This window comes from Bufo gargarizans, chromosome 5 (genome assembly GCF_014858855.1).
Source record: "Bufo gargarizans isolate SCDJY-AF-19 chromosome 5, ASM1485885v1, whole genome shotgun sequence".
Taxonomy (NCBI): domain Eukaryota; kingdom Metazoa; phylum Chordata; class Amphibia; order Anura; family Bufonidae; genus Bufo; species Bufo gargarizans.
Window position 1 is genome coordinate 381,094,726 of NC_058084.1, and position 72,089 is coordinate 381,166,814.

At 44.0% G+C, this 72,089-nt stretch overlaps 1 long non-coding RNA gene across 1 annotated transcript; it reads left to right on the forward strand.

Annotated features, from left to right (window-relative positions):
* Window positions 1–26,545: 26,545 nt before the first annotated feature.
* On the forward strand, window positions 26,546–37,759 carry LOC122938644. Its single transcript, XR_006390044.1, has 3 exons — window positions 26,546–26,596; window positions 34,584–34,622; window positions 37,700–37,759. It is a non-coding gene; the product is annotated as an uncharacterized LOC122938644 (long non-coding RNA).
* Window positions 37,760–72,089: the final 34,330 nt, after the last annotated feature.

Genomic DNA, 72,089 nt, shown 5'->3' on the forward strand with positions numbered 1-72,089 from the left:
TCACAGTAGTTATGCCATTTCTGTTCCCCTTTAGAGTAGTTATGCCCTCACTGTGCCCCCATAACAGTTATGCCACTTCACAGCAGTAACACCCTCTTTGCCCCTTTCACAGTATTAATGCCCTCTGTTCACCTTTCACATTAGTAGTGCCCACAGTGCCCCCTTCACAGTAGTAATCTCCACTCTGTGCCCCATAACAGTTATGGCCCTTCACAGAGGTAATGGCATCTGTGCCCCCTTTCACAGTATTAATGGCATCTGTGCCCCTTCACATTAGTAAAGCCCTTTGTGCCCCATTTACATTAGCAATTCCCATTTTGCCCTCTTTGTAGTAGTAAAGCCCTCTGTGCCCCTTTCACAGTAGTAATGTCCTATGTACCCCTTCACAGCAGTGATGCCCATTGAGTCCCCTTCATAGTAGTAATGCCCTCTTTGCCCCCTTCACAGTAGCAATGCCCATTGTGCCCCCTTCATATTAGTAATGCCCTCTTCATAGTAGTAATGCCCTCTGTGTCCCCTTCATAGTAGTAAAGCCCTCTGTGCCTCCTTCATAGTGGTAATGCCCTCTACACCCCCTTCATAGTAGTAAACCCCCTGTGTTAATAAAACAAAAAACAGTAACTACTCACCTTGCCCCCATTCCTGATGCTCAGATCCAGCTCTCCCCTGCAGACACAGATCACTCTGCATCATTGTGGGAGGGGCAGAGGCAGATTCAGTGGCTGCAGGCTCCTCCCACACAGGCCAGCAGCACAATCTGTGCCTGTAGGCTAAATGGTGGAGCAGGGAGTAGAAACACCAGCGTGAAGCAGAGAAGAAGTGTGGGGATCTGTGCGTCAGTGAGTGACAGGACAGCAGCTCCCCGGCGCTCCAGCATTGAGCGCTTTCATCTGTATTGATGGAAGCGCTCATTGCTTCTGGCACTCTCCTGCTGGCTGGCCCATCAAATTAAGTAGTCAGGGGGAAAAGGCCTTGTTAAGATAGTTGACAAAGAACACAATGGTCAATCTAGCTAAGCTCCAAAGATCCTGCGTGCAGATGGGAGAAATTTTCTGAAGATCAGTGATCACTGCGATACTCCACCAATCTGGCCTGAAAGACTCCCTTTCATTCTCTGATCTGATGAAACTAAGATTAAATGTTTTGGTCTCAATTCTAAGCATCCAGTTTGGAGTAAACAAGGCACTGACCAATACTATCTCTACAGGAAAGAATGGTAGTGGCAGCATCATGTCGTGGTGTTGTTTTTTTCACTGGCTGGGGCAGGGAAACTGGTCAGATTTGAGAGAAAGCTGAATGGAGCAAAGTACAGAGATATTCTTAATGAAATCTGATGCAGTGTCCTCTGGACCTTAGACTGGGCTGAAGATTCACCTTCCAACAAGATAATGACCCGATAATGATCGGACCGATCAGATACTGATGACCTATCCACAGGATAGATCATCAGTTATATTATCTCAGAAAAAAAACTTTAACCCCTTAAGGACCCTGGGATTTTCCATTTTTGCATTTTTCGTTTTTCACTCCCCGCCTTCCCATAGTCCTAATTTTATTATTTTTCCATTCACATAGCCTTATGAGGGCTTATTTTTTTGCGGGACAAGTTGTACTCTCTAATGGATGCATACCATGTAGTAGGGAGCAGGAAAAAAATTCCAAATGGGGTACAATTGGGAAAAAACGCAATTCTGATAAAGTTGATTTATTTTTTATTTTTTTTACACTGTACACTTTGTGGTAAAATTAAACCTTTGAGGGAACATTTTTTTTTTCATAACCATATTCTGACCCCTATAACTTTTTTGTAGCCATGTGAACGGGGCTGTGTGGGGGCTCACTTTTTGAAGGACGATCTGTTCTTTTCAGTTATACCAATTTTTAGTGTGTGCGACTTTTTGATCACTTTTTATTAAAAAATTATTGGGTGGTTGAAGTGACAAAAAATGGCAAATTGTCTTTTTTTTTTTTTTTTTTCGCTACGCCATTTGCCATTAATATTGTTATATTTCATTAGTATGGGCATTTTCGCATGCGGCGATGCCCATTATGTTTATTTTCTTTATTGGTTAAGTATTTTTATTTTTACTTTAAGGAAAGGGGGTGATTTGAACTTTTAGGTTTTTCAACTTTTTTTCTATTTGTAAAAACTTTTTTTAACTTTTTTTTTTTACTTTTTTTTAAGTCACCTTGGGTGAAAATAACTGGAAATAATTTGATTGCCCATAGTATTCAGTTATGGCTAAATAGCCATCACTGAAGACTTCATTTGCGCTATATCAATACAAGGCTGCCACCTAGTGGCCTGTATTGATATATACATCTAATTGACTCTGAAGCCTGCTTGAGGCTTTGGTCAATTAGCACAAGGTAACAGGTTCCCCGATCTCAGCCGGGGAATGCTGTTACCGGACCAGAAGTGCGCAACTTTCGGTTCCGGTCTGCGCACATTTGACCACGGCATCTGAAGGGTAAGATGTATGCAATCAGCCTTATGTCTGATCGCATACATGTGCCACGGGTCTCTGCTATTTAAAATAACAGAAACCCCCATGGCGAGCGGGCGCCATGTTTAGGGATTGGACCTATGACCTACGTCATGGGTCCTTAAAGAGTTAAATTATACGGTACATTGTGAGTTGGATATTTAAAGATGGCGCCCACTCGCAAGCGCAGCAGGTGCTGTAGCCGCTAAGTGCTTGCTGTTTTAAACAGCAGACACCGAGGGCTAATGTTTGCAATTGACAATTACGTCAGTCACACACTTTTAACTCCTCAGATGCCAGGGTCTTCCTTGCTGGCTGGATTCATTTTCCCATCACATTATACACTGCTCGTTTCCATGGTTGCGACCACCCTGCAATCCAGCAGAGGTGGCCGTGCTTGCACACTATAGGAAAAAGCATCTGCCTCTCTGGTGGCCGGGCCTACGGTGCTGGTGCTTTTTCCTATAGTGTGCAAGCATGGCTACCTCTGCTGGATTGCAGGGTGGTCGTAAATATGGAAACGAGCAGTGTATAATGTGATGGAAAAAATATGGACAATCACAATATATTAGGAAGTGCCTTGTATTAACTTTCTCTACATGATAAATGCCATTTCCTGAAGTGAGAGGACCCCTTTAAAGGGATTCTGTCATGACATTTTAGGCCTATAACCTAAACATATGGCCAGGTCCGTACAAATAACATGAATCTGAAACTGTACTTATTAAATCTGCCTGTGGCTCTATTAGGTTATAAAAACCTGTTTTATGTGCTGTCATTCACCTATCTAAGGTGCCCAAGGGGACGTCGCTTCATACAGGGTGCCCGGCTGCAGCCATCTCCGTCTGGTGCCCAGCGCCGCCTTCCCACTAGAAATCGCTGCCCTCCCCTGTCTATAGTGCCGCCTTCCTCACCTCAGCGCCGCCTCCGCAATCGTCCAGGGCAGAAATCCTGGGCAGAAAGGAGGGGAGAGTTTGGGAGGTATGTAGAGCCCATCATTATACACACACTTTTCTGGTCTACAATCTTACTGATGGTGAAGTCAATACAAAAAATGGATACATGAATAAGTCAGCGCCATTTCTCTATTACTATTATTAGCTTTAACTCCCAACTCTGTCTCTGCACTAATATAACTAACTTCTGACCCACTGCAAATAAATATAACAGAGGGATGATGCAGATCTATGTGATTTTTCAGGGTGTGTTATAGGGAGGAGAGGCTGGGACACTCACAACACCTGACCTCTTCCTCCGACCACTGTATGTTCAGAACCTGAAAGTCTGGACTGTCCAGCTGAATCCAGGACAGTTGGGAGTTATGTAACGGCGGTCACCTGACATGCCCTGCTGAGAGCGGCTGGATTCACACGACAGCTCCCTGTCATTTTCGTTTCTAGCTCCTGCAGATTCTCTTCACTTTCGTCTTCCCGGTCCCTCTGCCTCATCCTGGACAGATGCCCACCCACTTCCTGCCTCTAACACGTGTGCCTGATGCCTCCAGGCTCCAGCCCTCCTCCAGGCTCAGCATGCGATTGTGGCAGAGGACAGGGATGGACTCGTACTGTAGACTTAATAGTATAAGCAGACAGGCAAGGGGCCCACCGGGGATTTCATCGGCTCCCCGGTGGGCCAGTCCAAGCTTGTCTGTGAATGTCCTTGAGTGAAGATTCAAATGATAAGAAAATAGAGGTTTTTCCAGTGATGCTGAATGGATCGTGAAGAGGTGCTTGTAGTTTTGAAGAGGGTTATTTTATTGATGTCATAATGACACATCAATAAAATAACCCTCTTCAAACCTACAAGAGCCTCTTCAGGATCCTTGCAGTGCAGCTGGAAAAAGCTCCATTGTTTTATCTTTTGAGTCTTCAGTTGCCGACCTGTATTATTACACCGGCAACCAGGACGTGCAGCAGCGAAGATCCCATTATTCTACATGCGTTCTTGGTAGTTGTGCACTCAGCACAACTCTATCAGGTCTCTCCTCCCTACTTGCGCTCCCATCTGGTCCTACACATCTTGCTCTCCTCTCTTCTTCTCAGCAATGTCCTTGAGTGGAGAGACCTGAAAATGGCAGTCCCCATCCAACCTGGCAGAACTTGAGAAGATCTGCCCAGAAGTATGGCAGAAAATCTCCAAATCCAGTTGTGCAAACCTTCTTGCATTATACCGAAATAGAATGGAGGCTGCCGAAGGTTCTTCACCTAAGTACTCAGTAAATGGTCCGAAAACGTATATTTTAGTTCTTCCTTTTCAATGAATTTTCAAATATTTTGAAATTTCATTTTTTGCTTTGTCATTATGGGTTATTGAGTGCAAAATTATGGGGGAAATGTAAACTTTTTGTACTCTCTAATGGTTGCATACCATGTAGTAGGGAGCAGGAAAAAAAATCCAAATGGGGTACAATTGGGAAAAAACGCAATTCTGATAAAGTTGATTTATTTTTTTTACACTGTACACTTTGTGGTAAAATTGACCTGTTATCTTCATTCTCCAGGTCAGTACGGTTCCAACAATACCACACTTGTGTAATTATTCTTGCGTTTTAATACTGAAAAATCTTTTTTAAACCTTTGAGGGAACATTTTTTTTCATAACCATATTCTGACCCCTATAACTTTTTTGTAGCCATGTGAACGGGGCTGTGTGGGGGCTCACTTTTTGAAGGACAATCTGTTCTTTTCAGTTATACCAATTTTTAGTGTGTGCGACTTTTTGATCACTTTTTATTAAAAAATTATTGGGTGGTTGAAGTGACAAAAAATGGCAAATTGTCTTTTTTTTTTTTTTTTCGCTACGCCATTTGCCATTAATATTGTTATATTTCATTAGTATAGGCATTTTCGCATGCGGCGATGCCCATTATGTTTATTTTCTTTATTGGTTAAGTATTTTTATTTTTACTTTAAGGAAAGGGGGTGATTTGAACTTTTAGGTTTTTCAACTTTTTTTCTATTTGTAAAAACTTTTTTTAACTTTTTTTTTTAACTTTTTTTTTAAGTCACCTTGGGTGAAAATAACTGGAAATAATTTGATTGCCCATAGTATTCAGTTATGGCTAAATAGCCATCACTGAAGACTTCATTTGCGCTATATCAATACAAGGCTGCCACCTAGTGGCCTGTATTGATATATACATCTAATTGACTCTGAAGCCTGCTTGAGGCTTTGGTCAATTAGCACAAGGTAACAGGTTCCCCGATCTCAGCCGGGGAAAGCTGTTACCGGACCAGAAGTGCGCAACTTTCGGTTCCGGTCTGCGCACATTTGACCACGGCATCTGAAGGGTAAGATGTATGCAATCAGCCTTATGTCTGATCGCATACATGTGCCACGGGTCTCTGCTATTTAAAATAACAGAAACCCCCATGGCGAGCGGGCGCCATGTTTAGGGATTGGACCTATGACCTACGTCATGGGTCCTTAAAGAGTTAAATTATACGGTACATTGTGAGTTGGATATTTAAAGATGGCTCCCACTCGCAAGCGCAGCAGACACCGAGGGCTAATGTTTGCAATTGACTATAACGTCAGTCACACACTTTTAACTCCTCAGATGCCAGGGTCAAATGTCCTGGACATCTGGGAGCTCAAAAATCTAGTGGGGATTGGGGTACCCAAATGGTGCTCGGTCCTTCTGAATGATCCGAGGATGCAGCATCTATGTTCCCAAAGAGACCCTGCCTGAGACTCCAATGCTAATGAATTGGAGTCTATGTCATACGCAATCTAATCATTTCTTGTTCAAGTGCCATAGGGGATTTATTAAAAAGTGTAAAAAAAAAAAAAAAAAAAAAAATGTTTAACTCTGTGTTAAAGGGGTTGTGTCACATAAGCAAGTGACATTTATCATGTAGAGAAAGTTATTACAAGCCACTTACTAATGTATTCTGATTGTCCATATTGTCTTCCTTGCTGGCTGGATTCATTTTCCCATCACATTATACACTGCTCGTTTCCATGGTTGCGACCACCCTGCAATCCAGCAGAGGTGGCCGTGCTTGCACACTATAGGAAAAAGCATCTGCCTCTCTGGTGGCCGGGCCTACGGTGCTGGTGCTTTTTCCTATAGTGTGCAAGCATGGCTACCTCTGCTGGATTGCAGGGTGGTCGTAACCATGGAAACGAGCAGTGTATAATGTGATGGAAAAAATATGGACAATCACAATATATTAGGAAGTGCCTTGTATTAACTTTCTCTACATGATAAATGCCATTTCCTGAAGTGAGAGGACCCCTTTAACCACCTCCGGACCGCCTAACGCAGATGTGCGGTCCGGAGGTGGCGGCCCTGCGCAGAGTCACGCATATATGCGTCATCTCGCGAGGGCCGGGATTTCCTGTGAACGCGCGCACACAGGCGCGCGCGCTCACAGGAACGGAAGGTAAGCGAGTGGATCTCCAGCCTGCCAGCGGTGATCGCTCGCTGGCAGGCTGGAGATCCGAATTTTTTAACCCCTAACAGGTATATTAGACGCTGTTTTCATAACAGCGTCTAATATACCTCCTACCTGGTCCTCTGGTGGTCCCTTTTGTTAGGATCGACCACCAGAGGACTCAGGTAGGTCAGTACAGTCGCACCAAACACCACACTACACTACACCCCCCCCGTCACTTATTAACCCCTTATAAACCCCTGATCACCCATGATCACCCCATATAAACTCCCTGATCACCCCCCTGTCATTGATCACCGCCCTGTCATTGATCACCCCCCCTGTCAGGCTCCGTTCAGACGTCCGTATGATTTTTACGGATCCACGGATACATGGATCGGATCCGCAAAACGCATACGGACGTCTAAATGGAGCCTTACAGGGGGGTGATCAATGACAGGCGGGTGATCACCCATATACACTCCCTGATCACCCCCTGTCATTGATCACCCCCCTGTCACTGATCACCCCCCTGTAAGGCTTTATTCAGACGTCCGCATGATTTTTACGGATCAATGGATACATGGATCGGATCCGCAAAACACATGCGCACGTCTGAATGGAGCCTTACAGGGGGTGATCAATGACAGGCGGGTGATCACCCATATACACTCCCTGATCACCCCCTGTCATTGATCACCCCCCTGTCATTGATCACCCCCCTGTAAGGCTCCATTCAGACGTCCGCATGATTTTTACGGATCCATGGATACATGGATCGGATCCGCAAAACACATGCGGACGTCTGAATGGAGCCTTACAGGGGGTGATCAATGACAGGCGGGTGATTAACCATATACACTCCCTGATCACCCCCCTGTCATTGATCACCCCCCCTGTAAGGCTTCATTCAGACGTCCGCATGTGTTTTGTGGATCCGATCCATGTATCCATGGATCCGTAAAAATCATGCGGATGTCTGAATGGAGCCTTACAGGGGGGATGATCAGTGACAGGGGGGTGATCACCCTGATCACCCCCTGTCATTGATAACCCCCCTGTAAGGCTCCATTCAGACGTCCGCATGTGTTTTGTGGATCCGATCCATGTATCCATGGATCTGTAAAAAATCATGCAGATGTCTGAATGGAGCCTTACAGGGGGGGTGATCAGTGACAGGGGGGTGATCACCATGATCACCCTGATCACCCCCTGTCATTGATAACCCCCCTGTAAGGCTCCATTCAGACGTCCGCATGTGTTTTGTGGATCCGATCCATGTATCCATGGATCTGTAAAAATCATGCGGATGTCTGAATGGAGCCTTACAGGGGGGGTGATCAGTGACAGGGGGGTGATCACCCTGATCACCCCCTGTCATTGATAACCCCCCTGTAAGGCTCCATTCAGACGTCCGCATGTGTTTTGTGGATCCGATCCATGTATCCATGGATCCGTAAAAATCATGCGGATGTCTGAATGGAGCCTTACAGGGGGGTGATCAGTGACAGGGGGGTGATCACCCTGATCACCCCCTGTCATTGATAACCCCCCTGTAAGGCTCCATTCAGACGTCCGCATGTGTTTTGTGGATCCGATCCATGTATCCATGGATCCGTAAAAATCATGCGGATGCCTGAATGGAGCCTTACAGGGGGGGTGATCAGTGACAGGGGGGTGATCACCCTGATCACCCCCTGTCATTGATAACCCCCCTGTAAGGCTCCATTCAGACGTCCGCATGTGTTTTGCGGATCCGATCCATGTATCCATGGATCCGTAAAAATCATGCGGATGTCTGAATGGAGCCTTACAGGGGGGGTGATCAGTGACAGGGGGGTGATCACCCTGATCACCCCCTGTCATTGATAACCCCCCTGTAAGGCTCCATTCAGACGTCCGCATGTGTTTTGTGGATCCGATCCATGTATCCATGGATCCGTAAAAATCATGCGGATGTCTGAATGGAGCCTTACAGGGGGGGTGATCAGTGACAGGGGGGTGATCACCCTGATCACCCCCTGTCATTGATAACCCCCCTGTAAGGCTTCATTCAGACGTCCGCATGTGTTTTGTGGATCCGATCCATGTATCCATGGATCCGTAAAAATCATGCGGATGTCTGAATGGAGCCTTACAGGGGGGGTGATCACCCTGATCACCCCCTGTCATTGATAACCCCCCTGTAAGGCTCCATTCAGACGTCCGCATGTGTTTTGTGGATCCGATCCATGTATCCATGGATCCGTAAAAAATCATGCGGATGTCTGAATGGAGCCTTACAGGGGGGGTGATCAGTGACAGGGGGGTGATCACCCTGATCACCCCCTGTCATTGATAACCCCCCTGTAAGGCTCCATTCAGACGTCCGCATGTGTTTTGTGGATCCGATCCATGTATCCATGGATCCGTAAAAATCATGCGGATGTCTGAATGGAGCCTTACAGGGGGGGTGATCAGTGACAGGGGGGTGATCACCCTGATCACCCCCTGTCATTGATAACCCCCCTGTAAGGCTCCATTCAGACGTCCGCATGTGTTTTGCGGATCCGATCCATGGATCCGTAAAAATTATACGGACGTCTGAATGGACCCTTACCAGGGGGGTGATCAATGACAGGGGGGTGATCAGGGAGTCTATATGGGTGATCACCCCCCTGTCATTGATCACCCCCCTGTCATTGATCACCCCCCTGTCATTGATCACCCCCCCCTGGTAAGGCTCCATTCAGACATTTTTTTTGGCACAAGTTAGCGGAAATTTTTTGTTTGTTTTTGTTTTTTCTTACTAAGTCTCATATTCTACTAACTTGTGTCAAAAAATAAAATCTCCCATGAACTCACCATACCCCTCCTGGAATCCAAATGCGTAAACATTTTTAGACATTTATATTCCAGACTTCTTCTCACGCTTTAGGGCCCCTAAAAAGCCAGGGCAGTATAAATACCCCACATGTGACCCCATTTCGGAAAGAAGACACCCCAAGGTATTCGCTGAGGGGCATATTGAGTCCATGAAAGATTGAAATTTTTGTCCTAAGTTAGCGGAAAGTGAGACTTTGTGAGAAAAAAAAAAAAAAAAATCAATTTCCGCTAACTTATGCAAAAAATAAAAAATTTCTAGGAACTCGCCAGGCCCCTCATTGAATACCTTGGGGTGTCTTCTTTCCAAAGTGGGGTCACATGTGGGGTATTTATACTGCCCTGGCTTTTTAGGGGCCCGAAAGTGTGAGAAGAAGTCTGGGATCCAAATGTCTAAAAATGCCCTCCTAAAAGGAATTTGGGCCCCTTTGCGCATCTAGGCTGCAAAAAAGTGTCACACATCTGGTATCGCCGTACTCAGGAGAAGTTGGGCAATGTGTTTTGGGGTGTCATTTTACATATACCCATGCTGGGTGAGAAAAATATCTTGCTCAAATGCCAACTTTGTATAAAAAAATTAGGAAAAGTTGTCTTTTGCCAAGATATTTCTCTCACCCAGAATGGGTATATGTAAAATGGCACCCCAAAACACATTCTGTTCCAAAACACAAACCCAACTTCTCCTGAGTACGGCGATACCACATGTGTGACACTTTTTTGCAGCCAAGGTGGGCAAAGGGGCACATATTCCAAAGTGCACCTTTCGGATTTCACCGGTAATTTTTTACACATTTCGATTGCAAGGTACTTATCACACATTTGGGCCCCTAAATTGCCAGTGCAGTATAACTACCCCACAAGTGACCCCATTTTGGAAAGAAGACACCCCAAGGTATTCCGTGAGGGGCATGGCGAGTTCCTAGAATGTTTCATTTTTTGTCGCAAGTTAGTGGAATATGAGACTTTGTAAGAAAAAAATAAAAATAAAAAATCATCATCATTTTCCGCTAACTTGTGACAAAAAATAAAAAGTTCTATGAACTCACTATGCCCATCAGCGAATACCTTAGGGTGTCTACTTTCCGAAATGGGGTCATTTGTGGGGTTTTTATACTGTCTGGGCATTGTAGAACCTCAGGAATCATGACAGGTGCTCAGAAAGTCAGAGCTGCTTCAAAAAGCGGAAATTCACATTTTTGTACCATAGTTTGTAAACGCTATAACTTTTACCCAAACCATTTTTTTTTTTTTGCCCAAACATTTTTTTTTTATCAAAGACATGTAGAACTATAAATTTAGCGAAAAATTTATATATGGATGTTGTTTTTTTTTAAAAAAATTTACAGCTGAAAGTGAAAAATGTCATTTTTTTGCAAAAAAATCGTTACATTTCGATTAATAACAAAAAAAGTAAAAATGTCAGCAGCAATAAAATACCACCAAATGAAAGCTCCATTAGTGAGAAGAAAAGGAGGTAAAATTCATTTGGGTGGTAAGTTGCATGACCGAGCGATAAACGGTGAAAGGAGTGTAGTGCCGAAGTGTAAAAAGTGCTCTGGTCATGAAGGGGGTTTCAGCTAGCGGGGTTGAAGTGGTTAAAGGGAGTCTGTCATGACATTTTAGGCCTATAACCTAAACATATGGCCAGGTCCGTACAAATAACATGAATCCGAAACTGTACTTATTAAATCTGCCTGTGGCTCTATTAGGTTATAAAAACCTGTTTTATGTGCTGTCATTCACCTACCTAAGGTGCCCAAGGGGACGTCGCTTCATACAGGGTGCCCGGCTGCAGCCATCTCCGTCTGGTGCCCAGCGCCGCCTTCCCACTAGAAATCGCTGCCCTCCCCTGTCTATAGTGCCGCCTTCCTCACCTCAGCGCCGCCTCCGCAATCGTCCAGGGCAGAAATCCTGGGCAGAAAGGAGGGGAGAGTTTGGGAGGTATGTAGAGCCCATCATTATACACACACTTTTCTGGTCTACAATCTTACTGATGGTGAAGTCAATACAAAACATGGATACATGAATAAGTCAGCGCCATTTCTCTATTACTATTATTAGCTTTAACTCCCAACTCTGTCTCTGCACTAATATAACTAACTTCTGACCCACTGCAAATAAATATAACAGAGGGATGATGCAGATCTATGTGATTTTTCAGGGTGTGTTATAGGGAGGAGAGGCTGGGACACTCACAACACCTGACCTCTTCCTCCGACCACTGTATGTTCAGAACCTGAAAGTCTGGACTGTCCAGCTGAATCCAGGACAGTTGGGAGTTATGTAACAGCGGTCACCTGACATGCCCTGCTGAGAGCGGCTGGATTCACACGACAGCTCCCTGTCATTTTCGTTTCTAGCTCCTGCAGATTCTCTTCACTTTCGTCTTCCCCGTCTCTCTGCCTCATCCTGGACAGATGCCCACCCACTTCCTGCCTCTAACACGTGTGCCTGATGCCTCCAGGCTCCAGCCCTCCTCCAGGCTCAGCATGCGATGGTGGCAGAGGACAGGGATGGACTCGTACTGTAGACTTAATAGTATAAGCAGACAGGCAAGGGGCCCACCGGGGATTTCATCGGCTCCCCGGTGGGCCAGTCCAAGCTTGTCTGTGAATGTCCTTGAGTGAAGATTTAAATGATAAGAAAATAGAGGTTTTTCCAGTGATGCTGAATGGATCGTGAAGAGGTGCTTGTAGTTTTGAAGAGGGTTATTTTATTGATGTCATAATGACACATCAATAAAATAACCCTCTTCAAACCTACAAGAGCCTCTTCAGGATCCTTGCAGTGCAGCTGGAAAAAGCTCCATTGTTTTATCTTTTGAGTCTTCAGTTGCCGACCTGTATTATTACACCGGCAACCAGGACGTGCAGCAGCGAAGATCCCATTATTCTACATGTGTTCTTGGTAGTTGTGCACTCAGCACAACTCTATCAGGTCTCTCCTCCCTACTTGCGCTCCCATCTGGTCCTACACATCTTGCTCTCCTCTCTTCTTCTCAGCAATGTCCTTGAGTGGAGAGACCTGAAAATGGCAGTCCCCATCCAACCTGGCAGAACTTGAGAAGATCTGCCCAGAAGTATGGCAGAAAATCCCCAAATCCAGTTGTACAAACCTTCTTGCATTATACCGAAATAGAATGGAGGCTGCCGAAGGTTCTTCACCTAAGTACTCAGTAAAGGGTCCGAAAACGTATATTTTAGTTCTTCCTTTTCAATGAATTTGCAAATATTTAGAAAATTCTTTTTTCGCTTTGTCATTATGGGTTATTGAGTGCAAAATTATGGGGGAAATGTAAACTTTTTAAATATTTTAGCACAAGGCTGCAACATGACAAAATGTGAAAAAGTGAAAGGTTCTGAAGACTTTCCGAATGCACTGTATGTCACATGAAATTATATTGCTAATCTGTGATTATTTATGGTTTCAGAATTGAAAAAATATTCACACTTTTTTCAGTATAAGATGGAGGTATGTACAGTGTGTATGCTCATGAATAAGGACCGCAACTATCAGGTCCGAAATGCGTAGATCGTGTACCGTGTCTTGTGTATGGAAATTTTACCGCTTGGAATAAAGTGTTTCATCTTAGAAGCTGGACTACATCCTCCTTTGTTGCAGTATGTATGCTAAGTATTAAAGGTGCTGTGCCATGAATAACACATATCCCCTATCCACAGAATAGGGCATAAGTGTCTGATTGCTGTGGGTCTGACCACAGGGATCCCCAGTGATTACACGAACAGGGGTCAGCAAGAATGCAATGCGTTGGTGCGGATGTGCGTCCCCCACTTCATTCACTTATATGAGACTACCAAGTACACTGCTTGCTGCAGCCCCATAGAAGTGAATGGAGTGCACCACCGCTGCATTCTCATGGGACAGTTTGGCGGCACTTGATAACCCCCATTCTTGTAATCACTGGTGGTCTCAGAGGTCAGACTCACAGAAATCACTTTTCCCTTGTCCTGTGGATCGGGAATAAGTGTTATTAGTGACACAAACTCTTTAAAGGGGTAATACCACGGTTAATGTAAAAAATCTAAATCAGAAACCATATAGTACATGGCAATGCCTTTCTACCAAAGCTAGAACCATCCCTGTACCTCACATGGTCCAGAGATCTCCACATTCACTGCTTCACCAGATTATCTTCAGGCTGACAGCTCAGGGGGTATGTCCTTTCTGCTGCAGCTCTCTCTATGTAACTGCCACAGCTTCTAACACAACATATGGCTGGTGGCAATTGAAGATTTAAAATGAGCACGTTCGACCAGCTCAGTGAGACGGACAAAAACATATGGAGAAAGAACAAACAGCAGGTGGCGCTATACAGATACATGTTATGGATTAGCTCACTGGCTCTACTACATTTTTAATTACATGCAATTACAAAAGTATTAAGATGCAGGTGCTGGTTTTAAAAATGTAAAATATGCTTTTTGACGCAACCCCTTTAAGTAGAGCATACCATTCTAATCAGGTCACTCTTGTCATATACTAGAAAAAACTAGGCAAAATAGCCTGAATAATCAATCCTAATACTGCATGAAATTATTATTATTGGTGGAATCATTATCATTACTACTAGTATTACTACTGCACATAGTAATTGTAATAACATGAATGCCAGATATAAAAGTGCATATCAAATGGATGACCAAAAGTCTAGAAGCAGCAAAAGGGGAAAAAAACAACATCTTGGTATAAGCCATACAAGAAAAACAGGACAATATAATCATGCAAACATTTTGGCAAACAATGGTCCACTACAACTGCCATTGAATAGTAATGAATGAAAGAAAGGAAATTGGAGACAAAGCTGGACTCGGCAATCACTTTAAGGCATCTGTAACGGTCCAACCAAAATACTATTAATACGTGTGTCAACACAATGCCCGAACTTCATAGCGTGAATGCATCTGAACAGTTTAAGAAATGGAATGTAGAATTTCCTCCGGGACAGACTTTTCTTTTTCTCTCCGAGATTCTTCATTATGCTGGCATTGTGATACTTCTATTTTATTTGTGTAAAGATTAAATTGCACATCCCTCACAGTGCTTTTTCTGCTCCAACTGTCATAGGTCATTGACCTTCATGGAAGTGAGATAATAGATACACCGTCTGTTATTTGGGTTGGCAGTGTTCTTCCACAGTCCAGTACTTCTCTATTGTTATATTTTGAAAGGAATTAAATAAAAACTTGATGAAACAAACCTAAGTTGTATACTGTATTTAATATAGTTAAGGGAACATCATATAATAAAATAATTACATAGCACAAATCAAAGCCAGGTATAATCCTGTTTATTTTATTTTTTATTTTTTTATCTTTTAGTAATTTAAAAGGGGTTGTCTCACATCAGCAAATGGCATTTATCATGTAGACAAAGTTCATATAAGGCACTTACTAATGTATTGTGATTGTCTATATTGCCTTTGCTGGCTTGATTCATTTTTCCATCACATTATACACTTCTCATCCAGGAGTTATGGCCACTGCCACAGCACAGATACAAGGCGGCCGCGATGGGAGCTACTGGGCACACTGTATGTGCCTACAGTATGCCCTCTTCCATGGTCCTTGCCATGTTTTTTCCAATAGTGTGCAAGCACGCCGACCACTGCTGTATAGCAGGGTGGTCATAACCCATGGAAGCGTGCAGTGTATGATGCGCTTGAAAAATGAATGAAGCATGTGAAGGAAGCAATATGAATAATAACACATTAGGAAGAGCCTTGTATTAACTTTCTCTCCATGATAAATGCTATTTGCTGAAGTGAGACAACCCTTTTAATTCAGCAAATATTTTCTTTTCCTGGAAGCTCAAACATTTATGTATGTAAACAGTGGCATAACTAGAATTGACTGGGCCCCACAGCAATATAGCAGGGGATCAGAAAAAAATTAGCGTGATGACATCTCCTAAACATGCCCTACAGTGCGGGGTATTGAGCCGGTGAAAGGCCCTCTTTGATATAGCTACATATCTTATGCACTATATTTGAATGGCATATTTTCTCTCTGACCGTACAAGAATGGACTCAAAGCCCCTGGTCAAAGTTCAAAACAGAGCTTACACTGATGAGGTCATCATTAATACCAAGGTGGAGCCTGCTTTAGAGTTTGCAGGCGGGCCGGAGAGTGCTTACCGCCATCATGAATAGTGCAGAGACACACAGGATCAACACCAGGTGTCATGGTGTGGGGTGCCATTAGCTACTATGGCTGTTACCATATGGTATTCGTGGAGGAAACATTAACCAGCCTTCTGTATGCCATTGTGGAATCAGTGTTACTGCCTTATATTATGGTGTTCCAATAATATAAAGCTCACCCACACATTGCCATGCTACACACCATGCTCTTCAGAGTATCCAGAAAGTCCCCTGGCCAGCTTGGTCGCTAGATCTATCCAAAATGTCTGGGACCTGATTGGGTGATGGATCTCCCATCAATCAGGGAAGAAAAAAATCCATTGATGGAATAACCTGGTCATTCAGTATGTTCAGGTAGTCTGAACCTAGACCTGACCAACTGCAGCAACCCCAGATCATAGCACTGCCCCCAAAGGCTTATATAGTAGGCACTAAGCATGATGGCTGCATCACTTCATCTGTCTCTCTTCTTATCCTCATGCACCCATCACTCTGGAACAGGGTAAATCTGGACTCATCAGACCACATGACCTTCTGCCATTGCTCCAGAGTCCAATATTTATGCTTCCTAGCAAACTGAGGCCTTTTTTTCTGGTTTGCCTCACTGATTAGTAGTTTTCGTACTGCTACACAGCTGTTCAGTCCCAATCGCTTGAGTTCCCTTCGCATTGTGCAGGTGGAAATGCTCTTACTTTCACTATTAACATAGCCCTGAGTTCTACTGTTGTTTTTCTTTGATTTAATTTCACCAAACGTTTAAGTGATCACCGATCACGATTACTCAGGATTTTTTTCCTGCCACATTTCTTCCTCGAATACGATAGTTCCCCACTATCCTTCCAGTTTTTAATAATGCGTTGGACAACTTAACCCAATTGTAGTCGTTTCTGCAATATCCTTAGATGTTTTCTCTGCTTGATGCATGCCAATGATTTGACCCTTCTCAAACAGACTAACATCTTTTCCACGACCACGAGATGTGTCTTTCGACATGGTTGTTTAAGAAATGAGAAGCAACTCATTGCACCAGTTGGGGTTAAATAACTTGTTGCCAGCTGAAGGATAATCGCCCATGCAGTAATTATCCAATAGGAGGCTCTTACCTATTTGCTTAGTTAAATCCAGGTGGCGACTTTTTTTTTGGACAGGCAATGTATATCCCCTGTATTGCCATATACTGTATATATTGGCCCTGTATGGCCAGTGAGGGGTCCTAGCATATATATGTATGTATATATAGATATGTGTGTATGCCTCTGTATTTACACACATGTCTGTATATACTTATATTAATGCTCCCCCAGGTTGTATACAGATGTATTTCATATATATATATATATATATATATATATATATAGTACAGACCAAAAGTTTGGACACACCTTCTCATTCAAAGAGTTTTCTTTATTTTCATGACTATGAAAATTGTAGATTCACACTGAAGGCATCAAAACTATGAATTAACACATGTGGAATTATATATATATAAAAAAAAGTGTGAAACAACTGAAAATCTGTCATATTCTAGGTTCTTCAAAGTAGCCACCTTTTTGCTTTGATTACTGCTTTGCACACTCTTGGAATTCTCTTGATGAGCTTCAAGAGGTAGTCACCTGAAATGGTCTTCCAACAGTTTTGAAGGAGTTCCCAGAGATGCTTAGCACTTGTTGGCCCTTTTGCCTTTACTCTGCGGTCCAGCTGATCCCAAACCATCTCGATTGGGTTCAGGTCCGGTGACTGTGGAGGCCAGGTCATCTGGCGCAGCACCCCATCACTCTCCTTCATGGTCAACTAGCCCTTACACAGCCTGGAGGTGTGTTTGGGGTCATTGTCCTGTTAAAAAATAAATGATGGTCCAACTAAACGCAAACCGGATGGAATAGCATGCCAACAGTGTCACCAGCAAAGCACCCCCACACCATCACACCTCCTCCTCCATGCTTCACGGGAACCAGGCATGTTGAGTCCATCCGTTCACCTTTTCTGCGTCGCACAAAGACACGGTGGTTGGAACCAAAGATCTCAAATTTGGACTCATCAGACCAAAGCACAGATTTCCACTGGTCTAATGGATTGCTTGTGTTCTTTAGCGCAAACAAGTCTCTTCTGCTTGTTGCCTGTCCTTAGCAGTGGTTTCCTAGCAGATATTCTACCATGAAGACCTGATTCACACAGTCTCCTCTTAACAGTTGTTCTAGAGATGTGTCTGCTTCTAGAACTCTCTGTGGCATTGACCTGGTCTCTAATCTGAGCTGCTGTTAACCTGCGATTTCTGAGGCTGGTGACTCGGATGAACTTATCCTCCGCAGCAGAGGGGACTCTTGGTCTTCCTTTTCTAGGACAGTCCGCATGTGAGCCAGTTTCTTTGTAGCGCTTGATGGTTTTTGTGACTGCACTTGGGGACACTTTCAAAGTTTTCCCAATTTTTCGGACTGACTGACCTTCATTTCTTAAAGTAACGATGGACACTCGTTTTTCTTTACTTAGCTGCTTTTTTCTTGCCATAATACAAACTCTAGCAGTCTACACTACGTGCAGAATTATTAGGCAAATGAGTATTTTGACCACATCATCCTCTTTATGCATGTTGTCTTACTCCAAGCTGTATAGGCTCGAAAGCCTACTACCAATTAAGCATATTAGGTGATGTGCATCTCTGTAATGAGAAAGGGTGTGGTCTAATGACATCAACACCCTATATCAGGTGTGCATAATTATTAGGCAACTTCCTTTCCTTTGGCAAAATGGGTCAAAAGAAGGACTTGACAGGCTCAGAAAAGTCAAAAATAGTGAGATATCTTGCAGAGGGATGCAGCACTCTTAAAATTGCAAAGCTTCTGAAGCGTGATCATTGAACAATCAAGCGTTTCATTCAAAATAGTCAACAGGGTCGCAAGAAGCGTGTGGAAAAACCAAGGCGCAAAATAACTGCCCATGAACTGAGAAAAGTCAAGCGTGCAGCTGCCAAGATGCCACTTGCCACCAGTTTGGCCATATTTCAGAGCTGCAACATCACTGGAGTGCCCAAAAGCACAAGGTGTGCAATACTCAGAGACATGGCCAAGGTAAGAAAGGCTGAAAGACGACCACCACTGAACAAGACACACAAGCTGAAACGTCAAGACTGGGCCAAGAAATATCTCAAGACTGATTTTTCTAAGGTTTTATGGACTGATGAAATGAGAGTGAGTCTTGATGGGCCAGATGGCTGGATTGGTAAAGGGCAGAGAGCTCCAGTCCGACCCAGACGCCAGCAAGGTGGAGGTGGAGTACTGGTTTGGGCTGGTATCATCAAAGATGAGCTTGTGGTGCCTTTTTGGGTTGAGGATGGAGTCAAGCTCAACCCCCAGTCCTACTGCCAGTTTCTGGAAGACACCTTCTTCAAGCAGTGGTACAGGAAGAAGTCTGCAAGGTAAGAAAAACATGATTTTCATGCAGGACAATGCTCCATCACACGCGTCCAAGTACTCCACAACGTGGCTGGCAAGAAAGGGTATAAAAGAAGAAAATCTAATGACATGGCCTCCTTGTTCACCTGATCTGAACCCCATTGAGAACCTGTGGTCCATCATCAAATGTGAGATTTACAAGGAGGGAAAACAGTACACCTCTCTGAACAGTGTCTGGGAGGCTGTGGTTGCTGCTGCACGCAATGTTGATGGTGAACAGATCAAAACACTGACAGAATCCATGGATGGCAGCTTTTGAGTGTCCTTGCAAAGAAAGGTGGCTATATTGGTCACTGATTTGTTTTTGTTTTGTTTTTGAATGTCAGAAATGTATATTTGTGAATGTTGAGATGTTATATTGGTTTCACTGGTAAAAATAAATAATTGAAATGGGTATATATTTGTTTTTTGTTAAGTTGCCTAATAATTATGTACAGTAATAGTCACATGCACACACAGATATCCCCCTAAAATAGCTAAAACTAAAAACAAACTAAAAACTACTTCCAAAAATATTCAGCTTTGATATTAATGAGTTTTTTGGGTTCATTGAGAACATGGTTGTTGTTCAATAATAAAATTAATCCTCAAAAATACAACTTGCCTAATAATTCTGCACTCCCTGTATTCAGTAGGACTATCAGCTGTGTATCCACCTGACTTCTCCACAACGCAACTTATGCTCCCAACCCCATTTATAAGGCAAGAAATCCCACTTAATAAACCTGACAGGGCACACCTGTGAAGTGAAAACTATTTCAGGTGACTACCTCTTGAAGCTTATCAAGAGAATGCCAAGAGTGTTCAAAGCAGTAATCAAAGCAAAAGGTGGCTACTTTGAAGAACCTAGAATATGACATATTTTCAGTTGTTTCACACTTTTTTGTTATGTATATAATTCCACATGTGTTAATTCATATTTTTGATGCCTTCAGTGTGAATCTACAATTTTCATAGTCATGAAAATAAAGAAAACTCTTTGAATGAGAAGGTGTGTCTAAACTTTTGGTCTGTACTGTATATATACTTATAAAATGTGGCTATTAAATCAGTAAATCCCCCCAGTCATGGGTGCCCTCCCTGCTAATTAATCCCCCTGCAGGCGCCGTCAACTAGACAATTATGTCCAGTATCGGTGACTTCAAAGGGCAAGGGATCAATAAAGATCTTTTGTTAAACATCTCCAGCAGGGCTGAAGATGTTTTACATAACAGAGATAGGGGAACAATAAGCTCCCCTTCCCCTGTATGCCACGTACCTCCGGCGCTGTAATTACAACGCCAGAGGTATGCGATCACTGCACAGACAGAAGGATCAAAGTATTCCCCCGCCTGGAGGCGCGTGCCAGGATGTGACGTCATATCACTATGCCAGCCCACATGGACTTGGCTTCAGGCGTGCGTGCACACGCCTGCAGCATGGGAAGTCGGGAGCAAGTGCGGCCAGGTTTAAATAACCCTGCACTCAGAGGAAAGTTTTACCCGAGCAGCCCAGAAGGAGGAGGAGACAGGAAGCAGGAGGGAGGAAAGTGCACTCAGCGCTCAGAAGGAAAGCAGCCCCATAGAGGTAGAGAGAAGATGCCCCCTTGAAGTGAGGATCATCCCCAGGAGAAAGGAGCATCAAAGCGAGGATCTACCCCTGGAGACGAGCAGCATTAATCCTGGATGGCTGAGTAACCTACCCTATACCACCAACGATTCCCTGATATCATTAACCCTTTCAGCCCTGCCATTATCCCACTGCCACCAACGCATTTACCCCTGCAATATTATTAACCATTCTACCCCTGCCATTGAACAAAGACCCCAACCATTACAACCCCTGCCCTGCATTAACCCCTGAACCACCAATCCATAAATCCCTACTATAACCCACTGCCACTAATAACCCCTTCACTGCTCACCTGAACCATTAACCACTGCACTGCCCTGCAACCCTGGGTTAACTCTTTAACCCTTGCAGTGCCACAATTTGTGTTTATCCCCATAGGGACAGTATAGAGCCAGGAGGGTGGGCTGCTAAATAACGTGTGTGTGTAAGTGTATTTTTAGGTAGAGTTTGGGGTAAAATTGTGTAAGATATTGTATTGTGTGTAGTGTAGTTAGGATTGTGCTTATTGTAGTGCTATTATTGTACTGTGGTGCATGTGTCTATATGTATATATCTTTTTATAACCATTGATATATAAATAAATATAGATATAGCATAATAATAGACTGTAGACTTGTATTTACTTTAATAAATACTTTATTTTTCAACATACATTGTATAGTCATTTGTTGTAGCCACAGTAATAGTAGTAGTAACATAGAACAAGTAGTTCAGTTCAAAGTAAGGGCAACAAGGAAGTTAGTTACTATTTAAAGTATAAATAGGCGAAGTTATCAATAGATGATTTACGCCTATTTATGAATATTAATTATTGATATTACCACAAAATATTAATAATTAATATTTCCTTTTACACCCCCTCACAGAAGTAATGTTCACATTGTGCCCACATCTCATTAGTATTGCTCACATTGTGCCCTACCACAGTAGTAATTCCCACATTGTGCCCTGTCACAGTAGTAATGCCCACATTTTGCACCTTTCATTATAGTTAGCCCATAGTCATAATGCCCACATTGTAGTTCCCAGTTTTATCCCTTTCAGTAGTGCGCTCTGCATTAAAAAAAAACACAAAAAAAAAACTGACTACTCACCTGTTTCCCCTATTCCCTGCTTCATCATCACAATCAACTGCCCATGTGCCCCCTCCACTGTCTGCATCCAGGGCACATTCCCTACTTGCCCCCCTCGCTACGCCCCTGCCCAGAAGGATATCCAGCATCTGTATGAGTATCAGAGTGGCAGCCTGTATTACAGCAAGGGGAGATGCTACCCAATGTTAATGTGGCCTTGCCTCAACATATACCATGTTGCAGAACCCAGTTTATACTGATACGTCACTGAAAAAAACAAAAAATGAAAATCAACATCATACAGTACATGACAATACCTTTCAAACAAAGCTAGAACCAGCCCTGATCCAGAGATCTCCACATTTACTGCTCCAATTGCTCTGCTAGATTGTCTTAGCAGCACAGGGGATGTGTCCTTTCTGCTGAAGCACTCTCCCTGTAACTGCCATAGCTTCTAACAGAACATATGGCTGGTGGCAGTTGAAGATTTAGGGCCCATTCACAGAACTGTGTATTATTGTTTGCATCCGTTCCACATTTCAATGGGGCTGCAAAAGATGTGGACAGCACACAGTGTGCTGTCTACATCCATACTTTCATGCAAAAAAGAAAGAACATATCCTATTCTTGTCCGTAACTGCGGACAAGAATAGGCATTTCTACATAGGAGAAAGATGATCCGATTTGCAAAATGCGTAATGCAAATGGCCTGTATTGCAGATCCACAATTTGCGGACCGCAAAAACAGATGTGGTTGTGTGACTGAGACCTTAAACCGAGCTTGTTTGACCAGCTCAGTGAGACGGGAAAAAAAAGAGAGGAAAAGAACAAACTGCAGGTGGCGCTGTACAGATACATTTTATAGGATAGCGCACTGGATGTACAATTTTTTTATTACATGCAATTAGTATTTAGATTCAGGTGCTGGTTTGAAAAATTTAGAACAGGCATGGCCCACCTGCGGCTCTCCAGCTGTTGTAAAACTACAACTCCCACCATAGCCTGCTGTAGGCTGATAGCTGTAGGTAGAGCTGGAGAGACCCAGGTTGACCATCCCTGATGTAGAATATGCTTTGTGACACAACCCCTTTAAGTTTTACAGGTGTTCTTCTTTTATATTCAGCTAGTCTAATATGGAATATCACATAGCATCACAACCTGGCATATCAAACATGGGTTCAAGTTACATAGTGCACTTAAAGGGGTTGTCTCACGAAAAATACTGTACAGTTTTCAAACCATCACCTGGATTTGAATTCTTTTGTGATTGCATGTAATTAAACATGTAGAATAGCCACTGAGTTATTCAATAAAATGCGTCTGTGTAGCACCACCTACTGTTTGTTTTTATCTAACGTCTTTGACCGGCTCACTGAGATGGCCGCACATGCTCAGTTTCATCTTTCAACTGCCTCCTGAGCTGTGATAGGGAGAGCTGAGACATGCCCCCTGAGCTGTGATAGGGAGAGCTGAGACACGCCCCCTGAGCGGCAGAAGAACAGTTTGATATACAGTACAGTGTAAATCTAGTAGAGCAATGAATGGGGAGATCTCTGGTTCCATGTGAGGTACATGGCTGATTCTGGCTTTCTTAGAAAGAGGTTGTAATGGACTATATGATGTCTGATTTTTATTTTTTTTATTAATCATGGGATAACCCCTTTAAGTATGGGGAGATATAAAAGTATGCATGAAGAAAACAAAAGTATTGCTGCTTTGAAGTCAGCGATGGTCACTTAACTGTTCAACTTGGGTGGTACTGCTGCTGTAACAGTAACCTATAGTAAAATATAATTGTAAAGGATACAGTTTTATTATAAGAGGGATAAAAGTCATTTGCAACCCTCTTACAAGCCTATATCCAAAGGGATGATACCTGGACACTATGATCAATCCAGTGATCATATCATTTAGGAGTCACTTCTCCTTAGATCATGCAGTATCAAAGCATCAAGTAGCCTTGTGCCCCCTCCTCCATTGGATACAGGCTGTGTGGCCATTTATTCTTCTCTGCTTTAAGTGGCTGAAATGATACCACAGAACTCTTTACTTGGGCCCCCTCCCTATAGTGGGTTATATTTTTATTCCTTCTCCCTTATATGCTTCATTTTCAGCCGTTGAATGGGGATCTAGACTCTTCTATCCCATCCCACCCCTTCTTTAGCATGGTTTCTGATTTATACAAGCAGTAGGGAGATATCTTATTTTCATGGCTTTCACTATGTGAAAGTTGGGACATAATATAATAAGTGATATGTTATTTTAAAGGGGTTATTCCATCTTAATGATCACTGTTAAATCTGTTAATGATTTAACAGTGATCATTTTTCTAAATATATTTAATTAACTAATTCCCACCCCTTAGAAGAAAATGAACATATACTTACCTGACTGTTGTCTTCCGTCTCCCCTGGTTACGGCCACCGCTCTTCTCCGGAATCGCGGTGGCTGCGCATGCGCAGACGACTTCTTCTTTTCTCCCGGCCAGCCGTGCACAGTCCCGAATGCGCTATGGTTATTTCTTCCTGGCCAGTATAGTATACTTGCCAGGAGGAAGTCACCAGGGCGCATGCGCGGCGGCGTGTGCGTTCAGTCCAGCTCGCGGCCCAGCCGGGAGAAGACTTCAATCAAGATGGAGCCCGCCCCCTGCCAAAACCAGGAAGTGGACAGCGGGAGCAGGTAAGTATAAAACAGCGTAATGAGAATACCCCTTTAATGATATAGTAATCATATAGTATATATAGTCTAAAGGTGCCTTACAAACCCATGGTTAAAATGTGATAATAATAATAATTAGAAATGGGCGAATTTCAGGTTATGAAATTTGTTCCGCTTCGTTTACTTGTAAAAGGTGAATTCCCTGCATAACGGAAACTGGACGGATCCGTTTTGCAGCCCATAGACTTCTATTATGACGGAATGAATAATGGAATGCCTCTAAAGACATTCAGTTATGCATTCCATTATAGAATTGCATTATGGTCCGTGGTAATGGAATCCATAACGCAATTCCCCTTTTACCACCAAACGAAGCTTGAACCAATTTCAAAATATGAAATTTGCTCATCTCTAATAATAATAATAATATTTTATTATTATTATTATTATTAAGCGGTGACTACATCCAACAAAATAGTTATACTATATAACAAATTATAATTATTAACTGTGTGCTTATTTTGTGCTCCTTGATGAGTAGGTACCCAAAGGGTTAAGTAGTTGTTGCGACGCCCCAGGTACTGTGATAGTGTAAGTGATAGATGTAAGACACCAGTAGTACACATACGGCTTCCCATTACTTGGGGTCATGTAAAGTGACATTTTCAGAGAAAAATGGCACTGGGTGAATAAAAAGAGCAGTGAGATGTTTAGAGTACTTCTGAGCATTTAGGTACTGTATGTATGTAGAATCATTGATGTGCAGTACCCATGTGCTTGTTGCTCTTGCATCTGCATATCATCACCTAGAATTACAAACATTAATTATTTTTCTATATATAATTGAGATGTAGTTGCTTTGTTGGCATCGCCTTTCCAGATGTTACGTTCCATTTACTGACTCTGCTCCTGTGAGATTAAAGCAGTTTATTATTCAGTTCAAAGTCATAGTGCTGTTTGCAGCAAAGTTGGAAGTAGTTTTTTCTCCTCTGAGTGTTCCCTGGAGTTCCTAACATGAAAATGTCCTTCTCCGCGCAGTGATAAAGCTGCTGAAGTACAGGGGACATGTTTCTCTAATCTGTAATATGAATCTCATGCTTTGTTTTCCTAGCATTTGTTGCTATTCTCTTCTCTGTAAGCACGTTTATCGAGGTCTACCAAAAGCCCAGAAGCACATAGGTCAGAGAACAGCATTTTGATGGATTACGGGATTGTAACTGTCCCTGCCAGCTGACAGCTTTTATTGGCTGGGAGGATGAGCCTGTAAACCTTTATATAATTATAGTATTAAAGCCACTGTGCCTCTGTGTTGCTGGCGCTTGTTCAGGGATCAATGTGAAGATAATTTCAAAAATGAATAGTAAGTATTGATCGTCCCTTGGTGGAGTCTTATCAGTCTCTGAAGCAGAGTACTGTAGATTATAACCTCAATGTCATTTATGATGATATGATACGTATTGCAGAGTAGCAATTTTTTTTTTAAAAGGTGTTTTAATTCACAATAGATTTTTTTTCCCCAGCGTGATGGGTAATAAATCACAATCTGTGTAATTTTTTGAAATGAGCACATGTTGGCAGTAGTAGTAGGGCAGTTCCTAAGAGATGTGAAAATGACCAGTGAGGGCAAATATCAGCAGAGATTCCTTCTGAATGATTGGCCCTTAGTTGATTCTGACATTCAGATGACCTTGGGGCCTCTGCTACCAGCTGCCGGTTAATTTTCTTCACTGAGGACATAGTGTAACTTTCTATCTGCCTGCCAATTACCTGACATTTCCAACTTATCACCTTATATTTTTTAAGATATTGGAAGCGCATCTCCCTTTTGACATTTAAACCATGTTTTTTTTTTCTTTTCTTTCTAGAATGACAAGTATCCTACAGTCTAGTCTTGTCTAGATGAGCAAAAACAGCAAAGGTACAAAATATGCTGGTGAGCGGTTTGGAATTAAACACTTGACCAGTAGCATGAATAAAATTAACATGCTATACGTATAATGGGAGTTCAATCTGATTTGAATTGGCTGAACCTTTTGTTGCTTCATACATGTGAAAATTGAAACATTTATAAAAATGTTCTGTAACCGTTGTTTTAGTTTATTTTTAATATAGTGTAGGGAAAGGGCTATGAAACATTGGGCAAATCTAATCTATAAAGCTGAGTATGTATGTGTGTGTATGTATGTCCGCTAAAGGAATCTGCACCGTCGCATTTACAATCACGAAATTTGGCACACAGGTACATCAGGTGTCCGGGAAAGTTTTAGACCAGGTCTCAGCTCTCTAGCACGTACCGTTCCTGAGATATTCCGAAAAAATGCATTAGCCAATAGAAGCTTAGTCACATGACCCTTAACAGCCAATAGAAGCTCGCAGGCTGTTAGCCTCCACAAACACAGTTTTACTCCAGGTTTCCATAACAACCCATACATTTTTCTTCACTGCTGTAGGAGAGCTTTAAAGGAAATCTGTCACCAGGATAATCGCTATTGAAGTAAAGCCATGGCCTAATAGCACTTAGTACCTTATTTCAAGATGTGCCCTTTGTTCCAGAAATAGATGTTTCTGTCCTCTGAAAATCCAGTATATTTGGTATGCAAATGAGCCAGTAAGGTGCCCAGAGGGGCGTCACTCTTGCAGGAAGGAGCCCAGACACACCCCCTGCCACAATGTGTCCACCCTCAAAAGTAGAACTTAAAACCTGGTAAGTCACCCCCCTTATCCGGTTAGGCCACACCCCTAACACTCCTCAGCCGCCAGGGATTGAAAAAAAAGAAGGTAAAAATCTACTTCTGTCAGCTGCAGGAGTGGGAGGGAGGGTGACTTTCTCCCTGCAGCTCACACTCAGACAGCACAGTGCTACTGTCTTAGAGTGAGCTGTTCAAAATGACACACCCCCTATCAGGTTAGGACACGCCCCCTCCCACTCCTCAGCCGACAGAGATTGAAAAATGAAGTTAAAAATCAACTTCTAGGTCCCGCTAAGCCACGCCCCAATCTGGTTAGGCCATGCCCCCTCCCACACCTTAGCCGACAGGGATTGAAAGAATTTAGTTAAAAATCAACTTCTGTCAGTTGCAGTGGTGGGAGAGAGGGTGACTTTCTTTTTGTAGCTCACACTTAGACAGCACAGTGCTGCTATCTGTGAGTGAGCTGTTCAAAAGGACATCCTTGTGTCTATTCAGGCCCTGCGCCAGACAGAAGACAGGGAGTCTGAAAGCCGGACTGTCCGGCCTAAGGCCTCCTGCACACGACCGTTTTTTTTTACGTTTACTGGCCGTTTTTTGCATTACGTATACAGGGTCTAAATACGGAACCATTAATTTCAATGGTTCCGCAAAAAAAACGGAATGTACTCCGTATGCATTCCGTTTCCGTATTTCCGTTTTTCCATTCTATTAAAAGATAGAACATGTCCTATTATTGCCCGCAAATTACGTTCCGTGGCTCCATTCAAGTCAATGGGTCCACAAAAAAACGTTCAGTTTTTGCAGAACCATCTATTGAAAATTTTATGCCCAGCCCAATTTTTTCTATGTAATTACTGTATACTGTATATGACATACGGAAAAATGGAACAGAAATGGAAACACAACGGAAACAAAAAACGGAACAACGGATCCGTGAAAAACGGACTGCAAAACACTGAAAAAGCCATACGGTCGTGTGCAGGAGGCCTAAAACTGGAGGTTTTGGGATTGTCCCATATGGAGATAAGTGTTAAGGGGCAGATTTCTGTAAAGGCCACTGTTAAGGGGGCTGACCCCTGTGGAAGTCAATGTTAAATGGAGTCTGTCAGCACATTTACCCCTTTTTAACAGTTCCCATAGCGCTGTAGCCGCAACACAGATGATTAAAACGGTACCATTATATGCTTTTGTGGACTTTTAAAACTGCCAAAAACGAACTTTGATGCATATGTAAATGAGGGCTTGCAAGTGCCCAGGGCGGCGTCCACCGCGTTGGAGCCCAGGCATGCGCATGCCCCGGCCAAGGAAGTTATCGCGTAGGCGCGGGATCTCGCTGAGGGGGAGAGAAAACAGATGGGCGGACAGAGGAAGAGGCTGGGCGGGGATAAGAGCCGAAGAGGCAGAGCTGCCTGGGCTCCAACGCGGTGGACGCCGCCCTGGGCACTTGCAAGCCCTCATTTACATATGCATCAAAGTTCGTTTTTGGCAGTTTTAAAAGTCCACAAAAGCATATAATGGTACCGTTTTAATCATCTGTGTTGCGGCTACAGCGCTATGGGAACTGTTAAAAAGGGGTAAATGTGCTGACGGACTCCCTTTAAAGGGGAATTCTGCTGTAAAGGTCAAAGTTAAGGGGGTGGGCTGCTGTGGAGGTCCAATTTTAAGGGACGGGGCACTGTGGGAGGGGGGTCAGTGGTAAGGGGTAGTGATGGACAAACATCGACTGGGACGACTCGCGAACACGAGTTCACGATCAAATGTTCGCGCACCGCGCGTTCGCGGTGGGCCCCATTCACTGCAATGGCAAGCGAACCTGAAAAACCTTCAGGTCTTATTTGTAGCCAGCAGTCACTTACTAGAAGTACACAAATAGTCCCACAACATGGACAGTGATATACCAGAGCGAGATCATTGGCAAAAATTGCCACCAAAAAATATGTATTTTAATCAGAGGCCATTTTTATGCGTCTCAAAAATGTGCCCTGCTGGAGCCTAGGATTTTTTTTTATTTCCTATCGGTTTGATGTATACAAATGTCCAGCACTCCATGTTTTTGTATCCTGCAGAGTCCATTAAAAAAATGCATACGTTAACGTACATTTTTTTCTACCATGGAACTGTATGGTGAACGGACACCACTGTACGGCATCAGTCTGAGGCATCTGTTAACGCATACATTTTTGGTATACATTAAATGGATGGCAAAAATAGGATGTGAACCCAGCCCTAGTGTCAGAATAAGCACCAGTACACAGCGGAGCAGCGTGGCGGAGAGGGGAGGCCGCCATGTACTCACAGAGCTCTATCTGGTCCTGGTGGTCAGGGATGAGGACTGTGTTTCCCAATTATCATTTTCTACTTGGAAATACAGGGTACAGTATAATTCACTAGAATCTATATAATATAAAGATATTAGCCCTACCCCCGAATAATAATTAGTGTTGAGCTTGAATATTCGAATAGCAAATATTAATTGCGAATATCGCAACTTTGCTAATTCGCAAATATTTCGAATATAGTGCTATATATTCGCTATATAGAATATTCGTCATTTTATAACATCTGAAAACATGATTCCTCCCTGCTTCTTTCTTGTGGGTCAATGAGTCATTGGCCCACAAGCAACTTAAACAGGAAGGAATCATGTTTTCATATGGAAAAAAAATGACGAATATTCTAAAAAACGCATATATAGCAATATAGTGAATATATTCGTTATTTAGAATATTTGCATTTTTTTCCTATCTGTACAGTTGTTCGCATACTCCTCCCCGACAAGCGTCCCCGTCACCATGGGAATGCCTGTGGGTTAGAAAATACCATCGGATCTGAGTTTTCCCTGAGATCATGAAAACTCAGATCCGATGGTATATTCTAACCCACAGGCATTCCCATGGTGATGAGAACGCTTGTCGGGGAGCAGTATGCCAAAGTGGAATAACAGTACAGATTGAAAAACAAAAAAAAACGAATATTCTAAATATCAAATATATTCGCTATATTGCTATAACTTTGTTTTTTAGAATATTCGTCATATTCTAAAACAAGAATATATAGCAATATAGCGAATATTCGTAAAATACACATATTAGCCATAGCCAACAAATAGAAAAGGTATATAGCACCCTTCAATCAGTATTTGGCAGAAACAGGTATATAGCACCCCTCAATCAGTATTTGGCGGAACCAGGTAGATGGCACACCTCAATCAGAATTTTGTGTAAACAGGTGTATTGCTGCCCTCAATCAGTATTTGGTGGAAGAAGTTATATAGCAATGGCGTCCCTCAATCAGTAATTAGTGGAAGAAGGTATATAGCACCTCTCAATCAGTATTTGGCCGAAACAGGTATATAGCACCCCTTAATCAGGATTTTGTGGAAACAGGTATATAACACCCCTCATTTAGTATTTGGCAGAAACATGTATATGGCACCCCTCAATTAGTATTTTGTGGAAGCAGGTGTATCGCAGCCCTCAATCAGTCCTCGTCTCCTATGTGATGGGGGGCGGGACGGATCCGGCCGAGCATGTCTCCTCAGCGCGGCCAGCGTCCTCGGTTCCCCCAGCAACCTGATGAAGCCTGAACACCGAGCTGGGCACTCGGTGCTCAGCCATGAACAGCAGGGTGAGTCATGTGACTCTGGCCACATCACATGCTGCTCAGTATTTAAACAGGCAGCCTGCTGGCCACAGGTTGCCTGTTATTTAGGTTCTGCTGTGATTTTGCATACCTGGCATACTTACCCTCTGTGTATCTCCTGACGATCCTCTGCCTGCTCCTTCTGTACTGCGCTGCTCTCCTGGTATTCAGACCCCGGCTATCTCCTGACAATCCTCTGCTGACTCCTTTGGTACTTCACGATGCTCCTGGTATTTATAGCCCCGGCTTCTCCTGACTATTCTATGCTTTCTCCATTTGTATTCGTTGCTCTCCTGGTATTGACTCGGTCCGTTCACTCTCTGTTGTTTGTCTGGTCTGTCCTCCCAGCACTTATTCCAAGCTAGGGATTGCCGTCCAGTTGTCCCCTGTCATTAGGACTTGTGAGGCAGGGCCAGGTGTGAGGGTGGAGCGCAGTGGTCACTATCCTCCCCCTGTGTGTGTGTACGCGACCGTTACAATATCTTTTAATGACACATACAAACATTAAATGAAATAGATTAAATATACCCAAGCGAAGCTTGTTATGGAAAGATGTTTCTTTGTACTAGAAAAAGTGTGGAAGTGTCTCCTTCTGCATTGCTAAGGAGTCTGTCTTCAATGTTCTAACTGAGCGCTGAAGAGGCATGTGTGTAACAAGTCAGATAAGCATTGTGATAGGCAGTGATAAGGCACGTGTGCATAGTCAGAGACTGGGGTAGTGAAAGGCAGTATGGAAGCCTCTGCATGTTATATACAGGTGTCTTCAGCACCCAGTAGAATGCTGAAGACAGACTCTCCTTAGCAACACTCAGAGCTTTGCTATGAAGAAATAAAGAAGTATAAAGAAAATCTTTCTGTAATAAAGTGTATATATACAGTACAGACCAAAAGTTTGGACACACCTTCTCATTCAAAGAGTTTTCTTTATTTTCATGACCATGAAAATTGTAGATTTACATTGAAGGCATCAAAACTATGAATTAACACATGTGGAATTATATACATAACAAAAAAGTGTGAAACAACTGAAAATATGTCATATTCTAGGTTCTTCAAAGTAGCCACCTTTTGCTTTGATTACTGCTTTGCACGCTCTTGGCATTCTCTTGATGAGCTTCAAGAGGTAGTCATCTGAAATGGTTTTCACTTCACAGGTGTGCCCTGTCAGGTTTAATAGGTGGGATTTCTTGCCTTATAAATGGGGTTGGGACCATCAGTTGCGTTGTGGAGAAGTCAGGTGGATACACAGCTGATAGTCCTACTGAATAGACTGTTAGAATTTGTATTATGGCAAGAAAAAAGCAGCTAAGTAAAGAAAAACGAGTGGCCATCATTACTTTAAGAAATGAAGGTCAGTCAGTCCGAAAAATCTGGAAAACTTTGAAAGTGTCCCCAAGTGCAGTCACAAAAACCATTAAGCGCTAAAAAGAAACTGGCTCACATGCGGACCGCCCCAGGAAAGGAAGACCAAGAGTCTCTTCATCCGATTCACCAGCCTCATAAATCGCAGGTTAACAGCAGCTCAGATTAGAGACCAGGTCAATGCCACACAGAGTTCTAGCAGCAGACACATCTCTAGAACAACTGTTAAGAGGAGACTGTGTGAATCAGGCCTTCATGGTAGAATATCTGCTAGGAAACCACTGCTAAGGACAGGCAACAAGCAGAAGAGACTTGTTTGGGCTAAAGAACACAAGGAATGGACATTAGACCAGTGGAAATCTGTGCTTTGGTCTGATGACTCCAAATTTGAGATCTTTAGTTCCAACCACCGTGTCTTTGTGCGACGCAGAAAAGGTGAACGGATTGACTCTACATGCCTGGTTCCCACCGTGAAGCATGGAGGAGGAGGTGTGATGGTGTGGGGGTGCTTTGCTGGTGACACTGTTGGGGATTTATTTAAAATTGAAGGCATACTGAACCAGCATGGCTACCACAGCATCTTGCAGCGGCATGCTATTCCATCCGGTTTGCGTTTAGTTGGACCATTATTTATTTTTTAACAGGATAATGACCCCAAACACACCTCCAGGCTGTGTAAGGGCTATTTGACCATGAAGGAGAGTGATGGTGTGCTGCGCCAGATGACCTGGCCTTCACAGTCACCGGACCTGAACCCAATCGAGATGGTTTGGGGTGAGCTGGACCGCAGAGTGAAGGCAAAAGGGCCAACAAGTGCTAAGCATCTCTGCAAACTCCTTCAAGACTGTTGGAAGACCATTTCAGGTGACTACCTCTTGAAGCTCATCAAGACAATGCCAAGAGTGTGCAAAGCAGTAATCAAAGCGAAAGGTGGCTACTTTGAAGAACCTAGAATATGACATATTTTCAGTTGTTTCACACTTTTTTGTTATGTATATAATTCCACATGTGTTAATTCATAGTTTTGATGCCTTCAGTGTGAATCTACAATTTTCATAGTCATGAAAATAAAGAAAACTCTTTGAATGAGAAGGTGTGTCGAAACTTTTGGTCTGTACTGTGTATATATATATATATATATATATATCTTACATGTCCCTACACAATATTAAAAATAAACTGAAACGACAGTTACACTTCACGCGACCGTTTGTAATCCTTTCCGTTTTGCGGTCCTCAAATAACAGAACCGCGTGTCCGCATTTTGCGGACGAATGACTTCAGTTTGTGTTCCGTATGTCTTCTGTTTTTTACGGTCCGCAAAAAACTAGAGGAAAAAATAGATAATACTGAAACGGATCCGCAAAAAAACGGATGACATACGGAAACCATTCCGTATGTCATTCGCAGTTTGCAGATCCTTTGACTTGAATGGTGCTGCAGACCGATCTGTGCAGACAATATCAGTACACGCTTCATATTTTTGTGGAATAGAAATGCGGAAACACGGATGCGGACAACATACTGAATGTTGTCCGCACATTTTATTCACCCATATGAACTAATGGGTCCGCTTTTATTCCGCAAAATGAGGAACGGATGCGGATCGGTCGCAAAAAAAATAATACGGTCGTGTGAATGTACCCTTAAAATGGGTTTTCCAAACATGACTGGGGAATGGTATAAAAACTTACTGTCCTGTCCTGTATGTTGTAGGATAAGCTTCATTTTGTGTTTTTGTACAAAATGTGTATGCTAATAATGGTATGTACATACTACTTGCTTTAAACAATTTTAATGTTTTCTCTTTAATTTTCCTTCATCCAAGAGCTATAGCTTTTTTTTATTTTTCTGTTCACATAGCCATATAAGGGATTGCTTTTTTTTTTTTTTTACACTTTAATTACATAATTTCCGTAATATTGCATATGATGTTTCGGAAAGCTGGAAAAAAAAATTATGAATAGGTTGGAACTGGAAAAAAAACAGACCTGCGCCTTTGTTTCACAGGTTTTAGTTTTTAAAATGCTCATAATGTAGTAAAAATGACATTATCTTTATTTTGTCAGGCAATACAATTACAGTGATACCACATTTATATTTTTTTGTTGTTTTAATAATAATAATAAAAAAGGTTTGAAAAAAAACGAATTTTCTTTGCATCGCCATATTCTGGAACACATAACTTTTTTTTTATATTTATTTCTACAGAGCTGTGCAGGATGAGCTGCAGTGTTTACCGAGTTGTGGGTTAGTATGACTTTTTGATTAGTTATTATAGAATTTTTGTAAGTGAAGCATTTAGATTTTTTTCTCCTGTTTTGGCGCTCACTGTATCGGATAAATACTTTAAAATTAAATTTTTTCGGGCATCTTTGGACATGACTAGGGATGAGCGAATCGAGTTTGGATAAAACTTTGTTCCAATACTGTACGGAGTGAGAACTCTGTACAGTATTAAAATGTATTGGCTTCTATGAGCCAAAGTTATTACTTTACAAAGTCTCGCTAGACTTCGCATAATAACTTCAGAAATTGATTGATACTGTAAAAAAACATTTCCCGAACTCGGGTTCGGTTCCAAGTGGTACCACAGGGACCAGGGATCAGATGTTACTGCAACCTCTGCACCCCTTAAACGACATCATTAATGGCATTCTAGTGGGTTAGTTTGTCCCTACCTCAGAAGATACAAATACTACTACATTGCCCCTTCATGCCTCAGGGCTTTCCTTGAAGATTATCCAGGGTTGCAATGGTAAAACAGAGGTCAGTACTCTACAATGTTCTTAATAACTTCTGAGCAGAAGGATGGGAATATATTTTCATTCTCTGTTGCATGGTAGACACATATTGCCTGCTGCTTAACTGATCAACAAATTAGACAGACCAGGAAAATGTATGTATTGAAAACTGACTTTATTAAAGAGGTTATCCAGGAATAAGCGTAGGCCATCAATATTAGATTGGTGGCTGTCCAACTCTCAGCACAACTGTTGAGCAGATGTTTGAAGGACTCAAGTGAGCATGGCATCCCCTTCTTGTTGACCAGTCGTAGCTCTGTACTTTTAGAAGCAACTAAGCCCGGTGTTACAGCTCAGTCCCATTTATTTGCATAAGATAAAACTGTTGAGAGTGCCATAGCCTCTTTAAGTAGCTGTTCCTAAGGATAGGTCATCCATTTTTTACTAATAATAATAATAATTATTATTTATTAACATAGCATCAAGATCTAAGCCTTGTAGTTATCACTCCTACATAAGCAGAATGAGTATAACGCTTTTAGTTAAAAAAAGTTTAATATGCCTATTTTAACCCTAATGAACAAGTCACCTTCAGTATATTCTATGATTTAAAGCCTTCATTCGGTGCTCATACTTTTTTACAAGGATTTATTGCAGAGCAGCAGTAGCACGGTTGTTTTCTAACCACCACACTTTGATGAACACAATTATAATCAATGCAAATTATTGAGTTTTACTGCTGCATTATGTTGATGGCCTAATATGTTGCTTTGCAGTTTGTTTATGCATTCATTATTTATTCATATCACAAGATTAACAATGGTGTATAATGCTGTCAGCAAAGCCAGCACAAGTTTAAGCCGTATACCATCCCCATTTTTACTTAAAGCACATTATTTTGTCCTGTTATACGTATGCTATGAATGCCATTCTAAACAAATGGAGAAGAGTTTAAGGACACTGCCTGAAGCATGCCATGTCCTTTAATTGCCATTTACATAGCAGAAGAATCATTAATTTCTAATTCACCTATTATTCACCCTCTTTAGAATGCTATGTCAATGTCAGTTTTGGGGCAATGGAATTAATGCAGTCTCTGAATGACTTCAGAAAGCAGCCATTGCATTTTTCTTCTTCATGCTTTTTGACCTTAGTTAGAAAGTATTTAGACAAAGAGGAGCTTAGGGCTCTTGTTTATATATGATTTATGATACCACATTAACCCTTCATTGACCTAGAAATACAATAATATTAAAACAGTTTGACACATGGAGAATCAAAAGGCCTTTTATTGAAAGCACTATTGTCCGCATCATAAGTTTCCTCAGTGTGATGGCACAGTTACACCATCAATTTCCTATTACTATTGAACGTAGTATTGAAAAACCAATACACGGAATCTTTTGTCATTTCTGTTCCAGTGACCAGAAAATAGCTCCAAATAAGACCTTTTATCCATATCACTTCAGGCACTTCTAAGCATCATTTTCTTATACAATTGGATACTGAGAAAAACTCATGAGCAGCTTAGAAACATGAAAGCAATGAGTCATAAATTAAGAAAATCTGTATATGTATTAATTATTATTTGTAAACCCTAACCATTTTTATTAGACCTTATTGTCACTTAAATTGACAATGAACACAGAAATGCTAAGGACAATGCAAAACGGTGCTCTAAATATGACTGCAAGTACCTTTCTACATGATATGCCATAGTTGACTTTTTGGCAATGGTCCTGAGGTGGGTCTCTGGTCTAAAAGGTAAAACAGGCAGTTTCCTCAACTCCAATGAACTTTAATGGAGAGAGCAGATTGAAAAGGCGAGTGACAGCTGTATCCAAGGGGGAACTAGATAGAAAGAGGTGGTGGCTTATTGGAAAGCTTTCTCCATTGATATTATTGGAAGGTTACAGAAAGATCTTGCCACTTGCTAAATATCCTGTGAATACAATGGTATAAACTTTAGTGTAAATCCATCTGGACATTTAAAATGACGGTCCAGCTCAAGAAAAAATAATATTTCTTACAGTAAACTGCAACCACTCAGAAGAATAACTTAAATAATGTGTTAATAATCTAATAATTAAAGTGTACCTTTAAGAAACAGCATGTTTGATTAATTGCAGATGCTGCTGTGATCACAGGAGTTTATAAGCTGACAAGTTCCATATATATGGTGTAGATACACATCCTATAATTCCATGTTAGTTATTTATATTTTTATGAGCCATGAGGAACTAAAAGACAACAGTAATTATCCTCCAACTCTTACCCATAGTGAATTTAATGGTATTTACAAGTAAATTAAGCTAATAAACAGCACAGAATACTGTATTCTTAAAGGGGTATTCTACAGGATATGTCACAAATTCTAGATAGGTGTGGGCCCCATCTCTGGGAGAACAGAGAAAGCAGTGCTCTGCTATATTGGTATTTCCTATAAACTGCAGTGGAGAAAGCTTCTCCATTGAACCTCTCCATTGTATTCCATGGAGATATCATCAGCCATGGAATGATGAACAGGGACCAGCGCCTACAACATACTTATCACATATACAGTGAATATCCTTTATATTCTAGATTGGAAACTTGAATCTCCAGTACAAATCTCTGAGACGATCATTGGAGTTAAAGCCTCTTTACAGCTGAGCAGGTAACTATCAGGAATAAACCACTTGATATCTATAACTACCTGCTTGTCACAGACTACAGTAGGTGTGAGGCAATCATCTGTATGGGGACAACTGATCACTCATCTCCATAGAGAATTATTGTTTCAGAAATTATGATTTTTGTGCCCGAATCAAAGTTTTTTTCATCCAATGAGCGAACATTTGCTCAAGACACCTTTACACAGGGAAATTATTGTAAAGGAATGTTCATAAGAATGCTCCTAGTCCTTCCCAATAATTTCTCTGATAATCAGCCCATATAAAAGGGGCCTTTCTGCTATCACTATTACTAATTAGTGCTGTTTCTTTAACTTTTATCTTGTATTTATAATAGCTAATACCTACAAATAAACATACAGTACCTTTGCTACAGACTATACAAGCACCCTCATATAAGTAAACATTATATGCAACTTGTAAGTCAGGATAAAACAATCTAACATCCCCTACTATCGAATTAAATATGTGCCAACATATATTATTCTACAGCGTATTGACTTTTTTCCCAAAGGAGTATCTTAATTAATACCCAGTTTTGATGCCAATCATGATTAAAGGTATTAATTACTTACTGTATGAGGTGTAACAATGTTATATGTGCTAAGCATTCCACTAAGCTCCTAAGATATTGAAAGAATCTATATTCTAAGGATTTGAAAACATGTCAGCCTACCTAAATTACATATTGATTAGGTTTAATTGCATTCCACCCATCAGTATTAGGTTTGAAAATTCATAAAAGAGAAATAATGTACTCTTTGTGGATGATTACTTCTGGGGCATTTAAATGAATTCCATCACTTAACCCTGAGCTTAGACAGATTATTGAGCCTTTTAATATAACTGGTCAAAGTCCAATGCAGTAGAAAAACAGTTTATAGCTTTCACAAATAAATAAGTAAAACAACAACCATATAAATTCATATAGATTTTCTATGCAGTGGAAATAGCAAAGCTTGCATTAAATTACACATCCATTTTCAGTTATTTGTAAAATAGTGAGTGTTATTCTTATAAATTCTCGTGGTTATAATTATATGTCTTTTTCTATATTTTGCTTAGGAAAAAACTAGGAAATTTGCAAAATCTATTATGTAAGCAGTAAGCACCATAGGCAGCATTAACAGATTTCTTTCACTCTGGTTTTGGTGGTAGAAATGATTTGCATTAGTTGTGCCATTATCGACCCTTTAGACAAAGCTAAATGCCATCTCCGTGTCTTTGCTCTCCTTTATGTATACACAGTGACTCCATATCCAACTAATAAGAAGTACCCAGCTACACTGGCAAACAATTGTATTATTTTCTTAAAGTATAAAGTGATCTATTATCATGCATAAGGAATTGTATTTATTCTATTTATGCTGTGAAAGTCCCATTACTTAGTATGTACTCCATGATTGACAAAGTCCCCTATTTTGGGACATGTCCTCCATGCAGAAACCAGATATGTTCACCTTCAAAAAGAGAAATATATGCATGATTTGACTGGGCATCTTCACTGTCTTTGTCACCCTCTACAGCCACTGGTGATTTAAAGCCAATCTGAAGATCAAGTGAGTTGTATTTGGTGCTAGTCAGCTGTGGATGAGCAGCTTTTAATGTATGTATGACATAAGGCTTTTAAAAAAGTTGAAAAATTGACTAATAGGGAGCTGCTTCCAAAATGTGGCACTAGTTGTATGGTTCTCTTTCACGGGGATATACCTCTTTGCAATTCTCGAAGCTAAAATTCATTGTATGCATATAATATAGTTTGCTCATGCAGGAATATCAGCTATGAACGAGTGCATACTGAAGAAAAAGTTTATTCCACGCTCCGGATAAAACAATGGAATCCTTTATTGAAAAATAGTGACAAAATCTAGTTATGCCAGACACATAGCGCACAGACAAAACACACCTCTTGTGACTTTTTTTTGTGCACTGTGTGTTTGGCATACCTGGATTGTATTACTATTTTTCAATAAAGGATTCCATTGTTTTATGAATGAATGAACTTTTTCTTCAGTTTGCATTTGTTGGAGTGCCATGCTTTTACATGCCCCAGACCTCTGCATTGGAGCTGGCCATGATTATCCTTTGCATTAATGAGTGCATAGTATGAAGTTGCTGAGCAAAATCAGCATTGCAGGGTCTACAGTGTCCTGCATCAGCATTGGGCCAACATCAAAAGTACCAGAGGCAGACATAAACTACTTTAGTTACAGAATAGTACCCACACATGGAGCCAAAGCTCATCTGCCTGAAAGGAAGAGTGTAGTGTCATAAATGCATAAATGCCACAAGGTACGTGTGTTTAGGAGGGGGTCTGGTACAGATTTTGCATGGAGCACAAAAAAAAAAAAATTTGCATAATGGAAATGCTTCTTCATACAATCAGCTGTGAAGGAACAGTTATGTTTTGGCTTCCCTAATACTTTTTCAGCCATATTATTTCCTATTTAAGCTGCACAGCAAGAAGCATTTCACTCAGAAGTAGGGAGCGTATCTCTCCTGCCATACTGTACTGCTGTGAAATCCTTTCTCTTACTTTCCACTGTGTTGCTTTCAGCTCTGGACCTCAAAGAACAGATAAGGAGGGATAAATAACACTTACAGACACACAGGAGGTTCATGTGATGTTCATAAGGAGTGTGGAAGCAGTTCTTCTATCAGGCTCAGGATCTCAGCTGTGACATGCCCTCACTTCCTCTCAGCCATCTTATGAGTCTCTATTACCTGGGAAGGATGGATCTTGCCTAATGACAGGCAGTTTTTTCAGGTGGATGCAGAAATATTTTATTAATGAAATGGTTTTGAAAATAGCAAAAGAAAAAAATATTTGCCGTTCAGCGGTACAGTTATATGTTCTAAAGCCTTTTGTGGTGTGTCTTAGTGGAAAAATAAAAAATATATTTGCCGTTCAGTGGTGCAGTTATATGTTGTCAAGCCCTTTTTTGCATGTATTAGAGCACAAAAAAGGATTTGCTGTTCAGCGGTGCAGTTATATGTTCTAAAGCCCTTTTTGTGTGGTAAAGTGAGAAAATTACAACCCTTTTTGGTGTGTATTAGTGGCAAAAAAATATTTGCCGTTCAGCGATGAAGCTCCATTGTACTACAGCCATTTACAGGGTGTATTAATAGGATAGATACGTACGTCCTATTAGCCGTTCTGTGGTGAATTGTGCTGTATTTATTTTTTGCATTAATAGGAAAAAGAATACAGGAAAATTAATGGGCGATTGTAGATTTCCTTTTGCTGTATAGACCTAATTACGTTGATTAGCCATTCAGTGGTTAAAGTTGTATGTGATACAGGCTTTTTGGGGAAAATTGATGGGTGATTGTAGACTTCCTTTTGCTATAAGGACCGAATTACGTTGATTAGCCATTCGGTGGTAAAATGTATTTGTGATACAGCCTTTTTTGGGAAAATTGATGGGTGATTGTAGACTTCCTTTTGCTGTATGGACTGAATTACGTTGATTAGCCATTCAGTGGTGAAATTAGTTTGTGATAGAGCCTTTTTTGGGAAAATTGATGGGTGATTATAGACTTTCTTTTCCTGTATGGACCGAATTACGTTAATGAGCCATTCAGTGTGTTACGTGCCAGGGGTCCAAGGCAGACCTCCGGGACGTCAGGAAACGGAACAGCGGGTGTGGACCCACTGTGCCACTGACTGGCAATACTCTGGAGGGACATGACTAAGCAACACCTGGTAATTACTAGAGCCTCAGATGGTGAGGATAGGTTTGGGTCGAAGGTAGTTGCCAGGGGCTCCTCCAGAGCGTAAACCGAGTCAATGGCAGCTAGTCCAGACAGACCGGGAGGTACCTGAATTAGGTACCGTCAGGAAGCATAAACATACGGGCACAGACAGACACATAGCCAGGAGCAACGGAATACATGGAGAACCACAGATCAGATATACAAGGCACAGAACTGGCTAAAACAGAGACAGAAGCAGTTACCTGTGCCGCAAGTAATATAAGCTAAGTGGCCCAAGGCAGAGCTGCACAGAAAAGGCAGAGCAAAGACAGAAGCAGTTACCTGCGCCACAAAAAATAGAAGCTAAGCGGCCCCAGGCAGAGCTGCACAGAACAGAGAATGGGCAATCCCCCTCCAGGGACCACAGGAACCCTTTTCCGAAGGCAGGACAGAACAACAGCCAGACATGAACAGAACGAGGAGAGAAACCAAGGCACTACGGGACAGGCATGGAACAGGATTAGTGATGGACGAACATCGGCCGGGACGATTCGCGAACGTGATCAAATGTTCGCGAACCGCAAGTTCGCAGCGGGCCTCATTCACTTGGCAGCCACCAAATACTTACAAGAAGTGCACAAATCGTCCCACAACATGGATAGTGACATACCAGAGGGGGGCCAATGGCAAAAATTCCCACAAAAAATATGTATTTTAATCAGGGCCCATTTTTATGCATCTTAAACAAAAACTGTCAAAAATGTGGCCTGCTGGAGCCTAGAAAATTTTTATTTTAGGCCCCACGGGAGTACTGGCTCCAAACATTAGGCATTCACCGGACACAAAACATCAAGTAATTATGTGGCTGGAGGTATATTAGACGGTCATTGGATATCAATTTTACTGTAGGCCAGTACAAAAAAATGTCTAATACATATGTTTAAAATAACTAAAAATATAAAATTTTATTAAAAACATGGCTTACGAAATACCCTCTCGAAAAAACCCTAAATGATAATAGGTGAAATTCGATAACACGTGGTCATCACAGGTGTTGAATTCCTCCGAGGCCCCAACAATTAGGCATTCACCGCACATAAAAGATCAAGTGATTATGTGGCTGGAGGTATATTAGATGGTCAATGGATATCAATTTTACTGCAGGCCAGTGGAGTACAGGCCCCAAAAATTATTCATTCATCATACAGACAAGAACAATTGATAATGACGCTGGAGGTGCATTAGGCGGTCACCGTATAACAATTTTACGGTTGGCAAGTTAGATTACAGACCCCAAAAATTATGCATTCACCGTACATAAAAGATAAAGTGATTATGTGGCCGGAGGTATATTAGACGGTCAATGGATATCAATTTTACTGCAGGCCAGTGGACTATAGGCCCCAAAAATTATTAATTCACCGTACAATAAAGAACAATTGATAATGTGGTTGGAGGTACATTAGGCGGTCACCGTATAACAATCTTACTGTTGGCCAGTTAGATTACAGGCCTAAAAAATTATGCATTCACCAGACATAAAAGATCAAGTGATTATGTAGCTGGAGGTATATTAGGCGGTCAATAAATATCAATTTTACAGCCGGCCAGTGGACAACAGGCCCCAAAAATTATTCATTCACCGGACAGAAATCTGGAGGTATATTAGACGATTATTGGATAACAATTTTACTGCAGGCTAGTAAAAATACATGTCTAAAATACATATGTTTAAAAGAACAAAAAAATATAAAATTGGATTAAAAACGTGGCTAACGAAATCCCCCCTCTTGAAAAACCCCCAAATGATAATAGTTGAAATTCAATAACACAATGGCCTTTGATGCACCTGTATTTACACAAGACAAGGACCATTATTTGTTCTATGTGGTTGCGGATATGTGTGGGCTGGCATGAGGAAATTTAATTAAACGTGGTCATCACAGGTGTTAAATTTCTCTGAGATCCATGCCTCATTCATTTTTAGAAATGCGAGGTAGTCCACACTGTCATGAGCTAGGCGAGAGCGCTTATTGGTCACGATCCCCCCTGCTGCGCTGAACGTTGTTTCGTACAGGACACTCGACGAGTGGCAAGCTGAGTGTTCCATGGCAAATTGTGCCAGCTCTGGCCACAGGTCAAGCCTGCACACCCAGTTGTCAAGGGGATCCTTGCTTCTCAGATCGTCCACATAGGCCGTTAACCCAATGTTGTCGGACATCTGTCAGTCTAGGTCAGGGCTGGCCAACCTGCGGCTCTCCAGCTGTTGTAAAACTACAATTCCCACCATGCCCTGCTGTAGGCTGATAACTGTAAGCAGTCTTGGCATGCTGTGAGCTGTAGATTTGCAACAGCTGGAGAGCCGCAGGTTGGCCATTTCTGGTCTAGGCGTTCCCTGAGGCTGGATCCGGAGGGCGGCTGACGATGGGTTGCAGAATGCAGCATCTCTCGAAGCAAGACCTGGAAATGCTGCATTCTTACAGCCCTCTGTGATGCTGGTAACATGTCCAGCATTTTGAGTTTGTACCGGGGGTCTACGTTGCCACCCCGTACTGGTCCTTTCCCTTTATGATTTTTATACGGGGGTCCCTCTTCAAACACTGGAGCAAGAAGGCCCCCATTTGAAGCAAATTGGAAGCGGTGGAGTGGCCTGGCTCCTGCTCATCGCCCAGAAGAATGTCATCCTCGGTTTCCTCCCCCCATCCACGGACAAAACCAGGGATCCCAGAAAAGTTTAAAGCCTGCTCTTCTTGCTCCTCCTCCTACCCCCAGGCACCATCCTCCTCTGACTCTTCAGACTCCTGCTGACTTGTCTCAGATGGAGTAGCCCCCCTAGGAATTCATTCAGCATTGTGACCTCCTCATCTTCCTGCTCCTGCTCCTCGACGGCTTGATCAAGGACACGATGCAATGCACTCTCCAGAAAGAAGGCGTAAGGTACAATGTCACTGATGGTGCCCTGGTTGCGACTGACCAGTTTGGTGATCTCATTAAATGGCCGTAAAAGTTTACATGCGTCGTGCATGAGCAGCCACAGGGGCAGTGAAAAAACCCAAACTCCCCAGAACCTGTCCTGCTGCAGAGTTCGTACAGGAAGTTGTTAATGCCACGTTTTTGCTGGAGCAGCCTATCAAGCATATACAAGGTGGAGTTCCAGTGTGTCGGGCAGTCAAAAATCAGACGTATGATAGGCAAATGGTGTCGCCGCTGAACATCAGCAAGGTGAGCCATGGCCGTGTAAGATCTCCTTGGACCACAGGGTATTTGGTAACGAATCGCTGCACGACTAAGTTCAGGATGTGTGCCATGTCATTTTGCCCTGTTTCAGCGCGCTCAATAGATTGGCACCGTTGTTGCACACCACTTTACCAACTGTCAAATTGAGTGGGGTTAGCCACTGATCAGCCTGTGACCGCAGAGCGGAAAGCAGTGCAGGACCAGTGTGGCTTCCAGGCACAAAAGCGGCAGCACAGCATCACAACGTCTCAGCCGGCACGTCGAATGGGTTCTTGGGAGCTTGGGGGGCGCAGCGGAAAAGGCGATAGCAGTGGAAAAGGAGGAGTCAGTCGAGGAGGAGACAGAGGATGGAGTAGGAGAAGGAGAAGAAGAGGCAGGCCTGCATGCAATCCGTGGCGGTAACACCAAATCTACATGGGTGCCACGGGTTGCATGCTTAACAGCCATCAGAAGTTTCACCCAGTGGGCCATAAAAGTTACGTACCTTCGCTGCCCGTGTTTGCTAGGCCACGTGTCTGTGGTCAGATGTATCTTGGCACCGACACTGTGTGCTAGAGATACATTCTCTTGCCGGTAAACATGGCCATATAGCTCTGGGATGCTCTTCTGGGAGAAATATTTCCTTCCGGGGACCTTCCATTGTGGTGTGCCAATGGCCACAAATTTTCTATAGGCCTCCGAGTCCACCAGTTTATATGGCAGTAGTTGGCAGGCTAGCAGTTCCGACAAGCAGGTGGTCAGCTGTTGAGCAAGAGGGTTATCCGGCGTCATCAACTTTTTAAGTTTGAACATTTGGGCCACGGAAGCCTGCCTTCTGCCAGATGAACGCGACGACGGCACGGTGGAAGGTGGATTGGAGGACAAATGGGAGGAGAGGGGAGAAGGAGAAGAGGAAGGATGTGGGGTTCCTGGAGTGTCGTTTTGTGGGCTCTGACGGTGTTGCTCCCACTGGGCTCGGTGATGGGAGGCCAGGTGCCTTCTTAGGGCGGTCGTCCCTCCCTAGGTGAGTTTTGGGCTTACTGCGACTTATGCGCTGACAGCACAGGCTTCAGATGACAAAACTATTGTCAGCAGCTGACACATTAAAAAAAAGCCCACACTGCGGAGCCATGTGCCAGTTTCCTGGGAGTGCATGGTGCATGGCTCGCTCCAGATACATTTGCAGTCAGATTTTTTACTCCTATGCACTGCGAGTTCTGCCTGCTTCTCCTCCTTCTCCTCCCTATCTGCTGCTCCGTCTCTCCATTTGAACTTCCCTCCTCTTCCTCTCTTGTGGGCACCTACATGACGTCAATCGACACATCATCATCGCCACCTTCACCACCACTGACATTAGAGATCTCGGTGAAGGCAGCAACAGCGGGGACCACTCTCCTTGGGCTAATCTGTGTACTGTCGCGACACAAATGCTGCACAATACAAATGCACTATATAGAAGGTATAATATAGGTATAACACACCCCTGCCTCAATCAGTTTTTTTGGGGAGCAACTGGTATATCGCAACAGTTGCAATTAGTTGTTCCAATAACATTTGTCCCTCTGTATAGCTGCGGTATCGCAGCAGAACTGCACACAACTGCTGCACAATACACTAAAATACTTTCAATGTTAGAAAGTATATTATAAGTATATCACACCCCTCAGTAGGTCACACCTATCGATAGCACACCTATACTTAAAAGGACTTTTGTGGCCCTATAAGCTAGCTTTTGATGTCTCTAGCAGTCTGTCCCTGCTCCACACAGCAACTTCTCCCTACACTAGCAAAGGACTGAATGTAAAATGGCTGCCAGATTGGGTTCTTTTATAGGGTGGGGGTGTGTCCATGTGCTGAAACATCTCAATTTGCTGTCCTGTCCCACCTGATAGATGTGTCATGGGTCAAAGTTCGGCACAATGCAAAAGAATATGGTGCCGGCGGACATCGCCATATGTTTGCATGTTTGGCGAATCGCGAACGCGCAAAACAACCGCCGGGCGAACTGCAAGGCCTTCTCTATTCCATGCATGCAACAGTTTTAGTGTGGTCGAATACCGGTATCCACCAGACCCCATTATAGTCAATGGTCAGATCGAGTTTATTTATAGAGTAGGGGTGTGTTTATGTGCTGAAATGTCTTAATTGGCTGTCCTGTCCCACCTGATGGATGTGTCATATGTCATAGTTCGGCACAGTGCAAAAGAATATGGCGCTTGCGGACATCGCCATATGTTCGCATGTTCAGTGAACCGTGAATGAGCAAAGTTTGCCGCGAAGCGACTTCCAGGCGAACTGCAAGGCCATCTCTACTCCTGATGCTGCTGCCATCTCTACAGTGTCATTGTGCCACTCTGTGGCCTCCTCCTGATGCTACTGCCACCTCCAGACTCTTTCATTGGGCCACTCTTGTGGTCTCCTCATGCTGCTTCCACCTCACCACTATGACATAGGGCCACTCTGTGGACTTCTCATGCTGTTTCCACCCTCCCTTCATGACTGGGCCACTATTTTGCCTTTTGGCCTGGCTGACATCATCATTTATTTGACCCTTTTTGTGATCTGTCAGAAGGAAGGAAAAATGAGACGCAGAACGGATCCTGTCTGTGTAGCAGCTGTAAGGCCTGTATGGTCCCATCAGAAATAGCTTGTGATTTGACACGTGTCATGATTTCACGTGTCATATCTGTATTGGATTTACTCCTGTTTTTAGGCATTAGCAATACTGATGGATTACTGACAAATGCTGACCGTATGAAGGCGAATGCTCAACAGACAGATTCCGTTTTTTGTGGGTTATTGTTCTGACAGAGCAGAGGAAGGGCAAAATAATCATTGACGTCAACTAGAGTTGAGCGGACACCTGGATGTTCGGGTTCGGCAGGTTTGGCCGAACTTGGAAAAAAAATTTGGGTTCAGGACCCGAACTTGACCTGAACTTGACCCCGAACCCCATTGAAGTCAATGGGGACCCGAACATTTGAGCACTAAAATGGCTGTAAAAATGTCATGGAAAGAGCTAGAGGGCTGCAAAAGGCAGCAAAATGTGCTTAAGAGCATGGCAAATGCTCTGCAAACAAATGTGGATAGGGAAATTAGGAATGATGTAGGAGGAAGAGGTTGAGGAGGTGGTGAATGGGAGGATGTGGCTCACGTGGCGGTCTAGTTGGAAGCGGCGGCGAAGGAGGAATAGGTAGCCAACACAGATGTGTGTTATTTTGCATTTCTACATAGGGGTATCCCCCAAAATATTGGGACATATAAAAACATCATCAAGGAATCGTTTATGGCCTTCCTTTGCTTATATAGTCGGTCCAACATGTGGAGGGTGGCGTTTCAACAGGTGGAAATGTTGCATATGAGTCGATGTTGGAGAACGCTATTCTGCATTTGCAGCTCAAGGAGGGCGTGTTATGAAGTGTAATAGTGACTAGTGACTGAAGTACAAGCACAGTTTCCTGACCATTTTGGGGATGTCATGCAGTTGGTTGGAAGACTTCAGGAACCGCTTTACAACCAGATTAAACATGTGTGCCATTCGGGGGCGCATGGGTCAACCATCCTTGACGCAGTGTCGACACGATGTTCTTCCCGTTATTGGTGACCATGGTTCAGATTTTAAGTTGGTGAGGAAAAAAGCCAGGATTTGATTTCCTCTTGAAGGACGCGGAGCAGTTCCTCACCAGTGTGACTCTATTTGTGCAGGCAAACCAGGTGCAGAACAGCGTGATTCTGCCGTGCTTTGCAAAGGTGGTACACTGGAGGAGCATTTTGAATTGTGCCTGCAGTGGAAGCTGAGGACCAGGTGGAGGATAAGGTGGCAGAGGAGGACATTGGTGCAGGACTCACAGCTTGAGAACGTGGAGGCGGCAGTGCCGTCACCTGGCCAAGTTGGTGGTGTGACTGGGCAGGAACCACATGTATCCAGTAGGCTGTAAATCATATATATTATCCTTGAAGGTAGTTACAGCTCCAAATGTTGGCGCTGCTGTGAACTTTAGCAGACACTGACAGGCTCAAGGACTGGCCCCTGTTCTGTTCAACATATGTGTGCAGGGCTGGTACTGCCTTTTTAGAGAAGTAATGACGGCTTAGGACTCTCTTGGCTTGGCACAAGCCATCAGTTCTCTGAAAGGTGCAGAGTCAACCACATGGAAGGGAAGGGACTGTAGTACCAGCAACTTGCCCAGGAACACGTTCATCTTCTGCACCATTGGATGAGTACACGCATACTGTTGTCTTTTTGCGATCACCTCAGTGATCGATTGCTGATTAAACGAGTAACGAGGAGTAGGAGCATCAGGACCAGTAGATGATGGGAAGGAAACACAGCTTCCTTCTGCTGAGCTGGTGGAGCCTTGACTGCTGGAGAAGGGGTGCAGGCCACTGGGTGAGGTAACAATTGCTGCATCAGGTTGTACCACTACATTATTGCCACAGTTTTTCCAGGCCACTTTATGGTGACGCTGCATGTGTTGATGCATGACCGTGGTGCCAACAGTGGCACCCTGGCCATGCTTTCTCTTTTGCCCACAAATTCTACCACTGGCCACGCTGACATCCTCCAGTGACTTGATTAGATAAAAAATTCCAACAGCTGCGAGTATGGCATTTTCCCCCACCACTCCGTGCTGACTGCCTGCTGCTGGGAACCCGTGCACCGCTAGTTATTTCCGGGCAGGTAGGCTCCTTAGTTGCAGATGCTGCTGCCACCCTGCTGATTCACGCCCACACAAGTACCCTGTCGGCTCAGCCGCTGCCTCACGTGCAAGTTGCCACCCTTATACCAGGATGATGATGATAAAGCCCCCTCTTCACTCGGCTCTCATCGGCGATCGGCTACATCATTATCCACAATACTGTATGCATGTCACTGATGTCACCACTGCCAGTCTCAGGGCCGCATGCCTGACTGCGCGGAACACCAACTCCCACGCGACTCTCATCGTCGCAACTTGACCGCCTACCAGAGGAAGCAGTGGATGTCTCCTCCACTTTTGGCTGGGCAGTAGCTGCTGACTTTCCTCAAGAAGCTCGTCCTTGTTGAAAAGCAGAACCGAGCTGACGGCATACAACACTTCCCAAACAGAAGGAACAGAAAATGAAAGAAGCAGGTTCCGGACAGGTGGGGGCACAAAGCTTGTTCCCTGGCCATGCCAACTAAGCATGTTCTCAGAGAAACCCACCAACTCCTGGGTGGGGTTGTCTGATGTCACTGGAGATGATGTTGAAAACCGAGTCAATCATTCAAGGACAGCTGGGTTGCTGGTCAAAGCACGACTGCTGGATGACATTGGCAGCTCTGGCCTGTTGCTGCGCCTGCTGCTACCTCCCCCCTTCTTCTGCTGCTACTTCTGCCAGCTCCAGAAACATTTTGGCCACTGCCCGTTCCCTTATAAGTGCCTGGCCCCTGTTTGTCAGACATATAGTTACTGTTACAGTGCATTAAGGGTTAAAATATCAGTAGTGTCAGGGCGCAATTTCACACCCAAAACAAGGATGAATGGATGTACTAATATATAAGAGAACGTGAGCACCCTAAAATCTGTATTATCAGGCCGCAATTTCACCCCAGTTACACAATTATGGATTAAAGAATTGAATTATGTGAAAAAGAACACGAGCACCCTATAATCTGTAGTATCATGCCACAATTTTACCCCAATTACACAATTAGGGATTAACAGATATATTTATGTATAACAGAACGTAAACACCACAACATTTGTAGTATCAAGCCGCAATTTCAAGATATCTCCTTCCTGTCATACTCAGTCCCAGGACAGTGCAGCGGTCTCATTCTGTGCGCAGGGGTCTCGGTCGCTGTCAGCCCCTTCTGAGCAGGAGCCCATGCAGCTGGGGTTGATTGCTTCTGACAATAGAAGATTCAGCTCGCATGGGAGGGTTTGTTTTTGTTGTGGAGGTATAAATCATTTGGCAAATGTTTGTCCCTCTAGGAGATTCAGGCAGTTTTCTGGGAGTAATAAAGAAACAAACAGGAAAAAATCTTTTAAAAATGTTCCGTCTGTTACTATTGGCAGGGTTGAGGTGGAAATTGAAGGTTTTCCGTTTGCTTGTGGTTCCCGTTTTGTCCTGCCTGCTAGGGTGGCGCTAGAGAGCAAGAGCATTTTTTGTGAGATTTTTGTGGATAGTGGAGCAGCTGTCAATCTCATTGATAATCAATTTGCAATAACTCATGGTTTCCAGGTGCGCACTCTGGGAAAGGATATTCCTGTTTTTGCTATTGATTCCGCTCCACTTTCTCAGAAATCATTAAAGGGCATAGTTCACAATATCCATTTGATTGTGAGTGATGCTCATGTTGAGGATGTGTCATGTTTCGTCCTTAGCGGTTTGCCTACTCATCTAGTGTTGAGGCTACCCTGGCTCACTAAACATAACCCCACCATTGATTGGCAAGCGAGGCAAATAAATGGTTGGAGTGACTTTTGCAGAGAGAATTGCCTCACAACATCTGTTTCTGAGGTTGCTACTAAGACTGTACCATCTTTTCTCTCTGAATTTTCGGATGTCTTCTCTGAGAGTGGAGTTCAGGATTTGCCCCCGCACAGGGAGTATGATTGCCTTATTAATCTCATCCCAGGCGCCAAGCTCCCTAAATCTCGTTTATACAATCTTTCCCAACCTGAGAGTATCGCTATGCGTGCTTATATCTCTGAGAGTCTGAGAAAAGGACACATACGACCCTCGAAGTCACCTGTTGCCGCTGGTTTTTTCTTTGTTAAGAAAAAAGATGGTTCTTTAAGACCTTGTTTGGATTTCAGGGAGCTGAACAGTATCACTATTCGTGACCCTTATCCGCTTCCTCTGATCCCGGACCTGTTTAACCAGGTTGTTGGGGCTAAAGTCTTTTCCAAATTAGATCTAAGAGGGGCATACAACCTGGTCAGGGTCAGAGAAGGAGAAGAATGGAAGAAGGCCTTCAATACCCCTGAGGGCCATTTTGAGAATTTGGTTATGCCTTTTGGTTTGATTAATGCCCCAGCCGTTTTTCAGCATTTCGTGAACAGCATTTTTTTATCCTTTGATGGGAAAATTTGTATTAGTGTATTTGGATGACATTTTAATTTTTTCTCCTGATTTCAAGACTCATAAGGAACATTTACGTCAGGTCTTGCTCATCCTGCGGGAGAATAAATTAGATGCGAAACTGGAAAAATGTGTGTTTGCGGTTCCAGAAATTCAATTTCTGGGGTTTCTCCTCTCCGCTTCTGGTTTTCGCATGGACCCCGAGAAGGTCTGCGCTGTGCTTGAGTGGGAGCTTCCTGAGAATCAGAAGGCGCTGAGGCGTTTTTTGGGCTTTGCCAATTATTACAGGAAGTTTATTTTGAATTATTCCTCTATTGTTAAACCACTCACTGATATGACCAGAAAGGGGGTAGATTTTTCTTCTTGGTCAGTAGAGGCGCGTAAGGCTTTTTCTAATATCAAGGAGAGTTTTGCTTCCGCTCCCATCTTGGTGCAACCTGATATTTCTTTACCCTTCATAGTTGAGGTTGATGCTTCTGAGGTGGGTGTGGGGGCGGTCTTGTCTCAGGGTTCCTCTCCTGCCAAATGGCGACCGTGTGCCTTTTTCTCGAAAAAACTCTCCTCCGCAGAGAGAAATTACGATGTGGGAGATAGGGAATTGTTGGCCATCAAGTTGGCTTTTGAGGAATGGCGCCATTGGCTAGAGGGAGCCAGACACCCTATTACCGTATTTACTGACCATAAAAATCTGGCCTACTTGGAGTCAGCCAGGCGTCTGAACCCGAGACAGGCCAGATGGTCTTTGTTCTTTTCTAGGTTTAATTTTGTTGTCACGTTCCGCCCTGGAGTTAAGAATGTGAAGGCAGATGCCCTGTCACGTTGTTTTCCGGGAGGCGGGAATTTTGAAGACCCGGGTCCCATTTTGGCTGAGGGTGTGGTGGTCTCTGCTCTTTTTCCTGAATTGGAGGCAGAGGTGCAGGCAGCCCAGTCAGAGGCTCCTGATCTTTGTCCTCCTGGGAGGTTGTTTGTGCCTCTCGCTTTAAGACACAAGATATTTTTTTTTTTAAATAGACTTTTATTAAAGGAAAAGCACATGTAGACAGTTACAGATTACAAAAAGAGCCATTGTCAGTCAAGATATCAAAAACATCAATCCTTCACGGAATACATGTACCTCTCCCAAATTTTTCCCTTTTATTTTCCCATCCCCCCTCCCTCTCCCCCCCCTACATCCATAAATAACTGACATATCCAACATTGAGACAAATCAATTGCCCCTGCAAAATTTAGAGAATAACAATCCCCATATATCTAACGGCTGTATAAACATATATTATTAATGATCCCTTTATTTCTTCCCCAGAAACACCCCTCCCCCCCTCCTATTTTTTGTCCATCTTGATCATCCCGACTACTAGAGACTAAAGCTACAGCAGTTCTTTTTTCTTTTATTGTTTGTTCTGCATTCTCATTGCATAAGACTACTCGCGTGCATTATCACACTTTCAATGTACCCAATCGTCCCTTTAGATCTTCCTGTAGGTACCAGGCAGTGAGTTTAAAAGGTCCCAACAAAGTGGGATATTCCGCACTACTGATGTACTGCATCATAAAGCTCCTCCACACTTTATACCACTTTTTACCTCCTTTCTCCTTTCTGGTAATCACATCCCTCCATTCTATAAGAAATGTCTGTTTCAATCGGCTCTGTAACATCTCTGCACTGGGGACAGTCACCATCAGCCAGTGCGTCAATAGGCACCGTTTTGCCTCAAGCAGAACCTTGTGTCCCAGAACAGATAGTCCCTTCCTTTCCCTATCCCTGTCATCACCAGATGTTTCTTTGTCTTCAGCCTGAAATATGACCAACTGTGGTGATAATTGGTACCCCGTATTGCCTAGCTTTTTCATAAATGAGGACACCTGAGACCAGAATCCAGCTACATTGGGACACAACCATAAACCATGCAACAAGTCTGTTCCTGGTGAGCCACATTTTGGACACGCAGTTATCCTATCCGGTCTAGTCTGAGAGGGTGGAAAATCAAATCCATATATTGCCCTGTGTAGAATTTTAAACTGCGTTTCCCTCATCAGCTCACTAGGTACTGCTTGATATAATGCCTGAATACCTGCCCTCGCGATGGGCGCTAAGTCTGTTATCTCCAACTGATCCTCCCACCTCTTGAACAGTTTGCCTACCATCTGATCCTCCCAGGTTGCCCTAAGTATATTATAGATCTCTGAAATCGACATCCTACCATTATATCCCAGAAAGGAGTCAAATTTATTCTTTCGCCCTTCTTTGGAAATGTCTCTTATAATACTCCTCACATAGCTATGCACTTGCCTATACGGGAATTGTGCTGGCTTCTGCAGACCCCATCTTTCTACTAACTCTTCCACTGATGCCCATCTGGCCTCCCTTTCGTGCATCAGGTCTCCCATCTTTGTAATTCCCTTGTTTGCCCACTCTCGAAAAGATTTTTCGCTGTAACCGGGAGGAAAATTAGGATTTCCCTGCAACGGAAGGTATTTTGAGAATAAGTAAGACAGACCAAAGAGCTTCCTCACATTTTTCCAAGCAATGATTGTATCCCTAAGAATAAGAGACCTTCTTGCTATATATGGGAGTTTTGACACCGGAGTGTGAAGAAGAGAAATCAGTTTCCAAGGAGCTGCCAACTGACTCTCCACACCCAGGTTTGAGTAAAACGAAGTTTTATTCGTCCAATCTAATAAGTGTCTGCTGAGGCACGCCATATTATACCCCCTCAATTCTGGAAAATTAAGCCCTCCTTGCTCCTTCTTAATTTTCAACTTTTTCAACGCAATCCTTGGTTTCCTCCCTCTCCACAAGAACCTAGTGAAGTTTTTTTCCAAGTCACTGATATCTGCATGTCTCAAGAGAACAGGAATTGTCTGCAGAGGGTACATTAACTTCGCTGCCCCCATCATTTTAATCAATTGACAACGTCCCATTAAGGATAGGGGTAGATTCATCCACCTTTCCAGATCCTTTTTAATTTTGGCGAATAGAGGCGGGTAGTTCAGCCTATAAATGGAATGTGGTGATTTCCCTATTTTGATCCCTAGGTAGGTAATCTGCGTCGCCGGTTTAGCAATGCCAAACTCCTCCGTGCCAATATCTTTCCCATCATCTCCCTGGGCTAATGGAAGCAACTCACATTTACTTCTATTCACTGCATAACCTGAGTACTTCCCAAATTCACATAGTAATTCCATGATCTTACCCAAATGCTGTTTCGGGCGGGCTAAGAATAATATCACGTCATCCGCGAACAAGGCTGCCTTTGCCCTAAACCCTCCAACCTTGATGCCTTCAAATGAATTTGAGTCACACAGCTCCCTGGCCAGTGGTTCTAGAGCTAAATTGAACAGGAGAGGGGATAGCGGACATCCCTGTCGGGTACCTTTTTGGAGTTGAAAGGGTTTAGATAAAAAGCCTTGTGTATATACCCTTGCTCTCGGGTTACGGTACATTTGAGATAAATAGGCCCTAAAAGCTCCCTTAAATCCCATCTTATCCAACACTGCCTCCAGCCATGCCCACCGGACATTATCAAATGCCTTTTCCGCATCTAAGGTGAGCATGACTGGATGCTCCCCCCTTTCCGGAAGATGTTGAACTCGATCTAGAACAGTCAGGACAGTCCTTATATTGGTTACGGCAGACCTGCCTTTCACAAACCCTACCTGCTCTTTTCCTATCAACTGGGGCAAAAATTTTGCTAAACGATCCGCTACAATCTTGGCCAGCAGTTTCGCATCAACATTGATTAAAGATATAGGCCTATACGATCCTGGTGACGTTGGATCCTTCCCTGGCTTGGGGAGTAGCTTAATGTATGACATATTCTCGTTATCCAGCGACATACGCCCTTGAAAAACACCTTTGAATAATTCCAAAAGGACATCAGACACCTGAGGTATTAGCGCTTTGAAATATTCCCCTGTGAACCCATCAGGCCCTGGGGCTTTGGAATTACCCAAGTGCCTGATGGCCTCCTGCAACTCCTGTAATGATATGTCAGCATTCAGACTAAGTAATTGTTCCTCGGTCAATTTTGGTAGTTTCACTCTATTCAAGATTGTATCTGTCAGATCACACACTGCTTCATCCTTATATAAGGCTTCATAATAGGAGCCTACAATGTTGCTAATAACCGCAGGATCATGACTCCCTTTCCCCTCCTTGTCTACCAGGAACGCAATATGCTGTGGGCTCCTCATTCCCTTAGCTAGGTTTGCTAACAACTTCCCCGATTTATTACCATATTTGTAAAGCTTGGTCTCCATTTCCGACTGTCTCAGAGACTCTCTTTCTTTCACACATGTTTCAAAATTTCGTCGCTCGACGATCCAATCCTGTCTGTTAATATCTGACGGGTTACTCCTGAAATTAGAATATGCTGTCCTGACTTTCTGACTCGCTTCACTAAAGGATTTTTGGGCTTTCTTTTTCATATTGCCTATATACCCCATAATCTTTCCTCTCATCACCACCTTTGATGTGTTCCAGAACAACTGCGGATCATCTAAGTGGATCTCATTATCAGTCTTGAACTCCTCCCACCAAATGGATAGCTTTTCTACAAACTCTTCCCTTGTACTCAGATGAGAAGGAAAGCGCCAGATATAATCTAACCCTCTTGGGAATGACTCAAACAATTCTATGGATACAGGAGCATGATCTGATAGAACCAAGTCGCCAATCTCCGCCCCTTCCACCCTATATGAGAGTGAATGTGAAATAAGTATATAGTCAATCCTTGACCACGAGAGCTGTGAGCTGGAGTAGAATGTAAAACCCCTATCATCCGGATGCAATTGACGCCAGGGGTCTACCAGACTCGCTCCCTCCATGAAGGGTTGCATCCTATTGTCCTGTGGCCCATCAGTCCCAACCCTGTCACCTTCTCGTTTTCTGTCTTCTGCGCCTTTAACCACTGAGTTAAAATCTCACCCAATGATTTTATGAGGAGTCGCGTCCCCTAGTACCTTGGCCTCCAATTCGCTAAAGAAAACACCATTGCTAGTATTAGGGCCATATACATTGTATATGCTGTATTGCGTATCCTGTACCTGTATCAGAACCTGTGTCCACCTGCCCTTCGTATCCGCAGAATGCCCTATTAACGTGTGATTGAGCTGCTTATTAATTAACGTCAAAACTCCTGCCTTCCTATCACATGCTGAGGAACCAAAAACTGCCCCCACCCATAACCTCTTCATCCTGTCAAAGTCCTTCTCCTCAAGATGAGTCTCTTGTAGAAGTACAATGTCAGGCTTGAGTTTCTTTAGATGCCTGAGGATCATCCATCTTTTATGGGGAGACCTCAGCCCCTTTATGTTCCACGAGATGATCTTCATTTTATATTACCCTCGCAACCAATACCCTTGTAGCCGGATTTCAAATGACGTTCAAGATGGACAAAAGTTACCAAATGCCTTTTTTTTTTTTTTTTTCCCCTCCCCCCTTTTCCCCCCTCTTTTTCAAAACTTCTCAATAAATTCTCCTTCCCACCCCCCTTACCCCCTGTCCCTAACCGTTAGAGCAGCCCCTAACTATATATGTTGTATTGGAACTTCCTTTTTTCTGGGTTGCGACCCCCGCTCGACCTCCTACTTCAAACAGTTAATTGCCTATGATCATTTGTCCCCCAAGATGACCATCACATTTAACAAACAGGCTTATTTTGAACGAGAAAACATTCTAAATGGTACCGTCCCCCATACATCAATACCAATGGTAATTATAATCATAAGCATAACAGAGGAGTCATTCCCATTAAGCAACAGGTCCCACTACTACAAGTGGCGGGTCATGTTCAAACCATAACTTAAACATCACCGGTACAGTCATCTCCTCGGAAACGATCTCCCCTCTCTCCTGGAAGTACGTCTGTTGTCCGTCCCTGAACGGCCTTCTCTTTCACGACGTCTTCTCCCAGTATCTTGAGAGTTCGTCTGCCACCCTTCTCCGTCACTCAAGTCCTGTTGCGGTGATGAGGACCTCTGTCTGCGGTCTTCTCCTCTCTCCTGCCCTCTGTTCTGAAGAGAGTCCAGCATGTCTTCTGCCGCCGACGGCTCATGAAAAATTATTGTAGATCCATCCGCATGGGTGACACGCAGTTTTGCTGGATATAACAGCTGGAATTTGACTTTTCTTTGATATAGCTGCGAACACACATTACTGAATTCTCTTCTTTTCTTCGCAACCGCCGCCGAGTAGTCTGCAAATAGCAGCACATTATGTCCTTGTATTCTGAGAGGGCTTTTCCTATTCCGGAATGCCCTTAAGATGGCTTCTTTATCACAGTAGTCAAGGTACTTCATAATTACTTGCCTAGGTTTTACAGGCGCACCATGCGTCTCCCCTATTCCAGTGGGTCCAATTCTGTGTGCTCTCTCCACCTTATGACGGCCCTCTAGGCCCAAAGCCCGTGGCAGATCCAGTTCACACAGACCCTTCAAGTCTGCTACTTTTACAGACTCTGGCAGGCCTATCAAACGCAAATTGCTGCGTCTCGACCTGTTTTCCAGGTCCTCCACCTTGTCCATTAAAATTGCATTTTGTTTGGACAGTTCATTTAGGGTGCGGGCATGGCTGGCGGTGTCACTCTCAACAGACTGCGTTCTCCGCTCCAACTCTTCTAATCTGCCCTCATGCTGGTGAATCGTTTCGTGCAGCTGCTGCAGGGACGCTGACAGCGTTTTCGTCAGCGTGTCCCTGATATCAGGAGCCAGGTAAGTTGCCACCTCTATAGCCAGCGCTTTATAATCGATGCCCTTTGCCAGCGGTGACATCAGTTCTCCTGCTTGCGACTCACCCCCGGCAGGAATATCGATCACCGGCTCAGGTGTTAGAGCGCCCATCTCCGCCATCTTGTCCTGCGAATCTCCCGCGCTGACCAACTTGGTGGACTTAATACTGCCGCTCCTCAAAAGGTACCGCTCCATGCAATAAGCGCCACGATCAGTTAGACCTGAAACTCTTCTTTGGCAATGATTTCCCACATAAGCACTCGGTGGGGATCTAGTCTGAAGACGAGCGGGCGCCGGAGCTCCTTCACTCCGCTGCTTGCATCCCAGCGCCGGAACCGGAAGTCCCGACACAAGATTTTTAAGGAACACCACGATACGGTCCTTGCTGGGCACCCGGGGGCAAGAGCCACACTGGATCTCATCGCTCGGAGATTCTGGTGGCCTGCGCTTCGTAAGTCGGTTGAGGGTTTTGTGGCAGCCTGCGAGACTTGCGCTCGTGCCAAAGTCCCTCATTCACGGCCATCAGGTCCTCTCCTTCCCTTACCCATTCCTTCCCGTCCTTGGACACATCTGTCCATGGACTTCATAACGGACCTGCCTCGTTCCTCGGGGAAGACTGTGATTCTGGTGGTGGTGGACCGTTTTAGCAAAATGGTGAATTTCATCCCTTTTCCTGGTTTGCCCAATGCTAAGACGCTGGCGCAGGCATTTATTGATCACATTGTCAAATTGCACGGTATTCCTTCAGACATAGTCTCTGATAGGGGCACGCAGTTTGTTTCCAGATTCTGGAAGGCTTTCTGTTCTCGCTTGGGGGTTCGGTTGTCATTCTCTTCTGCTTTCCACCCGCAGTCGAATGGCCAGACAGAGCGCGTCAATCAGAATCTGGAGACATATCTGCGCTGTTTTGTGGCGGAGAATCAAGAGGATTGGTGTTCTTTTTTGTCCCTTGCTGAGTTTGCTTTAAATAACCGTCGTCAGGAGTCCTCTGATAAGTCACCATTTTTTGGTGCATATGGGTTTCATCCGCAGTTTGGGACTTTCTCGGGAGTGGGGTCTTCTGGTTTACCTGATGAGGACAGATTCTCCTCGTCTTTGTCATCTATTTGGCAAAAGATTCAGGATAATCTAAAGAGCATGAGTGAGAGATATAAGCGTGTGGCAGATAAGAGACGTGTGCTTGGTCCGGACCTGAATGTTGGTGATCTGGTGTGGTTGTCTACCAAGAATATCAAATTGAAGGTTCCCTCCTGGAAGTTGGGTCCTAGGTTTATTGGGTCTTACAAAATCCTGTCTGTCATCAATCCTGTTGCCTACCGTCTTGATCTTCCTCAGACTTGGAAGATCCATAATGTTTTTCATAAGTCCTTATTGAAACCTTATGTTCAACCCATTGTACCCTCGCCTTTGCCTCCTCCTCCGATTATGGTTGATGGGAATCTTGAATTTCAGGTCTCTAGGATTGTGGATTCTCATCTTGTCCGCGGTTCTCTTCAGTACCTTGTTCATTGGGAGGGTTATGGTCCTGAGGAGAGGATGTGGGTCCCAGTGACGGACATTAAGGCCTCTCGTCTCATCAGGGCTTTCCATAGGTCCCATCCTGAGAGGGTGGGCTCTGAGTGTCCGGAGTCCACTCGTAGAGGGAGGGGTACTGTCACAACCAGACAGCTGAGAAGCTCTGACAGAAGCCTTTCAGAACCTCCTCCTTGAGTTTTCTTTGTTGTGGTGTTCAGTTCCTCATCTCGTTAGCCTCTCTCAGCTGTCATGTAGTTGGACTGATTGCTTCCCTTTAAATTCCTCCCCATAATGCATTACTGGGCGGCTTATACTTCTTCCTGGAGTGTGTGTGCATGCTGATCCTATTTCCCAGTCTGCTACTAAGTTAAGTGCTGTACATTTATCTGTTATTTTCTGTTTGCTGGATCCCAGGTGACCCTGACTCCCTCCGTGTCTGGTGTAGGGAGCCGGTGGTCGTGTCCCCTCACTATTGTAGGGTGTTCAGGTGTTTTATAGTCGAGGTACGTGGATATGCAACCATCCACCTTTGGGATTTTTGCATAGGCTGAGCAGCCAGGGAAAGTGCCAGGTCTTGTGCAGGGGTCTCCCTTTTGGTTCCTTAGCTTTGGATCCAGTGAGTCATATATGTATGTTGCATTGTCTTGTTTCCTGTACACCGTCCGTGACATTATGTGATCAGTCCTGAAGGCAGTGGTTGAGGACCTGCGATGATGTGAGCCTTATGTGACCATTGCACGAGAGGATGGCACTCAGCAGTGAAGAGAAGTCTTGGGGAACAAGTTGTCGTGAGGTGTGTGTCAGCGGTAAGTGAAGGGATAGATTCTCAGTGTGAGAGGCAGAGTAATGCTGGGAGTTGTGGTTATTTAACTGGGACTGTATGTTAGAGCTGAAGGGTGGGATGTTATTTACATGGCACTCTATGTTGGAGTGTGGTGGAGTAATGTTATTTACATGGGACTGAATGTTTAGGGGGTGATGTTATTTATATGGTGGCTGGGGCAGGGTGATGTTTTTTACATGGAACTGTGTGTTGAAGGAGGCTGTGGGAGGGGTTGATGTTATTTACATGGGACTGTATGTTGAAGGCGGCTAGGAGAAGAGGTGATGTTATTTATATGGGACTGTATGTTAATGGTGGCTTTGGGAGGGAGTGATGTTATTTACATGGGACAGTATGTTGAAGGCGGCTAGGGGAAGGGGTGATGTTATTTATATGGGACTGTATGTTGATGGTGGCTGTGGGAGGGAGTGATGTTATTTACGTGGGACTGAATGTTGTGGGGTGATTTTATTTACATGGGACTTTATGTTGAAGGAGGTTGGGGAGGGTGATGTTATTTACATGAAAGTGAATGTTGAGGGGATGATGTTGTTTACATGGGATTGCAGGTTGGAGGTGGCTGTGGAGGGGGTGATATTATTTACTTGTGACTGTATATTGGAGGGGCTGAAGTGCAGGAAGTGATGTTATTTACATGGAACTGTATTTTGGAGGGGGATGTAGATAGAGAGGGATGTTATTTACATGGGACTGTATGTTCCCGTGGCAGGTGCCAGGAGATCGGGGAGACTGGCAACACATGGTTTGATCTGACAGGTTCCTTGTGGATCAATTCTTGTCTGTGTTGTTTCTGGTAATGGCCACACCCCTTGCCTCAGGTGTTGCTTACATGGTCATTTTACCTTCCCTATTTATTGTGTCTTCTCCCACCATGCTGTGCGGTTTATAGCTTCACTCTTCTTGTGGGTTGCTGGTGTTTGGATCTCGACGGAGTTCCTGTGCTTCCATAGCCATTTGAAGTTAAGTGTCTCCTTCCCCTGTTTTCTTGTTTGGGTTTTATTGTGTTGCTCTTTTCCCTGCCATTTGTGTTTAGGCCTGAGGGAGACTCCTGTTTGTCCTACCGTTTGGAGGAACAGGTTGTCTCTTATCCTGACGTTAGTACCAGGGTCCAACAGGGTGAGTTAGGACTCTAGTTTCCTGTGTATGAACTCACCTACCTCTGGGGTCAGTTCATACTTGCAGTCAGTCAGTACTTGGATTAGTGTTTTCTTTATGAGGTGACCTGCTCCTTTCCCTAGTTTCCAGGCCTCTTTCCCTTACCCCTTTCCCTACAACGTTCGGTGTGGGTTTCCTTCCCTCACTGAAGCGTGACAGTAGCATTATCACTGTTGGGGGCACTGTATGGGGCAGCATTACTAATGAGGGCATTCTAGAAGGGAATTACTATTGGCAGGACTTTGAGAAGCACTATTACTATGGGGGGGGGGACTATCTATATGGCACTCATTTTTCTTCAGGATAGTATTTGGAGGTATTGGGGAGCACAGTGAGCAGTAGGATAACACTGTTGAGACTCCAGGTTGGGGGATGATGATAGAAAAGTGTGGAAGCTAAGATGTCTGTGTGTCAAACTCTGAAAACACGAGTTACGGCTGAAAGACGTTGCCTAGACCGAATGGAGAAGATGATGACAGAGAAGATCTACATCATAGGAAACATCACCTGGGAGGCACTGGATGTGACAGGTATGTGCTGCTGTATAGCAAGTACAGTAAAATGCTGTGTGGGGGAGGGTTGACTTAGAGAATTAAACAATATTCATTGGGGCTTGGGCCCCTGATCTTTTGAGACGCTAGCAACGCCCCTCATCAGGCCATAATTTCACCCCAATTACACAATTAGGGAGTAACGGATATAATTATGTATAAGAGTATGTGAGCACCCTAAAATCTGTAGTATAAGGCCGCAATTGTACCCCAAATACACAATTAGGGATTAACAGATATAGTTATATAAAAGAGAACGTGAACACCCTAATCTGTAATATCAAGACGCAATTTCAACCCCGAAACAAGACTGAATGGGTGTACTTATAGAACGTGAGCACCCTAAAACCTGTAGTATTAGGCCACAATTTCAATCCAATTACACAATTAGGCATTAAAGGATATACTTACAGTATATGTAAAAAAAAAATATGCGCAAAGAGCTTCTATTTTTTCATGTACATTAGTTATAATACCACTTTAATTCAGAATAATCCCTACTCCCCAGTTTCATTGTTAGTATGTGTAATGTTGTGCTGCCATACTTTTTTTGTTTGCTTTCTGCAAGCTAGCTTTATGGATGTGCACCTGCGAATATGAATGTGCTAGTATACATTTTCTTGTAGTATATATAAGAGAATGTGAGAACCCTAAACTCTGTAGTATCAGGGTGCAATTTCAGCCCAATTACACGATTAGGGATTAACAGATATATTTATTAGACATGAGCAAATTTTAAAAAAATTCGATTCAGCCATTTCGACGAATTTTCTGAAACATTTGGTTTGATCTGAATTTATTTGCGGTGAATCGCGTTAAAAACGGCTATTTCCCACATGCTTTTGGGAGACTTCAGATGTGTTTTTGCAAAATGTAGCCTGGCTTGGATTATTTCTTAGTAAGAAAAGGCTTTCGTCTTGCCACTCGACCCCATAGCCCAGACATATGAAGAATACGGGAGATTGTTGTCACATGTACCACACAGCCAGTACTTGCCAGTAGGGATGAGCGAACTCGAACTGTATAGTTCGGGTTCGTACCGAATTTTGGGGTGTCCGTGACACGGACCCGAACCCGGACATTTTCGTAAAAGTCCGGGTTCGGGTTCGGTGTTCGTCGCTTTCTTCGCGCTTTTGTGACGCTTTCTTGGCGCTTTTTGAAAGGCTGCAAAGCAGCCAATCAACAAGCGTCATACTACTTGCCCCAAGAGGCCATCACAGCCATGCCTACTATTGGCATGGCTGTGATTGGCCAGAGCACCATGTGACCCAGCCTCTATTTAAGCTGGAGTCACATAGCGCCGCCCGTCACTCTGCTCTGATTAGCGTAGGGAGAGGTTGCGGCTGCGACAGTAGGGCGAGATTAGGCAGATTAACTCCTCCAAAGGACTTGATTAACTGATCGATCTGCAGCTGTGGATCATTGAGCTGCTGATCCTCAATTGCTCACTGTTTTTAGGCTGCCCAGACCGTTTGTCAGTCACATTTTTCTGGGGTGATCGGCGGCCATTTTGTGTCTTGTGGTGCGCCAGCACAAGCTGCGACCAAGTGCATTTAACCCTCAATGGTGTGGTTGTTTTTTGGCTAAAGCCTACATCAGGGTGAAGCTGTCACACCAAGTGCATTTAACCAGCAATAGTCTGTTCATTTTTTGGCCATATACAAAATCAGGGGCAAGCTGCGCCTGTCACCAAGTGCATTTAACCCTCAATGGTGTGGTTGTTTTTTGGCTAAAGCCTACATCAGGGTGAAGGCTGTCACACCAAGTGCATTTAACCAGCAATAGTCTGTTCATTTTTTGGCCATATACTAAATCAGGGGCAAGCTGCGCCTGTCACCAAGTGCATTTAACCCTCAATGGTGTGGTTGTTTTTTGGCTAAAGCCTACATCAGGGTGAAGCTGTCACACCAAGTGCATTTAACCAGCAATAGTCTGTTTATTTTTTGGCCATATCCCAGTCTAATTCTGTCACTAAATCCATACCGGTCACCCAGCGCCTAAATACTAGGCCTCAAATTTATATCCCGCTAAATCTGTCCTTAGTGCTGTAGCTGGGCGAGTTATTTAGTGTCCGTTCAAGCACATTTCTTGTTCTGGGTTGAAATACAATTCCCAATTTAGCAATTTCATAATTTAGTGGTTTCTGCTATATCAGAGCTATTTGAAATCTATCCCTAAAAGGGTATATAATATTCAAGGTGCACATTGGGTCATTCAGAATAACTTCACACACACCCGCTACTGTGTATTTCCAAGTCTAATTCTGGCACTAAACCCATACCTGTCACCCAGCGCCTAAATACTAGGCCTCAAATTTATATCCAGCTAAATCTGTCCCTAGTGCTGTAGCTGGGCGAGTTATTTAGTGTCCGTTCAAGCACATTTCTTGTTCTGGGTTGAAATACAATTCCCAATTTAGCAATTTCATAATTTAGTGGTTTCTGCTATATCAGAGCTATTTGAAATCTATCCCTAAAAGGGTATATAATATTCAAGGTGCACATTGGGTCATTCAGAATAACTTCACACACACCCGCTACTGTGTATTTCCAAGTCTAATTCTGGCACTAAACCCATACCTGTCACCCAGCGCCTAAATACTAGGCCTCAAATTTATATCCCGCTAAATCTGTCCTTAGTGCTGTAGCTGGGCGAGTTATTTAGTGTCCGTTCAAGCACATTTCTTGTTCTGGGTTGAAATACAATTCCCAATTTAGCAATTTCATAATTTAGTGGTTTCTGCTATATCAGAGCTATTTGAAATCTATCCCTAAAAGGGTATATAATATTCAAGGTGCACATTGGGTCATTCAGAATAACTTCACACACACCCGCTACTGTGTATTTCCAAGTCTAATTCTGGCACTAAACCCATACCTGTCACCCAGCGCCTAAATACTAGGCCTCAAATTTATATCCCGCTAAATCTGTCCCTAGTGCTGTAGCTGGGCGAGTTATTTAGTGTCCGTTCAAGCACATTTCTTGTTCTGGGTTGAAATACAATTCCCAATTTAGCAATTTCATAATTTAGTGGTTTCTGCTATATCAGAGCTATTTGAAATCTATCCCTAAAAGGGTATATAATATTCAAGGTGCACATTGGGTCATTCAGAATAACTTCACACACACCCGCTACTGTGTATTTCCAAGTCTAATTCTGGCACTAAACCCATACCTGTCACCCAGCGCCTAAATACTAGGCCTCAAATTTATATCCCGCTAAATCTGTCCTTAGTGCTGTAGCTGGGCGAGTTATTTAGTGTCCGTTCAAGCACATTTCTTGTTCTGGGTTGAAATACAATTCCCAATTTAGCAATTTCATAATTTAGTGGTTTCTGCTATATCAGAGCTATTTGAAATCTATCCCTAAAAGGGTATATAATATTCAAGGTGCACATTGGGTCATTCAGAATAACTTCACACACACCCGCTACTGTGTATTTCCAAGTCTAATTCTGTCACTAAACCCATACCTGTCACCCAGCGCCTAAATACTAGGCCTCAAATTTATATCCCGCTAAATCTGTCCTTAGTGCTGTAGCTGGGCGAGTTATTTAGTGTCCGTTCAAGCACATTTCTTGTTCTGGGTTGAAATACAATTCCCAATTTAGCAATTTCATAATTTAGTGGTTTCTGCTATATCAGAGCTATTTGAAATCTATCCCTAAAAGGGTATATAATATTCAAGGTGCACATTGGGTCATTCAGAATAACTTCACACACACCCGCTACTGTGTATTTCCAAGTCTAATTCTGGCACTAAACCCATACCTGTCACCCAGCGCCTAAATACTAGGCCTCAAATTTATATCCCGCTAAATCTGTCCCTAGTGCTGTAGCTGGGCGAGTTATTTAGTGTCCGTTCAAGCACATTTCTTGTTCTGGGTTGAAATACAATTCCCAATTTAGCAATTTCATAATTTAGTGGTTTCTGCTATATCAGAGCTATTTGAAATCTATCCCTAAAAGGGTATATAATATTCAAGGTGCACATAGGGTCATTCAGAATAACTTCACACACCCGCTACTGTGCATTTCCAAATCTAATTCTGTCACTAAACCCATACCTGTCACCCAGCGCCTAAATACTAGGCCTCAAATTTATATCCCGCTAAATCTCTCGTTACCGCTGTCCTGTTGTGGCTGGGAAAGTTATTTAGTGTCCGTCAAAGCACATTTTTTGTTCTGGGTTGAAATACAATTCCCAATTTAGCAATTTCATAATTTAGTCGTTTCTGCTATATCAGAGCTATTTGAAATCTATCCCTAAAAGGGTAGATCATATTGAAGGTGCACATAGGGTCATTCAGAATAACTTCACACACACGCTTCTGTGCATTTCCAAGTCTAATTCTGTCACTAAATCCATACCGGTCACCCAGCGCCTAAATACTAGGCCTCAAATTTATATCCCGCTGAATTTGAATACAATACATTGGGCCAAATAATATATTTGTTGTTGTGGTGAACCATAACAATGAGAAAAACATCTAGTAAGGGACGCGGACATGGACATGGTCGTGGTGGTGTTAGTGGACCCTCTGGTGCTGGGAGAGGACGTGGCCGTTCTGCCACATCCACACGTCCTAGTGTACCAACTACCTCAGGTCCCAGTAGCCGCCAGAATTTACAGCGATATATGGTGGGGCCCAATGCCGTTCTAAGGATGGTAAGGCCTGAGCAGGTACAGGCATTAGTCAATTGGGTGGCCGACAGTGGATCCAGCACGTTCACATTATCTCCCACCCAGTCTTCTGCAGAAAGCGCACAGATGGCGCCTGAAAACCAACCCCATCAGTCTGTCACATCACCCCCATGCATACCAGGGAAACTGTCTCAGCCTCAAGTTATGCAGCAGTCTCTTATGCTGTTTGAAGACTCCGCTGGCAGGGTTTCCCAAGGGCATCCACCTAGCCCTTCCCCAGCGGTGAAAGACATAGAATGCACTGACGCACAACCACTTATGTTTCCTGATGATGAGGACATGGGAATACCACCTCAGCATGTCTCTGATGATGACGAAACACAGGTGCCAACTGCTGCGTCTTTCTGCAGTGTGCAGACTGAAACAGGAGGTCAGGGATCAAGACTGGGTGGAAGACGATGCAGGGGACGATGAGGTCCTAGACCCCACATGGAATGAAGGTCGTGCCACTGACTTTCACAGTTCGGAGGAAGAGGCAGTGGTGAGACCGAGCCAACAGCGTAGCAAAAGAGGGAGCAGTGGGCAAAAGCAGAACACCCGCCGCCAAGAGACTCCGCCTGCTACTGACCGCCGCCATCTGGGACCGAGCACCCCAAAGGCAGCTTCAAGGAGTTCCCTGGCATGGCACTTCTTCAAACAATGTGCTGACGACAAGACCCGAGTGGTTTGCACGCTGTGCCATTAGAGCCTGAAGCGAGGCATTAACGTTCTGAACCTGAGCACAACCTGCATGACCAGGCACCTGCATGCAAAGCATGAACTGCAGTGGAGTAAACACCTTAAAACCAAGGAAGTCACTCAGGCTCCCCCTGCTACCTCTTCTGCTGCTGCCGCCTCGGCCTATTCTGCTGCTGCCGCCTCGGCCTCTTCCTCCGCCTCTGGAGGAACGTTGGCACCTGCCGCCCAGCAAACAGGGGATGTACCACCAACACCACCACCACCACCTCCGTCACCAAGCGTCTCAACCATGTCACACGCCAGCGTTCAGCTCTCCATCTCACAAACATTTGATAGAAAGCGTAAATTCCCACCTAGCCACCCTCGATCCCTGGCCCTGAATGCCAGCATTTCTAAACTACTGGCCTATGAAATGCTGTCATTTAGGCTGGTGGACACAGACAGCTTCAAACAGCTCATGTCGCTTGCTGTCCCACAGTATGTTGTTCCCAGCCGGCACTACTTCTCCAAGAGAGCCGTGCCTTCCCTGCACAACCAAGTATCCGATAAAATCAAGTGTGCACTGCGCAACGCCATCTGTGGCAAGGTCCACCTAACCACAGATACGTGGACCAGTAAGCACGGCCAGGGACGCTATATCTCCCTAACTGCACACTGGGTAAATGTAGTGGCAGCTGGGCCCCAGGCGGAGAGCTGTTTGGCGCACGTCCTTCCGCCGCCAAGGATCGCAGGGCAACATTCTTTGCCTCCTGTTGCCACCTCCTCCTTCTCGGCTTCCTCCTCCTCTTCTTCCACCTGCTCATCCAGTCAGCCACACACCTTCACCACCAACTTCAGCACAGCCCGGGGTAAACGTCAGCAGGCCATTCTGAAACTCATATGTTTGGGGGACAGGCCCCACACCGCACAGGAGTTGTGGCGGGGTATAGAACAACAGACCGACGAGTGGTTGCTGCCGGTGAGCCTCAAGCCCGGCCTGGTGGTGTGTGATAATGGGCGAAATCTCGTTGCAGCTCTGGGACTAGCCAATTTGACGCACATCCCTTGCTTGGCGCATGTGCTGAATTTGGTGGTGCAGAAGTTCATTCACAACTACCCCGACATGTCAGAGCTGCTGCATAAAGTGCGGGCCGTCTGTTCGCGCTTCCGGCGTTCACATCCTGCTGCTGCTCGCCTGTCTGCGCTACAGCGTAACTTCGGCCTTCCCGCTCACCGCCTCATATGCGACGTGCCCACCAGGTGGAACTCCACCTTGCACATGCTGGACAGACTGTGCGAGCAGCAGCAGGCCATAGTGGAGTTTCAGCTGCAGCACGCACGGGTCAGTCGCACTACAGAACAGCACCACTTCACCACCAATGACTGGGCCTCCATGCGAGACCTGTGTGCCCTGTTGCGCTGTTTCGAGTACTCCACCAACATGGCCAGTGGCGATGACACCGTTATCAGCGTTACAATACCACTTCTATGTCTCCTTGAGAAAACACTTAGGGCGATGATGGAAGAGGAGGTGGCCCAGGAGGAGGAGGAGGAGGAGGAGGAAGAGGGGTCATTTTTAGCACTTTCAGGCCAGTCTCTTCGAAGTGACTCAGAGGGAGGTTTTTGGCAACAGCAGAGGCCAGGTACAAATGTGGCCAGCCAGGGCCCACTACTGGAGGACGAGGAGGACGAGGATGAGGAGGAGGTGGAGGAGGATGAGGATGAAGCATGGTCACAGCGGGGTGGCACCCAACGCAGCTCGGGTCCATCACTGGTGCGTGGCTGGGGGGAAAGGCAGGACGATGACGATACGCCTCCCACAGAGGACAGCTTGTCCTTACCCCTGGGCAGCCTGGCACACATGAGCGACTACATGCTGCAGTGCCTGCGCAACGACAGCAGAGTTGCCCACATTTTAACCTGTGCGGACTACTGGGTTGCCACCCTGCTGGATCCACGCTACAAAGACAATGTGCCCACCTTACTTCCTGCACTGGAGCGTGATAGGAAGATGCGCGAGTACAAGCGCACGTTGGTAGACGCGCTACTGAGAGCATTCCCAAATGTCACAGGGGAACAAGTGGAAGCCCAAGGCCAAGGCAGAGGAGGAGCAAGAGGTCGCCAAGGCAGCTGTGTCACGGCCAGCTCCTCTGAGGGCAGGGTTAGCATGGCAGAGATGTGGAAAACTTTTGTCAACACGCCACAGCTAACTGCACCACCACCTGATACGCAACGTGTTAGCAGGAGGCAACATTTCACTAACATGGTGGAACAGTACGTGTGCACACCCCTCCACGTACTGACTGATGGTTCGGCCCCATTCAACTTCTGGGTCTCTAAATTGTCCACGTGGCCAGAGCTAGCCTTTTATGCCTTGGAGGTGCTGGCCTGCCCGGCAGCCAGCGTTTTGTCTGAACGTGTATTCAGCACGGCAGGGGGCGTCATTACAGACAAACGCAGCCGCCTGTCTACAGCCAATGTGGACAAGCTGACGTTCATAAAAATGAACCAGGCATGGATCCCACAGGACCTGTCCGTCCCTTGTCCAGATTAGACATTAACTACCTCCCCATAACCATATATTATTGGACTCCAGGGCACTTCCTCATTCAATCCTATTTTTATTTTCATTTTACCATTATATTGCGAGGCTACCCAAAGTTGAATGAACCTCTCCTCTGCCTGTGTGCTAGGCCTAAATATATGCCAATGGACTGTTGCAGTGGTGGCTGACGTGAAGCCTCATTCTCTGCTATGACATGCAGACTGATTCTCTGCTGACATGAAGACAGATTCTCTGTTACGGGACCTCCCTCCTCTGCCTGGGTGCTGGGCCTAAATATATGCCAATGGACTGTTGCAGTGGTGGCTGACATGAAGCCTGATTCTCTGCTATGACATGCAGACTAATTCTCTGCTGACATGAAGCCAGATTGTCTGTTACGGGACCTCTCTCCTCTGCCTGGGTGCTGGGCCTAAATTTATGACAATGGACTGTTGCAGTGGTGGCTGACGTGAAGCCTGATTCTCTGCTATGACATGCAGACTGATTCTCTGCTGACATGAAGCCAGATTGTCTGTTACGGGACCTCTCTGCTCTGCCTGTGTGCTAGGCCTAAATATATGCCAATGGACTGTTGCAGTGGTGGGTGACGTGAAGCCTCATTCTCTGCTATGACATGCAGACTGATTCTCTGCTGACATGAAGACAGATTCTCTGTTACGGGACCTCCCTCCTCTGCCTGGGTGCTGGGCCTAAATATATGCCAATGGACTGTTGCAGTGGTGGCTGACGTGAAGCCTCATTCTCTGCTATGACATGCAGACTGATTCTCTGCTGACATGAAGCCAGATTGTCTGTTACGGGACCTCTCTGCTCTGCCTGTGTGCTAGGCCTAAATATATGCCAATGGACTGTTGCAGTGGTGGCTGACGTGAAGCCTGATTCTCTGCTATGACATGCAGACTGATTCTCTGCTGACATGAAGCCATATTGTCTGTTACGGGACCTCTCTGCTCTGCCTGTGTGCTAGGCCTAAATATATGCCAATGGACTGTTGCAGTGGTGGGTGACGTGAAGCCTCATTCTCTGCTATGACATGCAGACTGATTCTCTGCTGACATGAAGACAGATTCTCTGTTACGGGACCTCCCTCCTCTGCCTGGGTGCTGGGCCTAAATATATGCCAATGGACTGTTGCAGTGGTGGCTGACATGAAGCCTGATTCTCTGCTATGACATGCAGACTAATTCTCTGCTGACATGAAGCCAGATTGTCTGTTACGGGACCTCTCTCCTCTGCCTGGGTGCTGGGCCTAAATTTATGACAATGGACTGTTGCAGTGGTGGCTGACGTGAAGCCTGATTCTCTGCTATGACATGCAGACTGATTCTCTGCTGACATGAAGCCAGATTGTCTGTTACGGGACCTCTCTGCTCTGCCTGTGTGCTAGGCCTAAATATATGCCAATGGACTGTTGCAGTGGTGGCTGACGTGAAGCCTCATTCTCTGCTATGACATGCAGACTGATTCTCTGCTGACATGAAGCCAGATTGTCTGTTACGGGACCTCTCTGCTCTGCCTGTGTGCTAGGCCTAAATATATGCCAATGGACTGTTGCAGTGGTGGGTGACGTGAAGCCTCATTCTCTGCTATGACATGCAGACTGATTCTCTGCTGACA